The sequence below is a fragment of the Hemibagrus wyckioides genome, linkage group LG17 (assembly GCF_019097595.1).
Source record: "Hemibagrus wyckioides isolate EC202008001 linkage group LG17, SWU_Hwy_1.0, whole genome shotgun sequence".
Lineage (NCBI taxonomy): Eukaryota > Metazoa > Chordata > Actinopteri > Siluriformes > Bagridae > Hemibagrus > Hemibagrus wyckioides.
This window is the reverse complement of record NC_080726.1, coordinates 1651973-1724061: the sequence shown is the minus strand read 5'-3', so window position 1 is coordinate 1724061 and position 72089 is coordinate 1651973. Positions and strand designations below refer to the sequence as shown.

Genomic DNA, 72089 nt, shown 5'->3' with positions numbered 1-72089 from the left:
AGAGTGGGTGTGGCTTTACAGAGAAAAGGAGTTCAGACTTTAAAGATAAAGTGTAGCTAGGAAAGAGAAGTTTTGAATGTAAAAAACTTTCTCTTTGATTGAAAGAGTTTTTATTAAATGGAATGTGATTTTTTTCATGTATTTGAATAAGGTAAATCATTACTGACATTAAATGTATAATATTCAGACCCTTTACTCAGTACATTTCATCTTTATAGATGTTTATTCTACAAGTTTGGCACACATCTGAGAATCTTCCCCTCTGCAGAAGCTCTCAAACTCTATCAGGTTGTATGGAGAGTGACACTTTACCACTGTTTTCAGGTCTCACCTGCAATGTTTAAATGGATTCATGTCCAGGATCTGGCTGGACTTCTTAAGAACATTCACACATTCCTTTTCTTATATGTTACAATCATATTATTAATCATGTTATTAGTTACCTGGTTTCTCTACAGTTCTCAAAGTTGTACATCATTTCACTTTATTTCATTTCATTTACACTGCATTGCACATGTTCTTTTTCTTTTTTTTCGGTGTTAAGTGTCCTGTGTTTTTGTGTTGTCTTTTCTTTAGTACTTATTGTTTCTGCACTGTCTTGTTGTTGCTCTGTTTGCACCTAGTTGCACACTTTGCAATTTATGTGGCTTGGACAAGCTTCTGTCCTAACACTGTGTTGTTTTTTGTGTTTAAAATATATGTTGTATGTTTCTGTAGCACCAGGTCCTGGAGAAACATTTCATTTCACTATGTACTGCATCAGATATATGTGGTTGAAATGACAATAAAGCTTCTTAAATCCTCTTCTTCTTCTTCTTCTTCTTCTTCTTCTTCTTCTTCTTCTTCTTCTTCTTCTCCTTCTTCAAAACATGCTCAAACTTGGTAAGAAATAACATACATGGTCAATTACAAATTACATAGTTTTTTTCACTTTTGCTTTTTAAAACTTAATAATCATGATGTCAATATTGAAAAAATTATAATAAAATAAATAAAAAATAAATAAATCTATAATTATTTATGATATAGGACTGAGTTACATCAAGGAACATCTTACAGACCATGATGAGTCTTGGCTGTGGCCTTCTGATGAAGACGATTTCTTTTCTAATATGAAGCATGTACACACACAGGAGGCAAACAAACAGCTGGATTCGTACCTCACAGGTACAGCTAAAAGCATGGACATGTTGAAACCTTACCCAACTGCATCTCACCTGTCACTCAATCCAGACACATCCCTGTCTGCTTCAGCTGCCTGTGAAAGGCTTTTAAGTGCAGCTGGTTGGACCTTTACCCCAAGAAGAGGAAGAATTAATTCACACATCTTTTGAAAACCAGCTTAAGTTGAATCAGGACTTCTTTAAATTTGACTAGTTTAGACCAACTGAAAATGTATATACTGGTCATCACTGTAAGTGTAAATGTAAACAATGTAAATTATTCATTCATTCATTCATTCATTCATTCATTGTCTCCCGGTTATCCGTAGCCGGGTCGTGGGGGCAGCAGTCTAAGCAGGGATGCTCAGACTTCCCTCTCCCTAGCCACTTCCTCCAGGTCTTCTGGGGGAATTCCAAGGTGTTCCCAGGTCAGCCGAGAGACATAGTCCCTCCAGCGTGTCCTGGGTCTTCCCCAGGGTCTCTTCTTGGTGGGGCATGCCTGGAACACCTCCCCTGGGAGATGTCTAGGAGGCATCCGAAACAGATGCTCAAGCCACCTCAACTGGCCCCTTTCGATGTGGAGGAGCAGCATTCTCTACTCCGAGCTCCTCCCGCATGACAGAGCCACTTACCCTATCTCTAAGGGAACGCCCAGCCACCTTGCGAAGAAAACTCATTTCAGCCGCCTGTATCTGGGATCACCACCAAAACCTTGTTGTAGTAACTGGATAGTTCACTGAATGCCTGGGTGCCCGGTGCTCGGGCTTTCATGAGCCCATTGCATTACTCAGGAGCGTAGCGAGGTGGGGACAAATACCTTGGCAGGAGGACGGTTAGGCGGCGGAGTCTCAGAGGTTTGGGCTGTTCTATCTCCCTGAGTATATTCCATTGAACCGGGGTGATGAGAATCGAAGAAGGGAGAATAGGCTCTGGGGAAGTGGGCTGGTCCGTGGTGTCATGGAGTCTAGAGAGAGTGTTGGCTTTACCATTCTTCGAGCTGGGCCAGTACATGACTGAAAACTTGAATCTCAAGAAGAACAATGCCCATCTGGCTAGGCGTGGGTTTAGGCACTTGGCCTCTCTGAGGTAGGCTAGATATTGATGGTCAGTGATAATCAGGAAAGGGTGGTTGGCTCCCTCCAGCCAGTGCCTCCACTCCTCCAGGGCTGCTTTCATAGACAGTAATTCCCGATTACCAACATCATAGTTCGCCTCAGCTGGAGTAAGCTTCCTAGAGAAGAACGCACAGGGATGCACTTTCCCTGTCTTGGGTTGTCGCTGAGACAGGACCGCACCTATCCCACTACTTGATGCATCCACTTCCACAATGAAAGGCAAGTCTGGCCTAGGATGACACAGGATAGGAGCTGAGGTGAAACTTTGTTTCAGGAGACAAAATGCTTTCTTTGCTTGATCTGTCCATCTGAGGTGTCATGGTTTCCCTTTCAGTAGGGAAGTGAATGGGCTTGCTATAGTGCTGTAGTTGCATATGAATCTACGGTATAAGTTAGCAAAGCCCAGGAATCATTGCAGCTCCTTAATGGTGGACGGAACTGGCCATGCAGTGATAGCGGATACTTTGCTTAAGTCCATCTCCATGCCACTCTGTGATATAACATAGCCTAGAAAAGACATGGACGGTGAAACTCGCATTTCTCTAGTTTGACGTATACATGGTGTTCTGCCAGACGACGAAGGACGGCCCGAACGTGCACGATGTGCTGCTTCAGATTGGCAGAATAAATCAAGATATTGTCAATGTAGGCGATGACATAGCGGTTCAACATATCCCTGAAGACCTCATTAATGAGGGATTGGAACACGGCTAGAGTGTTAGTGAGACCGTAAGGCATGATCTGGTACTCATAGTGTCCATGCGTGGTGTGGAAGGCCATCTTCCATTCATCCCCCTTTTTAATCCTTATCAAATTATAAGCACTGCGAAGGTCTAGTTTAGTGAAAATCTTGGCTCCTTGGAGTTGCTCTAGGGCTTCAGGTACCAGTGGCAGAGGATAGGGATATGGATTTTGCCATGGATTTTGGATGGATTTTTTGGACTAATTTTGCATTATAATGACTTTAATCTCAAGAGGTTTTCCATTTTAATTTTTATCTTTGCACAGGCATCTTTAAAGTTGAACAAAAAAAAGTTATGTGCAAATGGCAGGAAAACACCAGCGCAATTAAGTATTTACAAAGCACATAAAAATACTTTGCAGCTTTACACTCACACCATCACGGGTAAATTTATACATATTCATTTAAAACAGGGGTATTCAACTAAAATTTAAAGAGGTCCAGTTAGAGAAAATTTCTTGAAGCAAAGCTCCAGAAGATCATAATGTCTAACTAGTTAGTGAGATATATATTTATGTAGCCTAGTAGTTTTATCAACATCTGCATGTAATCAATACCTGACTGTCAAATCAAATGAATTCAGTACAATTCAAAAACTTTCTGACAATATTTTTTGTCATGTAACATACAACTGAACATATATGTATGACTGTAGATATGTATAATGTTCTCTCATTAACTAAATAAAAGTAGGGCTGCATTTCATAATAAGAGAAAATAAATAAAATGTGAAAATTGTGTGTTCAAATAAAGTGCTTAACTTCAGAAAAATAAAATAAAGGGAGGAAAAGCTCGAGTTTCCCCTTTTCTGTTTTACATCTTGACTCAAAAGTCTCAACCAATTTTACAAATAATAAATCTTAGCACATCTTAACAAATGAACAGTTTTAGAGTATCACTTTCTTCCCCTCTTATATCCCACTCGCCCACCTTTTTGCTCAGTGAGAGAATTGAGCTCTAGCTTGTCTTGCCAGGATTTTAAACCTGGGCTTGAATGGAGTCAGGGCAATTCTCATACATGTGGAGGTGCTCACTGGTGAGCCTGGAACGATATATAGTTTTGATTATGTTCATTGTGGAGAAATCTGCCTCGCAGTTGTATGTGGAGCCAAACATGGTCAAGATGTACAGGGCTACTTTCCACAGACCTGGGAAAGCTGTCTGAGGGACCATTTGGAGCCAGAAAGTGGAAGGGTCAGTTCTTACAAACTGCTCTTTCAGGGCCACATCTGCTTGGAGATCAACCAATTGCATCTGGAGAGGCCCAGCATTTACCCATTTAAAGTGCTGTGTGACTTCCTTTGAGAACCCCCTGACATCTGTGATGAGAAATGGGTTCTGAATGAACATGGTGAGCTGCTGTCCAAAGCTGAAGCTGTCAAAACGGTTGCTGAAGTTTACAATTAGTTTATCAATAAAGTCAACAAAAGAAGACACATCTCTCTGTCCCTGAACCTGTTCCTGCACTGCCGGGAAGTGTGCACAGTCTCCCTGCAGGTCTTCCTTGAACACCTCAAGTTTCCTCTGAAAGGAGCGGACAGCTGTCATCAGTTCACAAATTGAATTGTCTTTGCCCTGTAGCCTCAAATTCAGTTCATTCAGATGTAAAGTGATATCAACCAAAAAGGCCACATTATCCATCTGTTTCTCATTTTCTAAAAAGAAAGAAAACTGTGTTGCTTTCTGAGTTATTAGCCCTGTCTAAAAAAAAGATGCTACTTCCCTCCTGATGGACCAAAAGCGTGCTAACACCCTGCCTTTGCTGAGCCATTGTGGGAGATAATTTTGTAAATGAGAATATATGTATAAGGTATGTGTGAAATAATCAGGGGGACAGCAGGAGTGAGTTCTCAGGTAAAGTTTATTCGTTAGGTCGTTTGAGCTTAAGAACAATATAAGGTTTAACACGGCATGTTGGCCTGTCACGGGCCTTGCACACAGGCTGCAAGGGCTTTGAAGAACAAGTAGTTGTATCAATGATGTCAGTCTGGCAGGCTTTCTCTGCGGTACCAGGCTTTCCAAACTTGGACCAATCAATGGCAGAGACGCACCCTAGATTGTTATGGTCAATCTTCGCTCCATTGGTACCTTGAGCGGTAGTGAGCTCATCATGAAGTAAACGCAGGGCGTGCTGGATGGCAATGGTGGTACCAGGCGAAATATCTAGAGAATATACGTGGAAGACAGCGGATAAATCAGAAAATCCGTGAGGTGTAAAAGTTAATAAAAGAAAGGGGTGTTGGTCCCTGAAGAACTGAGAACTTACCCATGCTGTCTCCTGAAGAAGAATGAGGTATTGACGAGAGTGAGGCCAAAGACAATCCCACTGGTGGGGGCGGAAACGCCCAATTTTTAATATAATGATTCAGGAAAGTTTAATTATAATGGTATTCGAAAAGTTGTAAATCCAAAGATAATGGTGTAAAAAAGAATCTAAAAGGTCAAAAAAGGAAGATTGGTGGGATTGTCTAGGCAAAGAACCAGTGACGTGTTGCATTGGGAAGATAAGGGAAATGTATATAAAGGCTGTAGTTGGAGTTCCCCGGGTAGAGGTTGTTGGGACGTTCATGCGTGAGCATCTCAATTCTTGTATCAGCGCTGATTACAAAATAAAATCTCTTATCTGTATTCATCTAGTCTGCTTGATTGGCTTATTTAGTTTTGAGGCCTTATTAACCATGAGTCTCACTCAGACTGAGCTGTCGGGTCAGTGTGGAGCTGGAGTCAGATTTTAGTAGTGAGTACAGTAGATTTTTATTCCACATTGTTTTGGTGACCCCGACGTGATTTCAAAGAAAACGAGATTGGCACAGAGAGAACAGCAGAGCCCCAGACCCGGGACCTGAGGCTGCGGCCGCCGCCCACGGACCAGACACGGGATCCAACTAGGACAGAGGTAAGGCAGAAGCCTGTTTAACCGAATTTCTGCATTAGTTGTGTGTGGTCTGGGGAGGCGGAGGCGCTCGGCCCAGGGTCGGATCAGCTCTGCTCCAACCTATTGAGCCAGAGAGGCAGAGTGAGTGTAAGTTAAAACCACATAGAGTGACATGATAAATTGCATGTTTTATATTGAAAAGACTAGATGATGTCAGATGTATGAATGTGTAAAGGCCTGTATGATCGAAAGTCCTGGTGGGTTCCAGGTGGTATGAGAGAAATTCCTGTGAAAAAGACCTTATTTGGACGCAAACGGAGCGTTTAGTAGCAGAATAGTAAGTTCTGTGAACGTGAACACCGTCACTGGAAAAAGAAAAATAAGTGTCAAGTAGCAGGTGATAAAAGAGAAGAGTAAAATTCCTGGATCCGGGTGGTAGTGAAAGGAAAAATAAGAAAAGAAAAGAGAAATATAGTGAAAAATCCCGGATCTAGGTGTAAGAGAAATAAGAGATAAAGAGAATATAAAGAGGAAAAAGCGCTGAATAGAAAAGTCCTGGATCCAGGTGGTAGAGAATAAAGAAAAGATTAAGAAAAATAAGGAGAGGCCCGCTGTCGGCCTTTGTCTGTTGTCTGTCCTGATTGTATTGCATGCAGTGTGTGGGTGTGTTGAGTGCGAGGGGCTGTGTGAGTGTGAGTGCATGAAGAAAATAAATGGTGACTGGATGTGCGCACTGTAGATAGCACTGTATTAACCTTTTGTCTACTAACACTATTACTGTGAGATTATAGGAAAACCAGTGTGTACATGCATGCACACTGATATGGGGTGTGATATATGAAACAGGTGGGGATGATAGGGCTGAAGTTGAAAAGGAATTGCAACAGAGTGAGAAAATAAGGCAGAAATCTTTGTTAGAGTAAAGGAATCACCGTGCATGGATGTAATCATACTAAGGTTTGATATATATGTTTTGGAGGTACACTACGTGAGAAATGAAGGAAAAGTAAGGGTAGTGATGGTGTGGACTAGAATAGTCTTTAGAATAAATCTTATAGTGAAGCGGGCATCCACATACCGTAAGTAAGGACCAAGTGCCAAGTGTGAGATAATGGTTCATCTCAATTTGTTATGCACTCAGTGAATTGGATGAATACGGGCATCGGTCACAAGTATAATTGTTCCACCCTCTACTGACGTGAAAGTGTGGTGTGACATCCACGGGGTCTAGGAGAAGATGTAGCAGACTGTAGGAAACAACTGCTCCCGAATGGTGGAAGTGTTTGTATCCGCCTACACGGGACGACACCGTGTGAGTGCTTACTTTACCGTTCCGGAGGAACTAAGTGAGGAAGTTCCCAACATTATCACAGAAAGAGCAAAAACTCGCGGATTAGAGCTAAGTCTTGACAGTCCACTACCATTCAAGCGAGTTGGTTATAGGTTTCCAAATAGGTTTGAAAGGGAGTTCGCGGAGGCAGCACTAGAGTTGTTGAGAAAGGAAGCTGGGAAACTCCTGGTTAGGGTCAATTTAATGTGGCCGATGACCCCAAGAGGTCCTCAATACACGGAGGTTTGGGCTAGCATGTGGAAGTTGGGGCAGGATCGTAGGTTGTGGAAGTGTTTCATTGCAGGAAGTTTAACAGTAGATCCTCAGGTGATGATGAAGAATTAAGAAGAACAAGTGTGTGTGTGTGTGGAAAAAAGATTGAGTGCTTTTTGAAGTAGTGGAGAGGTGTGTGTGTGTGTGTGTGTGTGCGGGGGCATTGTGCCAAGAAAGAGTGAGTAAGAGCGGAGACATCCCCTAGAAGGAGGAATTTCATACAGAATAAGTGAGGGAAAAGAGTTGTACATATGAATAGGCTGAGGAGTTCAACGGCTAGAGACACGGTTTGTGGACTTGGAACGAAATCAAAAGCGGCTGAAAGCAGGTTTAGAGAGGGAGGGATATTGTGCGATCAGCAAAAGAGAATATTCAGGAAAAATCCACCTAAAACTTGGGTCTGCATATTATTGGGCCACTCAGTGAATTGTAAAAAATGTGACCCAGATAATACAACATTACCCTTACTGAAGTATTGAGCTATTATATTGATACCATATACTGCATGCGCACTACTGTTTTCTTCAGCTGTATGGCCTTTCGCCAAGACTTGGAGATAGAAACAAGGGGAATACGCACACACTTTTGGGATGAGCGGACATACAAAGATAGGGAAGGAGTAGAGCACTGGCAGCCAGAAGATTTGATTAGAGATAAATTGTGGGCCCTGACAAAGTTTGACGGACTGTACACCTTACAAAGAACGTTCCCTGACGTAGACTGGTACGAAGCATTAAGGAAGATTTGGCGTCCCAAGTTGTTGAGTCCTATATTGAGAGCACTAGTTGATGCTCCCGAGCCTAGCAGTGTAGCCATCCCAATATTTGATTTCATCAGTGACCCATATAAGGAAGACGACGAACCCCTGGCAGAGTTATTCCAGCCCAGACCAGGCCAGTACAATTATTGCTCGGGATTGACAGCAACTGTGACAGTAGAACCGCGACTCGTACACTGGGAAAGAGGTTTTGCAACATCAGTGCTGATTGATAAGATCAATGCGCTCGGTGAGAAGTTGAGAAAGAATCCAGTAAGGCCGAGCTTGACGGTGAAACGAATTAGCGTTGCACTGACGTGGTCAGAAGGCAATAGGAATCCAGGAGAGAGAAGTAGCGCATACAGGGCACAACAGGGGTGCATCATGAGTGAAGGAAGAAGACAGCCTACACCAGTTGACATTATAATAGCGCAGCACAAACCTGATGAGAAGTATGTCAGGAAGTGTATGAGGAAATGGCATGACAGGACTCAGGGGACATGGCAGTGGCCGGTGGAAGGAACATTTGATGAAAAGGCCTGCTCAGAGGTGAGAGAAATGCTGAGACACTGGAAGCCAAGCAAAGATGATGATAAATCCAGAGGAAAGAAGTATAGGCGGTTGGAGATTCTGGAATGGTTCATGAGAGAAGGAAAGAAGGTCAGAGAAGCAGAAGAAGAGGTGAAGCGAGCGATAAAGAAGGAAGAAGAGCGGAGTAGAGAGGAGAGAGAAATAGAAAGACCACCGCCAATCTACTGTCCACCACCCAACTACAACGAGCCAGTGGTGGGCAGGGAACAAGTGGGAGTGTATCCAACCCTAACGGACTGCTATGCCGACTGGACAGGATGGGAAGACGTGGAGATATCAGTTGAAAACCCAATTAAAGGAAAAATTAGGAGGAGCAAAGAGACAGGGGGAAACCACAGTGAAAATGAGGAAGAGGAGGAGGCAGAGGAGATATTGCAAAGAGCAAAGAAAGAGAGTGAAGAGTATTTGCAAAAAGGAAAGGAGTTCACACACTCAACACCAGTGGGGGACAGTGCCGAGAGATATATCTCAACGCGTGCGAGTGGGCCTACAGCGCCCCCTACGCTCCCGGAAGAATGGGAAAGAGATGAACCAATGAGTGAGGAACAGGGTGCGTATAATCAATCCCGAACAGAAAAGACAACAGGGCCACCGGAAAAACAACCATGTGCCGAATACTGGCGAGAAGATCCAGAGAGACAGGTTAGAGGAGTGCTGTACATAGAGCCAAGGGAAGATGCAATAAAGAGACAGAGGGACACCAATGGGCAGAAGGTGATGGATAGCGTTCGTGATTTCGCACAGCAGCTGGAAGAGTTAGAAGAGCGCTTACAAAGTTCAGTTACAGCGTTGGAGGAGCAGCTGGAACGGGAGCGTACGCGACCAAGAACCTTAAGGGACAAAAAGTCACTAAAAGCACCGCAGAGATATGGGTTTGATGGTGAAGAAGAGGTTCGAATGAATCCCCTGGTGACAAAAGGAAGAGATGTGCAATATGTTCCATGGACATTTATGGATATGGTAGGATTAAGCTCACAGCTACCGGAGATGTGTAATGGAGGGCAGAGGTGGATTACAAAGTTCGAAGAAAAGACAGCAGGACATACCTTGTCGATAGGAGATGTGAAAGCCATATTAGCTCAAACGATAGGGAAAGCAAAAACAGCTGAAATACTGAATGAAGCTGGACTAAAAGGAGCAATGGATCTACCAGGCTGGGATGCTATAGCACTGGGGACATGGAGAAACAGGTTGTGGAATGAAATAAGGAAAACCTACCCCACGAAAATGGACCCAGGACAACTGGAACACATGATTCTGAAGGAAGAAGAAAATGTAGTAAAATTCATCCATGATTATCAGAATAAATGGAAGGAAGAGACAGGTGGAACATGGGACGAGACGGACACAAGTAAAGGACTGTTTAAATTAATGCTGAAGAAATGTCTACCAGAACCAGTCCAAACCTCGTTGGATGAGGTGGTCGGTCTAAACTCCATGCCATGGGACACCTACAAAGCACATGTGATACATTATGTGGAACAATACAGAAAGAAACAAAAGGACGAGAAAACAGCCTCAGAGGCCCTACTGACACAGTTATATAAAACACAGCTTGGCGAGTTGACCAGAGCTAGACAGAAAGAAAAGGAGAGAGAAAAAGCAGGAAAAATACAAGCCGCAGTGGTTATCCCAGCAGGCCAAGAACCAGTACAGAATAACCAAATGCTGCCGCAACAAGGACAAACACCACAGCAACCACAAATGATGCCACAACCGCAGGTGACAGTACCAAACTCACAGCATCCACAAAATAGCCAGGCGTACCCAATGGCCCAACCCATTAATGTCCACATTAGCGGTGCACAAGGAAGATTTAGAGGACGCCCAATGAGAGGTCGGTGGCAAGGAAGAAGGCAGCCATGGGAAAGATTTGGCTCACCACCGCAGGGATATGCGCCGCAGAGCCCTGGAGGGCCCCAAGGACTGAGTTATGCGCAGGCACCCCCCAATCCTCAGTACCAACAGCCTCAACAGCCACTAGAGTGCTGGGGCTGCGGAGGGACTGGACACATGAGAAGAGACTGCCCACATATGTATCAGCCCCAGATAGGCCCGGGACTGGGGCCCGCACCAAATTGGAGTTGAAGCGGCCCTGAGAAGCCAGAGGGGGAGAATATGCAGTATGCTACTACACTGCATCCGCAACAGGAACCAACTGTCATGGTAACACTCAATAATGAGCGTCCTTTTCCATTCATGATCGACACAGGTGCCACATATTCATGTATAGGGCGCGAAGGCTCGAATCTCCCTCTCGCTCGGAAGACCATCAAAACAACAGGCTTCTCAGGGATCTCACAGATCTTGCACTTCACAGAGCCTCAGATATTAACATTAGAAGACACCACCATTGTGGCACCACTTTTGTATTCACCCTCTACACCAGTCAATTTATTGGGACGAGATCTTTTGTGTAAATTTAAGGCTAGAATTCAGTGCAGCCCTACAGGCCTTTGGGTAACATTCCCAGACAGAACCACAGCAGGACAATATCTCATGGCTGGGACGCAGGCAGACACAGAGTGTAGCACAGTGTATTGGCTACAGAACGATGATCCCTCATTATCAGAGTTGCAGGCCAGCTATTTACAGTGGAAGCCATGGATACAGGCTATGCGGCCGGATTACACTGAACCTAAGAGCCCGCTGCACTGTACCATGTGTTTTGACCCTGACAGCACCAATGAAGAATACGCAACACTATGGTCAGATATGTTGGAAGGAAAACTGTTTGACGTGGTGACAACAGACATTTTCGTGGGCCCTCAAGGAGTGGCAACGGCAGTTCAGTTACCCAATAACTTGGAGAGCTGGTACCAGATTACAAATTCAATACCACACATCACACTGATGGTAGCAGGAGGCTATGAATCGAAAGACCTGGGACCAATGCTCAAAGAAACTAGCCAGGTGCTAGAATGGAAGCCAACCATCAACCAGTACATGCACACCTCACCGGATGGAAAATTTATGCGCATTTCTCAAAAAGGCACAGACACTTTAAGAGCCACACAAACCTTGATAGAAAAGAAAATGTCACCTATTTATCAGTTGCCACTTTCAGATGACAAAGACATCGCACCAGATAAACAATTAGATACAGAAACTGAAGAACTGTTAGCCACCATCCCGAGTGTGCTCTGGACTCAGCACTCTACAGACGTAGGACTCATAAAGTCAGCAGGACAGGTTTTGATAAAACTTAAACCTAATGTCAGGTACCCATATCAGAAACAATATCCACTAACCCCACAGGCTCAGGCAGGGATAGGACCCACACTCGAGGGATTATTGGAGGCAGGGGTTCTAATACCAACACAAAGCCGGTGCAATACTCCAATATTCCCAGTTAGAAAACCAAACTCAGATAAGTGGCGACTTGTGCACGATTTACGTGCTATTAACTATATAGTTGAGGCAGAAGCACCCATAGTCCCAGATCCACATACGTTACTCTCCAACATCCCAGGCAATACTAAGTGGTACACGGTCATTGATTTGTGTTCTGCATTTTTTAGTATTCCACTGCATCCTGATTCACAACATTTGTTTGCGTTCACGTATAACGGCCAACAGTACACATACACGAGATTGCCCCAGGGCTATTGTGAAAGCCCATCAATTTTCAATCGAATTGTGGCTAGGGATCTAGCGTCATTGGATATTGATAGTCTTCTCCTGACATATGTTGATGACATCTTGATTTGTAGCCCGACTAAAGAACAGTGCCAGGCAGACTCCCTGAAAGTATTGAGACTCTTAGCAGAAAACGGACACAAGGTGAGCAAGGAAAAGTTACAGTTCTGCAAACAGGAAGTAGAGTATCTAGGAAGAGTTTTGCATGGCACTAGTCGTAAGCTGTCGCCTACGCATTTAGAGGCGGTCCGTAAAGCCCCGAAACCGCAAACGGTTGGACAGATGTTGTCTTTCCTGGGTATGGTGGGTTATAGCAGACAGTGGATAGTAGATTTTGCATTAAAGGTAGCTCCACTACGTGCGTTGATAAAAGCAGCTGATCAGAAGAAAGCTGCATTGGTTTGGACGACAGAAGCCGTTGCAGCTTTCGAAATGCTAAAGGAGGATCTTTGTACAGCACCAGCGCTAGCGAGTCCTGATTACGGTAAGCCATTCTTCCTGTATGTATCAGAAAAACGAGGCTTTGCTAATGCCGTGTTAACTCAGCAACAGGGACCGAGCAAACAGCCAGTCGCTTACTTTAGCTGCAGATTAGACAACATTGAGAGTGGTATGCCGCCGTGTTACCGGGGATTAGCAGCAGCAGCCTTTGCGTATCAAAAGGCGTCAACCATTACAATGGGCCATCCTACTATATTGTACACTACACATGCGTTACATGCCCTGCTTACCAGTCCGACATTTGTGATAACTCATGCACGGAAGACAGGGTACGACGTAATTCTCTCTTCACCAGAATTGACTATTCAAAGATGCCAGACAGTCAATCCAGCTGATAGAATGATGACCCCATTGGATGGTGAACTGCACGATTGTCAGCAAGTTTCAACCACATACTCTAAAGCGCGTCAGGACCTTGAAAATCAACCTTTGCCACATTCGGATGTAACCTTTTTTGTTGACGGTTCGTGCTTTAGAGGCCCAGACGGGAACTTGGCGGGTTACGCCATAGTAGCGCCCAGTAATGATTTGACTAGCTTTGTTACTGTTCAGTCTACGGCTGTTTCTCAACCATGTTCAGCACAATTGGCTGAGTTAAAAGCGCTCGCTGCAGCTTGTAAGCTAGCTGCAGGGAAATCTTGTACTATTTTCACGGATTCGCAGTATGCTTATGGTGTGTGTCATTACTTCGGCCCTACATGGGCCCAGAGAGGGTTATTGAGAGCAGATGGCTCTCCTGTGACGCATGGAATGGCCATAACTGATTTGTTACATGCTATTACTCTGCCAGCTAAACTAGCTATCGTCAAATGTTTAGCGCACAAAACAGATGGCTCGTTTGTTACCAGTGGAAACACTGCAGCAGATGAGGCAGCGAAATCAGCAGCTTTAGGACATACCAACATTATGCTTGTGACCGACTCTGAAGGTGATGACTACCCAGAAACGGACTTAACCTCATTAGCCGCAGCGCAAAATTCGGCCTCAGTATATGAGATATCTAAGTGGATAAAAAGGGGGGCGGTTAAGAATGCACGAACAGGCGTATGGCGTGGTCCTCAGGGGCATTTTGTGGCTCCTCTCTCAGTTCTCACATCGTTGATTAATGATGCGCATGGCTTGAGCCATTGCGCAAGGGGGGAAGTGATCAAACGAATTCAAAGAGCATGGTGGTCTCCGTATTTAGCTCAGATGGTTGATCACAGGTTAGCACGTTGTGAAATATGTGCAGAATACAACAACAGGAAAAGTTTTACTGCCCCAATAGGTCACATACCAGAGCCAGACGGACCATTCAGGCATCTGATCATTGACTTCATGGATATGGCAGAGGTGAAGGAGAAGAAAAGGTATGTTTTGGTGGTGGAGGATAGATTTAGTAGATGGGTGGAGGCGCACCCAACAGCTAAAGCAGATGCAGATTCAGTGGCTAAATTTTTGTGTCGTGAGGTGATTCCAAGGTTTGGTATTCCTGATAAGATCAGCTCAGACAGTGGTACTCACTTTGTGAACAATGTGATTCGAAGGGTGTTCCAGTATTTAAGAATACGACACAGATTGGGTTGTGTCTATCACCCACAGTCGCAGGGAATGGTGGAAAGGGCAAATGGAACATTAAAAGCGAAGCTGGCAAAAATTTGCGAAGCGGGAAAAATGAATTGGGTGCAGGCTTTGCCGCTAGCATTAATGAGCATGAGAATGCAAACTAACCGAATGACGCATCTAACCCCGCACGAAATGCTTACAGGACGACCTATGCCTGTGCCTTATCTACGAGGGCCCTATAAGGGCCCTTCGCTGGAGCAGCTTGAAAGTGAGCTTGGCAATTATGTGAAACACTTGACTGAAATACATCGAGCTATATTCCAACAGGTGAAAGGTGCTACGGAGGGAAGGACGAGCGAAATTGACGAGGAGCTGAGGACTGTGAAACCAGGAGACTGGGTGTATGTCAAGGTCTTCAAGAGAAGATGGAATGAGCCTAGACGAGTTGGACCACTAAAAGTTGTCTTAGCTACTCCAACAGCCGTAAAGGTCGAAGGTAAGACTGCTTGGTTTCATCTAAATCACTGTTGCAGAGCACCAGATCCAGGGGCTGGAGCGAGACGTGAAAGAGAGCAGGAGCAGGATCCACTGATAAGGGAATTCGAGGAGCGAAGGCGTGACCCAGCTGTTCCCGCCTCACAACCCCCTTCGGTACAAGCGCCCCACCCGCAGAGCCAGGAGTTTCAACCGTGGGAGAGTCCAGCAGAACAAGAAGAAGACGACCCAAGGGAAGGGCCTTCACAACACGATGTGGGAGATACAGGACCTGCCTATAGAACTAGAGCCCGTGCACGGCGAGAACACTGAAAGAGAAGGGAGAGAAAGGAACGATGAGCAAGAAATAAATGAAGAAGAGGGAAATGGTGAACGAATCAACAGAACGGACTGGGGCTTATTGGTACTTGTAATAGTAGCACTGCTGTGTATAGGACTATGGATATACACACTTATACGAGTCTTCGGTGATAATGAACACATGAATGATGAAACTAGGGGAATACATTATATTGAGCAATCACCAGCAACGCTGCCCAGAATACGCAGAGACACTGCACAGACAATGAGCCTCATGAGTAGATTAGACCAGGAGTTGTGGACAAACAACTTGTTTTACCAATGGCTAAGTTACACAGCACATGAAGCAGGAAACACCTCGTGCATAGTGTGCCATGACAGGACATCGCGAGCTCCCAGAGTTTTTCCAACGAGAGGACCAGAAGGTTGTAACAGCACCAAGCACAACTTACGCCACCTATGCCCATTCGTTTGTCTTATGCATTCTATCTCATGTGCCTATGGCCCAACCAGGTTAAAGAAGTTAAATAGTACCTGTGAGTATGAGGAGATCGGGACTGAGGGACATCCGCCCATCAGAGTGAGTGAGCGTCAGGGACAGAGATACCCATTCTGTGTATGTTCAAACGGATCACAGGTATTTGTCGGCAACATTTCTAAAGACTGTGACATGACGGCAGATACAAAAGGATTAAAGATTACCGTGTGGAGACAGTGGAAAAAGGACTATATTGATCTGAACCAGCCTGACCTATCTAATGGGACTAGGCCACTGGCTGATGTATTCTGGTATTGTGGATATAATGTTGCTAGGCAGACCCTGCCACCCGGGTGGGGAGGATGCTGCACAACAGTGGTGCTGACAGGAAAACTAACTGTGCTGCAAGAAAAGGAGATTACTACATCAGGTCGACGAATTAAGCGCGACTTGGGACGATTCGACAGGAGCAGTGGGGTTTACGTGGATTGGAGAGGGATTCCGGTGGGAGTCCCTGATGAACATACTGCCATTGGTCGACCAGGAGCAGGAGCACTGACCTTTTTCTTGCCATGGGCACAGATTGGTAAAAACGTGAGATGGATTAACTATATTTGGTACAATCAACAAAGGTTTATGAACTACACAATACAAGCACTAGATTTGATTCAAGAACAACTACATGCAACATCTACCATGGCCTTACAGAACAGGCTTATCCTGGACACCATGAGGGCCCCGGAAGAAGGAGTGTGTACTATGTTTGGAGACCAATGTTGTACTTACATTCCAATGCACACTGGTCCGGAGGGTAACCTGAGTAAAATACTGCGGCAGATGAAAGACCTTAGAGACGAGCACGTAGAGAACACATATAAACCAACAAATGATTGGCTGGCATGGTTGTTCTCCTCAAATTGGAGAGCCGTCATACTTAGGATAGGAACAGTCGTAGGTGTGGTTTTGGTGATACTTGCAGTTCTGTTGTGTTGTGTAATTCCACTACTGCGTTCCATGATTACACAGATGACGCACACATTGTTTGGCCAATATGTTCAGATGACACATGAGATTGAGTCTCCGTTTAAATCCAGCAATGGCAGTGATGAATTGGACTTAATAAAGATGATTGCATAATGGAGGGAGATTGGAGGCATATATGGAGGTATTTATGGGGTAGGTTGTTGAAAAACGATTTGGGGGAGTGGGAGCCAAATTTAGGATTGCTAGAGTACCCTTTTATAGATAGGCGTACATCAGTAAGGGAGATTTACGCAGACAGGATGTATATTACAGAGATACAAACATTTGCATATACTCCGAGACAGACAGCACAGTTACCCATTGTGGTAGAACATGCACATTATAATGTAGAACGGTTACTTAATCTTGCGTACAGAAGGAAGAGAAGGTTTGGAATATGGATAGGTGTACCACTTAAGAAGAGGGTAGAGGTCATTACAGTCAAGTTAGGAGAAGATGTACTGTGGACCAATGTTCCTAGACAAATGATGGAGCTGCTGAGATCCTTGCCGTTCCAATCATCGGGAGGGGGCTAAGTGATGTGCTAGTAACCTCTCCTTAGCCCCCCTACGGCCCCTCTACGTGGCGCAAAGTCACATGGGCAGAAGAACAACAGGGGACATCATAAAAGGATGTGGGATATGTTATGTCGGTGTGTCGTATTATATTGTGTTTTAAATCACTAATGTTTATGCATGCAACACTATTATCATTTATGTGTGTTTTGAAATACTACTGAATGAAAAAAGCGTAATCACTGGAGAAGTCTTATAATGACTACTGAATGATTGAATGTTACTCATTTATGCATCTTAATGACAACTACTGATTTGTGGTTAAAGGGAGTATAATAAGAATGATTCAGGCTTATTGGTTGTGTGAGACGAGTGGTAAACATTACTGAATGTGTTATAAACATAGAGTTAGTTGATACTTAATGTTTGCACACTTGAAGCTCTCTGCAGGTACAGTGGCTGGGTAGGTAAGGAGATGAGATCTCGAGAGTGACTGAGGACAGAGTGACTGAGGTTCCAATCTGGCTCATGGTATAGATCCCAATAATGCCCTACTGAAGAATCAAGAGAAGACAGACCAGCAACACAAAAAGCCACACCAGAGTCAGAGGTGTTGGGCGAAGGGAAAGCTGCTACCTGGAAAAAACAGGGGGGCAGCCGGTGACCAGAGAAGAAGGCCGGTTAGCCAAAGACGGGTAAGATCTCACTGGGTGGGACAACCTAAGGCAGGCACGGTCGTGCTGCTGGTCACCGGGTATGAAATGGAAACAACGTGGATTGCGTGTAACCAGGGGAATACCTGATGAGTAGGGTTGGGATCCAGGTAGGTATGAAATTGATTGGCAAATGTGAAGAGAGCGAGTGAGGTGGGCGATAGCAAGACTGAGAAGAACCACATGCAGTGGTACCTGCATGGAGCTTGGAGTACTTATTACATTCCTTGACGAGTATATAATTGTTTACTAGCACCATGATAGTAGTGAAACACTGAAAACGAATCATACGAGTATGTATAATCCTTGTGCTGACTTATGTACGTATATAAGGCATGTATCCACATATCTGAACACGTTGAGTGTGTTGTGACTTGAGTCACAAAAGGGGGGAATGTGGGAGATAATTTTGTAAATGAGAATATATGTATAAGGTATGTGTGAAATAATCAGGGGGACAGCAGGAGTGAGTTCTCAGGTAAAGTTTATTCGTTAGGTCGTTTGAGCTTAAGAACAATATAAGGTTTAACACGGCATGTTGGCCTGTCACGGGCCTTGCACACAGGCTGCAAGGGCTTTGAAGAACAAGTAGTTGTATCAATGATGTCAGTCTGGCAGGCTTTCTCTGCGGTACCAGGCTTTCCAAACTTGGACCAATCAATGGCAGAGACGCACCCTAGATTGTTATGGTCAATCTTCGCTCCATTGGTACCTTGAGCGGTAGTGAGCTCATCATGAAGTAAACGCAGGGCGTGCTGGATGGCAATGGTGGTACCAGGCGAAATATCTAGAGAATATACGTGGAAGACAGCGGATAAATCAGAAAATCCGTGAGGTGTAAAAGTTAATAAAAGAAAGGGGTGTTGGTCCCTGAAGAACTGAGAACTTACCCATGCTGTCTCCTGAAGAAGAATGAGGTATTGACGAGAGTGAGGCCAAAGACAATCCCACTGGTGGGGGCGGAAACGCCCAATTTTTAATATAATGATTCAGGAAAGTTTAATTATAATGGTATTCGAAAAGTTGTAAATCCAAAGATAATGGTGTAAAAAAGAATCTAAAAGGTCAAAAAAGGAAGATTGGTGGGATTGTCTAGGCAAAGAACCAGTGACGTGTTGCATTGGGAAGATAAGGGAAATGTATATAAAGGCTGTAGTTGGAGTTCCCCGGGTAGAGGTTGTTGGGACGTTCATGCGTGAGCATCTCAATTCTTGTATCAGCGCTGATTACAAAATAAAATCTCTTATCTGTATTCATCTAGTCTGCTTGATTGGCTTATTTAGTTTTGAGGCCTTATTAACCATGAGTCTCACTCAGACTGAGCTGTCGGGTCAGTGTGGAGCTGGAGTCAGATTTTAGTAGTGAGTACAGTAGATTTTTATTCCACACCATCTCACACTGTTGTGCAGCAAAAGATCACCAGCATTGGCATTAACTTCTCTGAGGAATTCCCTAAGCATGCGATGCTGGTAGGAAAAGGATGCCCTGAGAAAATTGATTTATTTTCATCATTGTATTCATCACCTCAGCATGCTCATCTGACAGGGAGGCACAGAGGACAGATTGATGAATGATGCAGTGGTAAGCTATGAGCTCAGGATTGTCCTCTTTCAGTCTTTCTACAGCTCCTTTCTCTCTTCCTATCATAGCAGGGGCTCCATCTGTGGCTATTGAAACTACTTGTTTTGGCTTTATTCCTCTCTTTGTTAACATCTCCTTAATGGCCAGGTAGATGTCTTCTCCTCTTGTACTGGTCTGAAGGGGAGTGACACCTAACAGGTCTTCACAGAATGCTTTCTGGTCTGTGTTGAAAAACCTGACATACTCTAACAGCTGAGCATTGTCACACGTCAGTGGACTCATCCACAGCTAAGCCTACACATGATGCCTTATGCACGGCTTCATCTAGCTGGGTTAGCACATCTTGAGCTAATATTTCACTTTTCTTTGTGGCAGATGATGCTGACATGGGAATTTGCTTTATTTTATTGCAAAGCTCTTGTTTTTGTTTTCCCTCAAGTAGTGTTTCAGCTACTGCACTCATGCATTCTTTGACAACCCCTCCATCAGTAAATGGCTTTTTGTGTTGACCCAAAATCCAAGAAACTCTGAGGGAACTCTCAAGTTGTTGGGCAGTGAATGTGTGGCTCAAGATCCTGGTGGACTGGTCATATTGAGCTCTGAGACTACTTATTTTCTGTGATCTCACTTCAGATCTGAGTGGGTATGTTTGTTCATAATCTTTATGTTTTGTCTCATAATGGCGTTTCACATTGGCATTTTTAATAAGTGCCACGGTTTCTGAACATATGAGACACACTGGTTTAGTGCTCCCAGTGGGAAGTATGAACAGAAATGAGTCCATTCCGGATTAAATGCTCTATTTTCGCTGTCCACTTTTCTTTTTTTGGAGGGCGCCATTTGTTCCTTATTTTTCTCTCTCTTTCTCCGTCTCACTTGGCTGTTTCTCTTTCTCCGTCTCACTCGCCTGTTTCTCTCCCTTTCTCCGTCTCACTCGCTTGTTTCTCTCTCTTTGTTTTCTACATGTATCGCAATCTTTCTTTTTCTTTCTACCGTCTTTTCATGTGTAACTTGCCTCTAGCTCTGTTTGCACTGTAAAGTCGTAATGTTTACCACCTGGAATGCACAGACTTGATTGGCTGAGTGGTATCACGTGGGATGGCTCAACTCGCATGCAATTGGTCTGTGCGTTTCCACTACCACTACCGTAAAGTCTACAAAAGCTGTGCCGGTGGAAATAGAAGCGCCCCGTTAGGTTTTAAATCATAACCTTCTCTTTTGGCTGTAGGTCCGGGTCCATATGGGGCGGCTTCTGGGTCCACACCCGGAACGCGGTCCGCCTGTTAGTGACCTATGATTTAAAATGTAAATATTACTATATATGTATTAAAGTATTAAAATATATATATAAGAACTGCGTTATACTGTATAATGTGCTCTGGCCAGAGTTGTACCATGTGCCACCTGGTGGGAATTCGGTGAAGTACAACACATGCAATTAAATACCAAAGCGCCGACTCGCAGAATCTCGCAGCACACTGCGGGCGGAATCGCTGCATGCCGTGGGAAAAAGCGCGCATTTTTAAATGCCACATCTGTACTTCTGGCTGCTGACTGAAGAAGTTGTCACATTGGCGCAGAAAGCCTCTGCATTGGTCGGCAGAGCCATCGAACATCTCAGGAAGAGCGAAGAGTGGTAACTCACAGTGATTACTGGATCTTGGCGTGGTAGGCTGTTGCTGAAGCTGTTCGTTTGCGGTTCTCAGCGAGTCCACTTTCGTCTGATAAGCTTGGAGTAGGACCTGCTGACACCACAAAGCTGCTCTCATATCCGCTGGATTCATATCTGGCGAAGTATTCTGTAACGACGCACTGGAGGCGTGAGAGGTAGAATCCATATGCAGATTTATTAATAAACAGCAGGCAAAATCAGAAACTGGAAGGCAGACAAAAGGTCAAAACCAGAAAAGCAAATACTAAGCGAACAAAACCAAAACAGAAAATGAGAATCGTAGAACCAGGAAACAGGCAGGGATCATACACATAAATCAGAATATATATATCAAGGCTTGGTATGTAACTCAAGGAAACAATACTTCGCGATCAGCCAAAGGGAGCACGCTGCTTAAAAGTCCTGAAACTGGAAACAACATGCAAACAGTCAATACTCAGGCAAGGGCTCCCTCTGGTGGCCAGGATCAGTGTACACCGTGACACTCGTAAACAAGACCCCGAGATACTTAAACCCCAAGATGCAAACCACTCCAGTGCATGCTGTAGGTCCTGGCTCGAAGGAACCAACAGGACAACATCATTTGCAAAAAGCAGATTTGAAATCCTGTGGTCCGCAAACCGGACTCCCTCCAGCCCCTGGCTGCCCCTAGAAATTCTGTCCATAAAAATAATGAACAGAACTGGTGACAAAGGACAGCCCTGCTGGTGTCCAACATGCACTGGAAACAGGTCTGACTTACAGCAATGCGAACCAAGCTCCTGCTCCGGTCATACAAAGACCAAACAGCCCTTAACAGAGGGCCACGGACCCCATACTCCCAGAGCACCTCCCACAGAATGCCACAAGGGACACGGTCGAATGCTTTCCCCAAGTCCACAAAACTCATGTGGACTGGTTGGGCAAACTCCCATGAACCCTCAAGCACCCTGTGGAGGGTATAGAGCTGGTCCAGTGCTCCACGACTAGGACGAAAACCGCATTGTTCCTCCGGAATCCGAGATTCGACTAACGGTCAGACTCTCCTCTCCAGTACCCTGGAATAGACTTTCCCTGGGGGGTCTGTTTGTCTATCAGTAAAACAGGACAGTGGTCTGCATGTTCATTGTCTCACAGCATGTTTTAACCTCTAATTTTTTTGCTGCTTGAGGAAGGAGTCTGAATAATTTTATAGTGCACTGTATGATAACTGGACTCTTAACAATGATGCAGCAGTTTGAGTAAGTGTTATTATTTCTGAGGAAAGAGTCTTTATCAAACCAAAAACAGAATTTTTTAAAGGCATAAAGTGTAATATCAGGATAATAAATCCTTCTAATAGTGCATACAGTTAAATAGTCTACTTGAGAACATTTCTTCTTTCTAAACACAAACCTACATTCTGCATTCATTACTGTTCCAGTTTCTGCACACAAAATGACCAGTGTAGCTCAGGGAGCTCACACAGTTATAATTTTACTAAACACTTTTACCAACACTTCATTTTGGATAACATAATCTCACAGGGGAGTTATTACTTCACATCCAGAACCCAGCGTATAGAGGCTGAGTGAATGTGGTGTGGACTCTGTGGAGGAGCCTCATCATGTTAGAGATGCTGTAGAAGGACAGAGTTCCTGCACTGTGATCCACATACACTCCTATTCTGGAGGATGCTGGACCTCGGAGCTCAGTCTTAATGTTCTTGTGAAAGAAAGAGACAGAGGAAGAAATAGAAGAAATACACTCCAGACTCCAGGACTGACTGTTGTGTCCAATACATATATGAGACTGATATTTCCACATCAGCACCGCTCCACTCCACCTCCCAGTAACAGCATCCACACACACTCTCCTTACACAACACCTGAGGCCAGTAGTCAAATCTCTCTGGATGATCAGAGTATCTCTGTTCTGTCTTGCTGCGTGTCACCACTCTGTTCTTCTCAGACAGAATGAGTTGAGGATGTTCTGTGTTTGGATCCAGAGTCAGATAACAGAAATCTAAAGTAATAAAATGTCCACAGGTTAGATGTTAATCACAGGATTTATAATAAGTGTGTGTGAGACACCTGTCTGTGTTTCTATCCTCCTAATTCTGATCTATAAAAATGGATCAGATTTAGATAAACAATACAGACAATTTAACACTCTGTATGTATGTGTGTGTGTGTGTGTGTGTGTGTGTGTTGTACACCTACACTGCAGAAAATCTTCCCTACTTTTTGGCTCTAAGGGTGAAATCATCTGAACTGCTGCAGCTGTGGAGACACAGAGACAAAATGGAGACAGAAAAATGATTTGGAAACAGTTTAAAGTGTGAATGTGAAAAAATTTATTACTCGCTTACACTATATTGCCAAAAGTATTCACTCACCTGCCTTGACTCGCATATGAACTTAAGTGACATCCCATTCCTAATCCATAGGGTTCAATATGACGTCGGTCCACCCTTTGCAGCTATAACCGCTTCAACTCTTCTGGGAAGGCTGTCCACAAGGTTTAGGAGTGTGTTTATGGGAATTTTTGACCATTCTTCCAGAAGCGCATTTGTGAGGTCACACACTGATGTTGGACGAGAAGGTCTGGCTCTCAGTCTCCGCTCTAATTCATCCCAAAGGTGTTCTATGGGGTTGAGGTCAGGACTCTGTGCAGGCCAGTCAAGTTCATCCACACCAGACTCTGTCATCCATGTCTTTATGGACCTTGCTTTGTGCACTGGTGCACAGTCATGTTGGAAGAGGAAGGGGCCAGCTCCAAACTGTTCCCACAAAGTTGGGAGCATGGAATTGTCCAAAATGTCTTGGTATGCTGAAGCATTCAGAGTTCCTTTCACTGGAACTAAGGGGCCAAGCCCAGCTCCTGAAAAACAACCCCACACCATAATCCCCCCTCCACCAAACTTTACACTTGGCACAATGCAGTCAGACAAGTACCGTTCTCCTGGCAACCGCCAAACCCAGACTCGTCCATCAGATTGCCAGATGGAGAAGCGCGATTCGTCACTCCAGAGAACGCGTCTCCACTGCTCTAGAGTCCAGTGGCGGCGTGCTTTACACCACTGCATCCGACGCTTTGCATTGCACTTGGTGATGTATGGCTTGGATGCAGCTGCTCGGCCATGGAAACCCATTCCATGAAGCTCTCTGCGCACTGTTCTTGAGCTAATCTGAAGGCCACATGAAGTTTGGAGGTCTGTAGTGATTGACTCTGCAGAAAGTTGGCGACCTCTTCGCACTATGCGCCTCAGCATCCGCTGACCCCGCTCCGTCAGTTTACGTGGCCTACCACTTCGTGGCTGAGTTGCTGTCGTTCCCAAACACTTCCACGTTCTTATAATACAGCTGACAGTTGACTGTGGAATATTTAGGAGCGAGGAAATTTCACGACTGGATTTGTTGCACAGGTGGCATCCTATCACAGTTCCACGCTGGAATTCACTGAGCTCCTGAGAGCGACCCATTCTTTCACAAATGTTTGTAAAAACAGTCTGCATGCCTAGGTGCTTGATTTTATACACCTGTGGCCATGGAAGTGATTGGAACACCTGATTCTGATTATTTGGATGGGTGAGCAAATACTTTTGGCAATATAGTGTATTTCAGACACATCAATAACGTCACCATCTCAAGTTACGTTTCAGCTTTTCTCCAAAAATGTAACGTTTTTCTTTGATTGACTGCTAAATTTATCTTGATGTCATTTACAAGGGGGCAGCATGGTGGCTTAGTGGTTAGCACTGTTGCCTCAAAGCAAGAAGCTGGGAGAAACAACAATGTTATTTGTGTTTGTCACGTCAATCTCCACACTCAAATTCCCAGTGTAAACCACTGCCTACAAACATGGACTACATTCCGGACAACATTCCCCACAACACACACACACACTTCTCTCTGCACACCTGTGACTAATTGTAATTGTAATTAGTGTATGTGCATAAATAGTCAGTGAGTTTCTCAGCTCATGAGGTGATGCATTGACTTGGCTGGATACTGCACCAGGAGGAAGATAAAAGAACTGCCTATGGATCTGTGTAATAAGGTAGTTGAACTTTATAAAGCTGGAAAAGTATATAAAAAGATATCTGAACACTTGAAAATGCCAGTCAGTGCTGTTCAAGCTCTGATAAAGAGGTGGAAAATAAGAGGTTCTGTTGATACTAAGCCATGGTCAGATAGACCAAGAAAGATTTCACCCACTACTGCTAGAAGAATTGTTTGGGACGCAAAGAAAAACCAACAAAAAACTTTGAGAGGAACACAGCCTCACAATAAGGAGGTACTTGAACACAAATGACCTGTATGGTTAAGTTGCCAGGAGAAAGCTGGATACTTCGACCATGCCACAAAAAGTCTTGCTTTTAGTACACGAGACAGCACCTAGACACACCTCAAAGCTTCTGTAGCAGTCATTTAGAGTGATGAGACCAAAATTTGACTTTTTAGTCACAACCATAAAGGCTGCACTCTTGGATGTTCCAACATGACAATGATCCAAAACACAAGGCCAAGTTGACCCTCCAATGGCTACAGCAAAAAAAGGAGAAGGTTCTGGAGTGGCCATCACAGTCTCCTGACCACAATATTATTGATCCACTTTGGGGAGATCTCAAACGTGCAGTTTGTAATATATAAAGAATATATAAAGAATACATAAAGAATATATATATATATATATATATATATATATATATACATATATATATATATATATATATATATATATATATATATATACATAAAGAAGCTTCCACACTTTCAGAACTAAAACAAAACAGACTTTCAAATCAGAAGTGTTACACTTGACCTTCTTAGATATCTCCATCATCAACATTATTACACCGTTGGCTGTTTAAAGTACACTGACTGCTCTGACCTGTTTCACATGTCTTTACAAAAAACACTTTACATTTTAATAAAAATACACTTCACACTGAATGACATTTATAGAACTAATCAAATCACCTCAATAGAAATTAGATTAGAAACAGAATTTGTATAAACTGACTTGAAAAATTATAATATCGAGTTCTTACCTATTTTTCAGTTCTTTCTGTTTTAGTTGGAACAGTCTCATGACCTTTGTGTTCTTCCATCTTACACAAGTAGCAGATGAAGCTTTGGTCAGTACGACAGTAGATCTCCATCAGTTTGTCATGTTCAGAGCAGATCTTCTCTTGGAGCTCTGCACAGGCTTCAACTAACTTGTGCTTCTTAAAGGCAGGAGACTGATAGTGAGGTTTAAGATGATCTTCACAATAGGAGGCCTGACAAACCAGACAGGACTTGACGGCTTTGTGTTTTCTCCCAGTGCAGAAATCACACTCCACATCTCCAGGTCCAGTGTAACAGTGAGCAGGAGAAGCAGCTTGGAGTTCAGTCTTCTTCAGTTTCTCCACCACTTCAGTCAGCATGTTGTTCCTGCATAGAACAGGCCTTGGAGTGAAAGTCTCTCTACACTGGGGGCAGCTGAAGACGCCCTTCACATCCTCGTGATCCCAGTGACCATTAATACACACCTTACAGAAACTGTGGCCACAGGGAGTAGTCACTGGATCCTTCAGAAGATCCAGACACCGTTTCCAGACAGTTGAACCGATCCTGATTTACTGAAATGCTGGCCTCTGCCATTTTCCTGCACTCACACACTGAGAGAGAGAAAAAGAGAGAGAGAAGAAGAGAATTTACAAGCTTTGTTTTCTCTGAAATGAACTTCCTGGTTCAGTGTGTTATAGTGTGACAGAGAGAGTAGTTGTGGCTTTACATAGAAAAGGAGTTCAGACTTTAAAATAATGATATAAAGATAAAGTGACTATGATCATCTGGGCAACCGCCAAGCCTTCTCCTGTAGGTCATGTGATGAACTGAAGCATGCCAGCAAGAACATAAAAGGGCATCTATGTCACATTACTCCAGCTTCTTCTCATCTGAAGGAAGTGTGAGTTGACCCCCGGAGTGTGGCCAGCAATGGAGTGTCTTCTTCCCTTTTCATGGAACTGGGAACTTACACTATAGGAACGCCAATTCCAAAGCAGCCACAAGCTGGGAGTCTGTCCCGGATGTCGGGAAAGGCCTATAAGTCTGAGGACCCAGGAGTAGAGTCCCAATCCAGGTTATAGAATCTGATATTGGTGTGTGGAGAGGACCACACCACTGGAGCACAAGTATCCTGGAGGGTAACCCCCATAGCCAGAGTGCTGGACCAAGTAATACACCTAATGGAGTGAGCTGTGATCCCTAGAGGCCAAGCCTCATAGTGCACCTCATAGGCCTAAAAGATGGCTACCACTACCCAGCAAAAGTCAATGCTTGGAGAGCAGATTGCTTCAATTGCAGGCGCCAAAGCAGATGAAAAGGTAGAAGACTTACACCATGCACTTAAGCAATGGGTGTGAATGCTAAGAACTGAACTGGGCACAGCAGTCACGTCTGCTCTGCTGACTCGTGGGGCAGAGGTCAGAAGGCCTGCAGAAAGGCCGGACAACTGGCTAATAGCAGAGCTGTTTCCAGGGTCTGAAACTTCTCAGAGGCTGACTCCATTGGCTCAAAGGGGGCTTTGAGGACTCGGGTGTCCTGAAAACAACCAGTGGCAGTTAATGCTGTTGAAAGTAGTTTCGCGCATTGTTGCTAAGCTCCATCCAAGCTTACTTGGCTGTATTTCCATTGGCCTGTGCCACATGGCTCGAGTCCCACATCTGTTGAGGCTGTTGAACCCACATCAGGTTCAGTCATTGATTCATGGATTTGTGAATTCCTTTTTGCCGTTCTCTCAGCTGACTCTATTACCTCTGCTTTGGCTCCAGGAGCTCGCTTTGCAAATTCACCCGACTTAGATGAGGATATAATTTTGCATTGGACTCTGAGGGGCTTAATGAGGGCAACAAGCATGGCCAATACGTAACTTCGCATTGCCTTCCACCTCCATGCTAGCATCTCCCATTGTTTTCCCAAACCTCCACATTGAGGTGTCGAGGATGTTGAATAATCCTTATTGGCCATTGCTCTTCAGCCATTGTTGTTGGCCTGGGTGAACATGGGTATGTAGTGATGCCTAGGGTTGAAAAGATGAAAAGAAGTTGAAAAAAGATGCTTGCAAGCAACAAGGAGCTATGAACCACTTGGCACCATCCCCAGTTCGGCCTGCTAAGGAAGAGCTTAGGAGCAGGGCCGCCTGGAGGTAATCTCCTTTAGGTGGGTCAGATACGAATCCTAAAATCGGAGGGCTAGAGTTTTTAGAGATGTACCTTTATGGCTATCTCCACTGCTGCCTACCCCATCACCTGTGGTGCTTCAGGGCTCAGTCATGCCCACCTGTGTTCCTGCTCCTTATGTTTCACTGCCTTCTGGGTTAGTTCCTGCCAGCTCACTGTTTCAGGACACCAGGCAAGGTGAGAACAGCAATAAGTTAACACCTCGCTCAGACCACCTGGCAGTGTGAAAGCTTCTGCCAGGTGTGTTGCAGTACAGTATGTTCCGGAATCTGTGGGCACATCTGAGATAGGGGCCATAGTGTATATTTCCCTCCCAGACTGAGCCTCCAGTTTTACAGCTGGCATTTCCAAGAAGGAATGGGATATGCCCAATTTTGGACATGCATGCTCTGAATTGTACGCTGAAATGTACTAGTTCAAGATGTTAATGCTCAAGGACTGGTTTGTGATGTTAATCATGAAGTAAACTTAACACATAGACATCTTACTAGAGCAAAGGAGACTCCTTAGGTTTGCTTTCAGGGGCAAAGCATACCGGTGCCAGGTTCTCACTTTTGGCCTAGTCTTATTGCTTACTCTCACAAAGTGCATGGAGGCTTCTCTGGCATCATTGCAGCCAGGGCATCCATGTACTCAAGTATACAGACAACTGGCTCATCTGGCTCAGTCAAGGGACATGGCAGTGGGGCGTTGAGATGTTGTGCTTGCCCACATGTGGTCCCTAGGCCTTAGGCTCAACCCAGGGAAATGTGTGCTTTCTTCAAGGGTTGTACATCACAAGCTTTGTACACTTCTTATGTAGACAGAACCTGGTTTCTCATGTTGGGTCCAACTCTTTGGGCATGTCATCATTTTAAGACTCTTTTGATGGACGCCTCCCTCTTGGGTTAAGGAGCAGTCCTAGATGGCCACACTGCCAATGGCATTTGAGAGGGCTTTTGTCTCTGATGGCACACAGGTTGCCTTAAGATGGGGGCTGTGTTTGTAGTGCTAAAACACATCCTCCCAAAATTCAGTTGCTACTTTTGGTGGTCCCCTTCATCAATCATTAGGGCATTTTGTGTTTGTGTTGTTTGTCTCTGTTCAGGTTGGTGCACCAGATCTGGCTGTAAGTATAGACCAGATTTCACTTTCTCAGAATGATTTACACTCTAGAGTGCATAATCTGGAAGCAGGCATCCTGCTGAGGCAGGGGCTGAGGCCCAGGGAATGGCATCTCCTCTGGTAGGCGGTGGAATGCATATGGCCATTTTTGGCCAAGAGAAATGACTTTGTTCACCTATGAGGAGAACTGTCCCCTGTGGCTTTCTCTTTTCACCAGCCTCTTTGGGGGCTGGATGCCATGGAACAAACATAGCCAAGGCTCTGTCTGTACACTTTTCCCCAAAAGCTCTGCTCACAGGGGTCCTAGCCAGGGTACCCCATGATAGAGTATGCCTGTTACTAGTGGCTCCACATTGGCCGACCTGAGCCTGGCTTGTGGACCTAATTTCCTTCCTGGACAGTGCTCCTTGGAATATTCCTGTCAGGATTAACCTCCTCCCTCAGATGCAAGGGGTGATTGTCCACCTCTTCCACAAGATTTGGAACCTCTTGGTCTGGCCCCTCAGGGGGACCAGCTCCCAACAAAGGTTGTGGAGACTATGTTGAACTTTTGCCTCTGGTGTAATCAGCTTTGTCAGGATAAAGCTCACTGCCCTGTTCAAAGTCAAAGTCACTGTTAGTACAGTGTTAGAGTTCCTGAAGACACAAATCTTTGAGGCTCTATCACCCTCTACATAAGATATGCATGGCAGCCATTGCTGTGAGTTATGTGCCTGGTCTCTTGCTTTCTGCACGGTGCCAGACGACTGAGGCTTTTCTGCAGACCGTGTCTCCCCTCCTGGGACCTCTCAGTGGTCCTGAAGGGGGAGGACAAGAGAAAGGGTATCATCTGTCTCTTTATCTGCCTCTGCTAACTTAACCTGTGAGACCTATGATCTAAGTCAGCGTGCTGCCTCAGCAGACATGGGCCATGAGGCGCAGGCACTTGAGTGGAGAAAACAGCCAAGCTGGAGCAGAGCTTACTGGGAGAAAATGTTTTGCAATGCACCCAGCTGGCTCCCTTGAGAGCTGTACATGCACGCTCCTCTACCAAATAAACAATGCAGAGGAAGTGTAATTCATCCCCTGTTGCTTGCCATCTTTTCTAATCTTTTACACACACACACACAAATATATATATATAGTAAGCACTAGAACTCTCACACTTACTATGCACAACATACCCAGTTCATGCCCCACTTGAGCCGCTTGTTTTTGGTGGAGCCATTTGGTGACAAAAGTTCCAAATTTGTCTTATTTTTGCATCTGGTTCCAGTTCACAGCATATCTTGATAGTAGAAATAATGAACTTTCAGGTCACAGCTCTGGGGAAGCATGAGCAGGCACTGGCACTGCTGTTTTCTGAGATTCTGGGCTTGTCTGAGTGTGTCACACAGATTCAGCTCCTGTTGCAGACACTACCCAATCCAACCACAGAAGCCACTATAAACATGCTAGCCAACAAGAATAACAGGGGCCCTTCCAGTGTTCACAAATTTGATGATTCTTCAGACGTGCCGTTGCTGTTTTGCATTGTCCCTACCTGTTATGTAAAGGTCAGGACCGGGGCATTGCTGTGTAGCCAATGGAGTAACACGTGTGATTACAGACTCCTGCAAATTTTGTATTTATTGTTTTTTAATAGTGCAATTTAGACTACCTTTTTGCCATATTTACCCCATTGTGTTTTTGTGTGTGCTTTTTTCACACCCTGGATATCATGGCCGGAAAAAATCCCAAAGCTTGCACCACAAAGACCCAAAAACTGAGGGCGAGAGGGAGAGTTGAGGGAAAACAGTGGTCAAAAACAAGGACTCCGCACCAAAACCATGAGTGAGGCATACGATAATCCAGCAGTGAGTCTAGGAATGAAAGGCTATATAAATAGCTGCCAATGAGTGGGGGTAATGGGAACCAGGTGAGTAGCGCTACCCCGAGGACAGACGTGAAGCGAGATCAAAACTCTGGACAGGAATGAGGAAGTGCAGGTGCAGTGTTGGCGTGTGGCGTGACAATGAACCACTCACATGACATGTTTTAGGAGCAAGAGAGAGAACGGCAGGATTACATAGGCCTTTGCTCCCGTTTAGAAGTGACTAAGGTCAGAGTTTATTCTCATTATAATATTTTTGAAGAGCAGAGTAAAAAATCAAGCCTTTAGATTTTTCAACAAGACAATGACCCTAAAAACAGCCACAATAACTCACAAATGCTTAGCCACACTTCTGACCTGAATCCTGTTGAAAATGTAATGAACTTGAGGCTGAATTGTCTCCGTGAAGTGGAACCATAATCCTGCTGAAAGCTTGTTAGTTCTTAGTGTATGTTTCTCAAAGCTGTAATTTCTAACAACAGCTTTGCAACAAAGTTCTAATGTTGGTTATATGTGGTCTCTGAATAATTTTGTCCCCATCGATTTCCTGCACTCAGAATACACTGAAGCATGAGAATTCCTCCTGAAGGACCAAGTAAAAACACTTCAAGGCTCACTGGAGAAGCTGGAATTATGCATAAAGAGAAACTGAAGTTAAGCGAATAGAATCTCAACAATTTTACATTTTTTTGTAGCCATAATAGTAAATGCATAATGTTTAAATGTTAAACAGTCATAATTATGAAATCCAGAACTGGGCCATCACTCACTGTTTATCACCAGATGTAAAAGAGAACTGTCTTTCTGAAGAAGAGCATCTACTCCAGATCAGAGAACTCTGCTTTACAGTCACCTTGTAATATTTGATCCAAATCAGAATGGGGTTCTTTAAACAGTGTTTTGTTATATTTCTTATATCAATGCAAAAATAATTTCTTTTACAGTCTGACAGTGTTTGAGTCAAGCTACTGAAACAAACCACTAATCAAAAAAATTGTGAATGCTTGATCCACATCTGACGTTGTAACAGTTCATTTTTAATAATTCATTAATATTCCATCTGTTGGTGACTGAACTTCCAGGATTCTCTGCCTGAAGCTAAGAGGAGAGAACAGAATGCTCAGAATGAATACTTCACCCCAAAGAAACCACTAAAAAGCTGGAAAAAGATACCAAGAAGAAAAAAGGAATGAAATAAAAGATGATGTTTGAAATATTTTGGAATTGTTTAGTAGATAGATTTTTCTGTAGAAACTGCAGTTTGGCAGAGAACAACTAACTTGGCCCCTGAAAAGTGTTCGCCTTGTCACCGGGGATAGCGAGTGTGAATCCTGGTGATGTTCTCTGAGTGGAAGGGACGGCATTACTGTCTCTCATATGTCAATCACAGAGATGACAGCCAATCACTGGTGTCTGTTACTTTTTAATTCTACAGAAGAGTGCAGATAACGCTTTCCCGAGTGTGTTAAGGCTAGTTTACACTTTGAATGTTAGCCATCGCCTTCTCCAGTTGGAAGTTGTCCTGTGACTAGAGAGAGTTAGCTAGTAGTTGGGAATTAGCTAAGACCAAACAGAGGAGAAAATGGGAGCTCCTAAAATTCAACCCCATGTCAGTAATATGTGGTAACATCACAACACATCCTGGAAAGCATGCTGGCTAACAGGGCTGGTAGAAGCTTCATTTGAATTGCCAGTTTTATAAAGATTGATTTTGTATTTGTTTCATCCAGAGAAGGAAAAAATCCCCAGCATCCTGACATAATGCTGGAATTCTATAAGATTTTATTTATGATTTGTCATCACAGGCTATGTGAGTTCATTCTGTTTTCATCAAAATGGAGTTTTGGCTCTACTTCTAGTCATCCATCCATCCATCTATTGTCTATACCCGGTTTATATAGTTATAGTTATAGTTAACAACATAATGTTATAACAAAATAAAAGTTTATAGTTAACAATATAATTCTAATTAATCAAAAGCAAAAACAGTTAGAAAACTCTTTTAAAAATCCATATAAGTTAAAAATCACAGAGAGCTAAAAGTAGGAAATGACGACTAAGTGGCAGGAGAAAATAAATTTCTCAGTTATTTTGTACCTGTATTATAAATATATTAAATAGCAACATTGAAAAGGCTAAAAATCAACTGACAGTAAGGGTGTATTGGGTGTGACTCTTAACCAGGAAATAGTTCAAGATCTAAAATAATTAATGTCTTTTACACAGTAGGATGTGTTTCCATCAGCAGCAGCACAGAAAGACGTAGCAGTTTGAGTAAGTTTTATTATTTCTGAGGAAACAGTCTTTACCAAAGCAAAATTAAAAAATTTTAAGACACTGTTATGTTTCATATCAGGATAATAAATCCTCCTAATAGTGCATACAGTTAAATAGTCTGTTTGAGAACATTTCTTCTTTCTAGAAACATCCTACATTCTGCATTCATTACTGTTCCAGTTTCTGTACACAAAATGTCCAGTGTAGCTCAGGGAGAAATTAAATCTCACACCTCAGTTATAATTTTAATAAACACTTTTACCAACATTTCATTATGGATCACATAACCTAACAGATGACTTATAACTCCATATCCTGAACCCAGCATATAGAGGCTGAGTGAATGTGGTGTGGACTCTGTGGAGGAGCCTCATCGTGTCAGAGACGCTGTAGAAGGACAGAGTTCCTGCACTGTGATCCACATACACTCCTATTCTGGAGGATGCTGGACCTCGGAACTTAGTCTTAATTTTGTTGTGATAGAAAGAAACAGAGGAAGAAAAACACTGCAGACTCCAGGACTGACTGTTGAGTCCAAACCCACACTCATAACTCCGTCCTTTCCTGCTGATCTGTTTATATGAGACTGATATGAACACATCACCTCTCCTCTCCACCTCCCAGTAACAGCGTCCACACACACTCTCCTTACACAACACCTGAGTACAGTAGTCAAATCTCTCTGGAGGATCAGAGTATCGCCGGTGTGTCATTCTGCGTGTCACCACTCTGTTCTTCTCAGACAGGATGAGTATAGGATGTTCTGTGTTTGGATCCAGAGTCAGATAACAGAAATCTAAAGTAATAAAATGTCCACAGGTTAGATGTTAATCACAGGATTTATAATAAGTGTGTGTGAGACACCTGTCTGTGTTTCTATCCTCCTAATGCTTCTTTAAAATGGATCAGATTTAGATAAACTTTACAGACATTTTAACACTCATTAAGTTCTGGTGTGTGTGTTCTTTACACTTCTCTTTGGTTCTGGAGGTAAAATCATCTGAACTGCTGCAGCTGTGGAGACACAGAGACAAAATGGAGATTGAAAAATAAAATAAATGTGATTTTTTCCCCCTAAATTAAAAGTCACCATCTCAGTGCAGTAATTTTCATTTTCTCCCAAAATTTAAGAGTTTCTTTGTTTGTCTGCTAAATTTATTTTAATGTCATTTACAAGGCTGATGCTGATACTCTGTGATTTTATGCAGTCTTGTTCCTGCTTACTTCTTATTTCTGTTAGATGAATTTTATGCCTCTCTTTACTGTGATACACAAACAATGTTTGCTTGTTTACCTTGTGGACGGATTTTGTTGAATTCCTCCTCACAGATTTGCTCGACTTGTTTTTTCAGATCTGAGAGAGATTTCCTCACTCCATCAAATGAGAGATGTTGATTGACAGTGAAGCTGGGTGAGTCTTCACATCCAGGAGAGACACAGAGAGACGGGAAACTCTACAGAGAGGAAACATCATAGAGAAGGAGAAAAGTGTAGGAGAGGAACGAATGAATCTCAGACTGAATCAGACCAAAGACACACTTGTGATCTCAGACAGGAACATTTCTTCTTGCTGTAATGAGCTTTTAGGAGGAAACTTTGTGAGGAACAGCGCCCTCTGTAGATCAGACAGTGAGTGTTACCTGGAGGAAGTGGATGTGATCGTGTGTGTGTGAAAGCTCCTCCAGCTCAGTGACTCTCCTCTTAAGATCAGCAATCTCCTGCTCCAGTTGATTCAGGAGTCGTTCAGCTCGACTCACTTCAGCTTTCTCCTGAGTTCTGATCAGCTCCATCACCTCTGAGCGCTTTTTCTCCATGGAGCTGATCAGCTCACTGAAGATCCTCTCACTGTCATCTACTGCTGCCTGTGAACGCATCTGTTAGAACACACACACACACACAAAATGGAGATCTATATCATAAAGAAGCTCTTTGTGTGTATGTGTGTGTGTGTGTGTGTGTGTGTGTGTGTGTGTATGTGTGTGTGTGTGTGTGTTTTCACTCCTCACCTTAATAATGTCCACAGTCTGTTTCAGCTCCTGCACCTTCTTCTCCTTCTCCTGGATCCTCTGCTGGAATTTTATCTGCTCCTCCTTTAGCTCATTCTGATCAAATACAATACATTTAAAATACATTTCATTTATAGAAATAAAACTAAAATACAAAGAATTGTAACTGTAATTAAATAAAAACTAGAATCATTGCCTCTAGAACTAAATAAAATAAAGAGACCCACTATAAAGTAACTTCTATGTTCATATTTGTTCAGCACTTATTAAATGATGAGTTCTGGTTTTGTGTGAAATGGCAGCTGGCAGAAATAACAATGTTATTAATGTTTGTCACGTCACCTCCACCTCCACACTCAAATTCCCAGCATACACCACTGCCTACAAACATGGACTACATTCCGGACTACATTCCCCACACATGCACACATGCACATGCATGCACATGCACACACACACATACACACACACATCTCTTTATATCAGACTGCTCTTACAATGGTTCCCTGTGATGATGTGGTGTCCAACCTGGGTGAAATCTGGTTACCACGAGAGGCTCATCAACCTGGATCAGGACAAATATATCCAGACCAAGCTATAAGCTTTCCAGAACTGCAGCTCAGGGTTCTTTTTACATTTACAATTACTTTTACTCAGACTTTTAGTTGAAGGTGTTGTTGGTGCTTGCAAATAAGACCTTAAACATCTTCCCATGGTATCACACCATATGTAGTGTGTGTGTATATAAATATAAACTGAATATAAACCTGTCAAAAATAGAGTCTTCGACACTTTCAGTACTAAAAAAAAAGACTTTCAAATTGTAACACATGACCGTGTTAAATATCATCATAATCGTTACACTGTTTAAAGTACACTGACTGGTCTGACCTGTTTCACATCTTTACAAAACACCCTTTGTCTTTTAATAAAAATCCACTTCACATTGAATGAGTGTCATATAATTAATCAAATCACCTGAATAGAAATTAGATTAGAAACAGAATTTGTGTGAACTGACTTGAAAGATTATAATGATCTCCATTTCTTACCTGTTTTTCAGTTCTTTCCGTTTTAGTTGGAACAGTCTCATGACCTTTGTGTTCTTCCATCGTACACAAGTAACAGATGAAGCTTTGGTCAGTATGACAGTAGATCTCCATCAGTTTGTCATGTTCAGAGCAGATCTTCTCTTGGAGCTCTGCACAGGCTTCAACTAACTTGTGCTTCTTAAAGGCAGGAGACTGATAGTGAGGTTTAAGATGATCTTCACAATAGGAGGCCAAACAAACCAGACAGGACTTGATGGCTTTGTGTTTTCTCCCAGTGCAGAAATTACACTCCACATCTCCAGGTCCAGTGTAACAGTGAGCAGGAGAAGCAGCTTGGAGTTCAGTCTTCTTCAGTTTCTCCACCACTTCAGTCAGAATGTTGTTCCTGCATAGAACAGGCCTTGGAGTGAAAGTCTCTCTACACTGGGGGCAGCTGAAGACGCCCTTCACTGTGCGAAGTACTGTGCAGTGCAAGATTGAACAAGTCACAGCAATGATGAAGGAGCATGTGAAGGAGGCAATGAGAAAAGCTGAATACATAGCCACCACAACTGACTGCTGTACTGCTAGGAGAAGTTTATTGGGATTACATGTATACAGTTAAAAGGCATCCATACGTTTGATGCTTTGGTGGTTGCAGTGAATGAGATACATTCTGAGTATGAGATACAATAAAAATAGTAAGAACAATAACTGATAATGGCTTTAATTTTCTTAAAGCATTTTTCATTTGGAGAGAATGAGCATGACAATATTGCTGCTGTGGAAGTAAATGATGAGGTGCTGAATGATGATGAGTATGATGAGGAGTTTGAGGCCAAATACATTGATGCTGAAACCATTATGGCTGAAGATGATGGCCTACAGTATCAACTGCACCATAAGTATGCTTGTCATTTGTTGAATTTGATCTCTACAGTTGATGCTAATCATGCAAATAGGACAGAGGCTGCTTGCATGCTTTCCTACTTCATCATATTGTCTCTATAGTAATCATTATAGCTATACTGAAAATTTAATATCTATATATCTAATATCTAAATATCTATAATTATTTGTAATTATTGTAATATATATCTTCCAGACCATGATGAGTCTCGGATGTGGCCTGCTGACAATTCCCAAGTGCTTCTGATGAAGACGATTTCTTTTCTAATATGAAGCATGTACACACAGGATTCAAACAAACAGCTGGATGCATACCTCACATGTACAGGTGAATGTATGGACATGTTGAAACCTTACCTAGCTATATCTCACCTGTCACTTAAACCAAACACAGTCCTGCCTGCTTCAGCTGCCTGTGAAAGGCTTTTTAGTGCAGCTGGACTGAAGAGGAAGAATTAATTCACACAACCTTGAAAACCAGCTTAAGTTGAATAAGGACTTCTTCAAGTTTGACTAGTTTAGACCAACTGAAAATTTATATACTGGTCTCCATTTTAGAACGAGTCAGTCTTAACTAGATGTTGTCTCTGACAGCACAAGTGTATTTTTTTTGGACTGAGGAATTGTCTTTATTGTCTGAAATTCTATAAACATTGTAAATTTATAACTTATTATATTAAGTTTTTTTTTGTCATGCCTAAAGCTGTAATGCTGTTGTGCATTTATTAAAATAGAAGTGTATAATTTTTCTGGGATTAAGCTAGTTTTTTATTTATTTATAGTTTTAATTATTATTTAATTTCCGAAAGAAGAAATTCTACTGTTTGGCCGATGCACACATATACATTATTGCACATGCACACCCCACCAGCACCCACAATTGATCAATTTTATTGAGCTGATTTGGTATTCCATATCTTCAGTGTTTCATTATAAAGTTTACATTTATAGCATTTGGCAGACCCTGATCCAGAGAAACGTATATTTATCTCATTTATACAACTGAGTGTTAAGGGCTTTGCTCAAGGGCCAAACTCTTTGGCAGCTTGATGGTCCTCACAACCTTCCAATCAGTAGTCCAACACCTTAACCACTAAGCTACCACTTAGAGTGCTATTCTAAAACCAGCAGGCACTGAGAAAAACTTAATACCAAGATAACTGCCCTCTTTCAGCTGTATTGTTGATCATGCCATGTGGTTATACATTTGCATAGTGCAATTAACTCACTTCTCCCAGCTCATCCGGGAAGTTTTAAATACCCCACTGTATCTGTGCAGCTGCTCCACCTACACCAGAGATCGGACTCACCGGCCAACTATGCACTTAAGTTCCAGATGCTAGCTGAGTGGTTGGAATGATGCAGCTCTTCACACAGTCTTCAGAGAGGGACTGAGCCCTGCTCCACAAGTGGAGATGGCAGGCAAGTAGGACTTCTACTGTGGCCAATCCAGACTGCCCCTCCTACCATGAGAAACCTGGACAATGCATCTGCTAGGGTGGGCCGGAAATCCTGCCCATATAGCTTGTTGTTACCCAAGCAATTGCGATATTCTAATGAGGTGCTTCATATTTCATATTTCATGTCTTAGTCGACGCTGGGTTGGCCATCAACCTGATCCACCGCCAGCTGGTTGATAACCCGCTGTCCCATGTGCCACTCCTCTGAAAATCATAGCCGTGGATAACCAACCCATTCGAGACAGTGATATTACCCATCAGACCATCCCCATCATGCTCCAAATTTCATGTGGATGAGCTGTTACTCTTCATGATATCTTCACGGTCCAACCCCATCATTTTGGGGTTCCCATGGCTCAGTATTCATGACCCTTGGGTCACCTGGAGACACAAAGAACTCACCTGATGGTCCCTCCATTGTCTCAACCTATGGCGACCCATGCCGCACCACCTCTATTGAGAACCTGGAACCCATATCTACCACTCATATCCCTAGGGAATACTGGAACCTGCAGCAGGTGTTCAGCAAAGAATGTGCACAACCCCTGCACTGATCATGTGATGTTGAAAGACAATGTAGATTATGTGTAAAGTGCAGGCAGGGACTCCGGCAAGACTAGCTATGACATCATAACTAAAAGGGAGAGCCAGAAGGTGACAAACATGAAGGCTTCCTGGGACATAAAGCATCCGACCACTTCACAGTCAGCAAACCTGAGCGACTTGCGAGGGTGGTAAGATGACAGCATCCAAACATTCCAGTACACCAAACACTCTATGCCCATGAACCTTCTAGATCTGCTCCTTTACCTAAGAAAACTATACATTAAAAGCTTGACTAAACAAATGTGTCTTCAGCCTAGACTTAAACACTGAGACTGTGTCTGAATCCCCAACACTAATTGGAAGGCTGTTCCAAAACTTTGAGAGATGGTTGTTGACTTCACACACGCACTCTCTCTCACCTGTGAACAAACTCAAATTGTTCATTACTTATTGCACTACCCCAACCCTTGTTAATATTTCATCTGGTGCTATATTTATGTTTATTTCTATTTGCACTACATCAACCACTGGTAATGCATTTTTGCAGAATACGAGTTGTCAGGCCACTATATTTATATGTTACAATCATATATGTTATTAGTTACTTGGTTTTTCTACTGTTTCTTAAAGTTGTACATCATTTCATTTTATTTCATTTTACATTTCATTGCACGTTCTTTTCCTTTTTCGGCATTAACAGTCCTGTGGCTAGGACAAACTTCTGTCCTAACTCTGTGTGTTTTGTGTTTGAACTTTATGTTGTTGTATGTTTATGTAGCACCAGGTCCTGGAGAAATGTTTCATTTTCAGTTACATGTACTGTGTACACAGCTATATGTGGTTGAAATGACAGTAAAAGCTTCTTGAATCTTGAATTGAATCTTGAATCTTCAGAGGAACAGGTGCCTGATGGCTGGCAGGAACACGACTGAAAAGATTTCAGAATCATTTGCATGCAGATCTGTCACAACATCCGTTGGAGGGTGGGGCACACATATTTGCAGATGGATCATGCTCTAAACCCAATGATAATACCACCTTATGTGGGTATTCAGTCTGTTCTTTGCCTAACGTTGTACATGAAGCTTGCTCTATTCCTTTTCTTTCAGCTCAGACTGCTGAACTTGTTGCTTTAACAAGGGCATGTTATTTGTTTAAAGATCAAGTTGTGACTATTTATACTGATATGCTTTTGGTGTAGCTCATGATTTTGGTAAGATTTGGCATGCACATGGTTTAAAGCTGCAAATGTTAAACCCATTTCACATGCTACTGGTTTCTAATCTCTGAGGCCTCAGTGTTACCTAAATGTTTAGCCGTCGTCAAGGTCAAGGGTCATGACCCAGGAGATTCTGAAATGGCTCATGGTAACTCTCTAGCTGATGAAGTAGCAAAATGGGCTGCCAAAGTAGGTACATCCTCACCTTTTGTGCACAAAACAGCCACAGTATTTTCTCTGTTTACACACATTTTGATTACAATAGAGATTGACATATCTTTTCTACAAACACAGGCTATAAAACAAGATCCTTTGTTTTGGTCGTCTGAGAACTGTTTGCTGTTTTCATAAGGATGAACTGATTCGCTGTCCTCCCCTGTTCTGTCTTACCATTTCTCTTGCGCCATGTTCATGGTATCTCACATGCCACACAAAGAGGGGTGATTAGAAACATCAACAAACAATTTTGTATTCTTAATTAAGAATCGTTCTACTTGATGCATGTTTGATTTGTGCCAGAGCCAATGTTCAGGGTAAAACTGCCAAACACGATGTGTTACCCCCTCCAGAATCGCCGTTTCAAGCTTTACAAATCGACTTTACACACATGCCACCTGTGAGAAACCTAAAATACATTTTGGCGATTGTTGATAAGTTCTCAAAATGGGTTGAAGCTTTTCCCTGTGCAAAGGAAAATGCAAATACTGTTTTAAAAAAACAGTAAAATAAAAAAGTTTGACAAAAGAAATCACACCTAGGTATGGTATCCTACAATCAATTGACAGTGATAACGGTACACCGTTCAGGTCTAAAGTGACCCAAAAACTTTGTCAGTATCTCAACATTGACTGGAAAGTTCACATTCCATACCATCCCCAAAGTTCAGGGACAGTAGAAAGAAAGAATAGAACCATTAAAGACACGCTTACTAAGGCGTTATTACAAACCAATAGCTGAAACTGGGTGGATCCCCTGCCCTCAGTTCTTTGTGAAATTTGCATGATGCCACATCCAAATCTCAACTATCTCCTTTTGAGATAATTATGGGCAGGCCATTTACAACCCCTTGGACTAAAGGTGTTTCCTTTGTCGGCGATTGCACTCAAGCACTAGTGTGCATGGTAATGTCTCTGCCTCTCTCCCTCTACCTACAGATCAGCTGACTCACCCTTTCTCCCAGGTGATGCTGTTTTAGTAAAAAGCCCCAGTCCCAGGAAAGTGGGGGAAGCAGCCTTTGGCCATCCAACTAGAGTGGTAGCAGTCACACGCACTGCTGCCCTCACTGATTATCAACCTCAGTGGATCCACGCCAGCAGGGTGAAGCGGTGCCCTGTTCCAGTGACCTCTACCTTTGGTCAGAGCCTCGTCACTTGGTGGTGCTCACTGATGCTGTGGAGGAATCTGTGTGGACAGCCTGTGACCAGGAAACAGCCATGGACAGAGCCACTTGGGGACTTTCACACCGTCACACATCTGCCATTACATCTGTCAGCTTGTGACAGCAAGGAATTAGTACCTATAATGAACTAAGAAACTACACTGACCTAATAATTTCTCATGGGCTGTTGATTGCTGCTGTAGAAAGGACATTATTCAGTTAAGGTTACATTATATTGTCCAGTCTAGTTGTGTCCAAATGATGATGGGTTCCCTTCTGAGCCTGGTTCCTCTCAAGGTTTCTTCTTCATATAACGTCTTTTAAACAGTAGGATGTTTTTCCACCAGCAGCAGCACAGAAAGATACAGCAGTTTGAGTAAGTTTTATTATTTCTGAGGAAACAGTCATTGACAAAGCAAAAATATAATTTTGTAACACATTGTAATGTTCATCAGGATAATAAATCCTCCTAATAGTACAGTTAAATAGTCTGTTTGAGAACATTTCTTCTTTCTAGAAACATCCTACATTCTGCATTCATTACTGTTCCAGTTTCTGTACACAAAATGTCCAGTGTAGCTCAGGGAGAAATTAAATCTCACACCTCAGTTATAATTTTAATAAACACTTTTACCAACATTTCATTATGGATCACATAACCTAACAGGTGACTTATAACTCCATATCCTGAACCCAGCATATAGAGGCTGAGTGAATGTGGTGTGGACTCTGTGGAGGAGCCTCATCGTGTCAGAGACGCTGTAGAAGGACAGAGTTCCTGCACTGTGATCCACATACACTCCTATTCTGGAGGATGCTGGACCTTGGAGCTCAGTCTGAATGTTGTTACACCGGAAGGAGACAGATGAAGAAGAACACTGCAGACTCCAGGACTGACTGTTGAGTCCAAACCCACACTCATAACCCCATCCTTTCCTGCTGATCTCTTTATATGAGACTGATATGGACACATTACCGCTCCACTCCACCTCCCAGTAACAGCGTCCACACACACTCTCCTTACACAACACCTGAGTACAGGAGTCAAATCTCTCTGGATGATCAGAGTATCGCTGTTCTGTCGTACTGCGTGTCACCACTCTGTTCTTCTCAGACAGAATGAGTTCAGGATGTATTGTGTTTGGATCCAGAGTCAGATAACAGAAATCTAAAGTAATAAAATGTCCACAGGTTAGATGTTAATCACAGGATTTATAATAAGTGTGTGTGAGACACCTGTCTGTGTTTCTATCCTCCTAATGCTTCTTTATAAAAAATAATCAGATTTATATAAACAATACAGACATATATACAAACAATACAGTGTGTGTGTGTTGTGTACACCTACACTGCAGAAAATCTTCTCTTCTCTTTGGTTCTGAGGGTAAAATTATCTGAACTGCTGCAGCTGTGGAGAAACAGAGACAAAATGGAGAGAGAAAAATGACAATTTTTTAAAATTTATTTTTACCTAAATTAAAAGTCACCATCTCAAATTAAGCATCAGTCATGATTTTATCCAAAAATGTAAGATTTTTCTTTGTTTGTCTGCTAAATTTATTTTAATGTCATTTACAAGGCTGATGCTGATACTCTGTGATTTTATGCAGTCTTGTTCCTGCTTACTTCTTATTTCTGTTAGATGAATTTTATGCCTCTCTTTACTGTGATACACAAACAATGTTTGCTTGTTTACCTTGTGGACGGATTTTGTTGAATTCCTCCTCATAGATTTGCTCGACTCATTCTTTCAGATCTGAGAGAGATTTCCTCACTCCATCAAATGAGAGATGTTGATTGACAGTGAAGCTGGGTGAGTCTTCACATCCAGGAGAGACACAGAGAGACGGGAAACTCTACAGAGAGGAAACACATCATAAAGAAGGAGAAAAGTGTAGGAGAGGAACGAATGAATCTCAGACTGAATCAGACCAAAGACACACTTGTGATCTCAGACAGGAACATTTCTTCTTGCTGTAATGAGCTTTTAGGAGGAAACTTTGTGAGGAACAGCGCCCTCTGTAGATCAGACAGTGAGTGTTACCTGGAGGAAGTGGATGTGATCGTGTGTGTGTGAAAGCTCCTCCAGCTCAGTGACTCTCCTCTTAAGATCAGCAATCTCCTGCTCCAGTTGATTCAGGAGTCGTTCAGCTCGACTCACTTCAGCTTTCTCCTGAGTTCTGATCAGCTCCGTCACCTCAGAGCGCTTTTTCTCCATGGAGCTGATCAGCTCACTGAAGATCCTCTCACTGTCATCTACTGCTGCCTGTGAACGTATCTGTTAGAACACACACACACACACAAAATGGAGATCTAGATCATAAAGAAGCTCTTTGTGTGTATGTGTGTGTGTGTGTGTGTGTGTATGTGTGTGTGTGTGTGTGTGTGTGTGTTTTCACTCCTCACCTTAATAATGTCCACAGTCTGTTTCAGCTCCTGCACCTTCTTCTCCTTCTCCTGGATCCTCTGCTGGAATTTTATCTGCTCCTCCTTTAGCTCATTCTGATCAAATACAATACATTTAAAATACATTTCATTTATAGAAATAAAACTAAAATACAAAGAATTGTAACTGTAATTAAATAAAAACTAGAATCATTGCCTCTAGAACTAAATAAAATAAAGAGACCCACTATAAAGTAACTTCTATGTTCATATTTGTTCAGCACTTATTAAATGATGAGTTCTGGTTTTGTGTGAAATGGCAGCTGGCAGAAATAACAATGTTATTAATGTTTGTCACGTCACCTCCACCTCCACACTCAAATTCCCAGCATACACCACTGCCTACAAACATGGACTACATTCCCCACAACACACACACACCCACACACACACACACACACACACACACTTCTCTCTCTCACTCTCAGTCACCCAGCTGAATGTTGTTGTGTCAAAAAGAGACAGATGAAGAGGAAGACTCCAGACTCCAAGACTGACTGTTGAATCTAAAGCCACACCATGAGAGGATCCTCAACTGGGATCAGGACAAATATATCTAGTCCAAGCTATTCTTTTTACATTTCCACAATCACTTTCACTCAGTCGTTTAGTTTAAGGTGTTGTTGGTATTTGCAAATGAGACCTTAAACATCTTCCAGTGGTATTCCACCGTATGTAGTGTGTGTGTGCATAAATAAATATAAACTAAATATAAACCTGTCTAAAATAAAGAAGCTTCAATAGTTTCAGAACTGAAACAAAACAGACTTTCAAATCAGAATGTAACACATTCTGAAGTGTAACACATGACCTTGTTACATATCTTCATCATCTTCGTCATCATCATCATCATCATACTGTTGGCTGTTTAAAGTACACTGACTGGTCTGACCTGTTTCATACATCTTTACAAAACACCCTTTGGCTTTTAATAAAAATCCACTTCATCTCAATAGAAATTAGATTAGAAACAGAATTTGTAGAAACTGACTTGAAAAATTATAATGATCTCCAGTTCTCACCTGTTTTTCAGTTCTTTCTGCTTTAGTTGAAACAGTCTCATGACCTTTGTGTTTTTCAATCGTACACAAGTAACAAATGAAGCTTTGGTCAGTACGACAGTAGATCTCCATCAGTTTGTCATGTTCAGAGCAGATCTTCTCTTGGAGCTCTGCACAGGCTTCAACTAACTTGTGCTTCTTAAAGGCAGGAGACTGATAGTGAGGTTTAAGATGATCTTCACAATAGGAGGCCTGACAAACCAGACAGGACTTGACGGCTTTGTGTTTTCTCCCAGTGCAGGAATCACACTCCACATCTCCAGGTCCAGTGTAACAGTGAGCAGGAGAATCAGCTTGGAGTTCAGTCTTCTTCAGTTTCTCCACCACTTCAGTCAGAATGTTGTTCCTGCGTAGAACAGGCCTTGGAGTGAAAGTCTCTCTACACTGGGGGCAGCTGAAGACACCCTTCACATCCTCCTGATCCCACTGACCATTAATACACACCTTACAGAAACTGTGGCCACAGGGAGTAGTCACTGGATCTGTCAGGGGATCCAGACACACTGGACAGAGGAACTGATCCACAGAAAATTTTACTGAAATACTGGCTTGTGCCATTTTCCTGAGAGAGAGAGAGAGAGAGAGAGACAGAGAGAGAGAGAGAGAGAGAGAGAGAGAAATGTATAAGTTTCGTTTTCTCTGAAATGAACTTCCTGGTTCAGTGTGTTATAGTGTGACAGAGAGAGTAGGCGTGGTTTTACAGAGAAAAGGAGTTCAAGTTCAAGGAGTTTTAATGCTAGTTATTCTGTGATTTAAATAGTCAGATTAACTGAATTGTGATTTTTTTTCCTGTTAATTTTTTGTGAATTTGAATAAGGTAAATAATCCTTGACATATAAAATTTAGAATATTCACACCTTTTTCTAAGTACATCTTAATAGCTGTTTATTCTACAAGCTTGGCACTCCTCCAGCTGAAGATCTTCTCCATTTTCTCTCTGTAGAAGCTCTCAAACTCAGCTTGTATGGAGAGTGACACTATACCTTTGGCATTGCTAGGGTTAGTTAGAAGGAATGAGGGGCTCAGCCCCCTAGGACTATGACTTACCAAGACAACAGAGAATGATTTTCAAAACATCATAAACCTTTAATAAGTAACTAGAGATAACAAATCAACAATATGGTACACTACTATATGTTTAAACATTTTAAACATAAAAAAGAAATGCAAACACAGTGTAAAAAAAATACTACTTTTTTTCAATGTCCTTTGTCTATAAAGAGTTATGTCTGTCTTTTTGTCTTAGTCTCATTAAATTTTTCAGCCAATTTCATTTTAGGTGGCAGATTCTGTGTGTGTCTACTTGACTTGAGTGTAACAAATCTGTCCATTACTCTTCCTGTCTCAATTGTATTTACAGATTCTTTTTCAAATGACAAGATGGCAAGGTTGTTGAGGCTTTCCTGACCCATGGTTTGCCTCAACCATGTGTGCAGGTGTCTCAGGGCACTAAGTGATAGCTCACATGTACAGCTACTGACAGAAAGTGTTTTTACCTGCAGAGGTTTTTTGAGAGATGGAAACATGTCACAGTCAGCATATCTGGAATGCTACCTTCCTCCTTCTTTTTCCCTAGATAGTGTTTTGCCACAAATATTTCTTCTGCACTAGGCTCTCTATTGTAGTGCAGTGTAAGATCACTGAGAAGATCTTGTGACAAGAAGGATTGGGACAATGGGTGACAGCCCTGCACACCCTTCAGAATACTATCCCCTACACTTGAAAACCTTTGATTGAGCTCACTTATCATCTGATCCACACATGACTCTTCAGATTATTAAAGTTCCCTATCTATCTATCTATCTATCTATCTATCTATCTATCTATCTATCTATCTATCTATCTATCTATCTATCTATCTATCTATCTATCTATCTATCTGTGTATGTGTGTGTATGTATGTACTCATAAACCTACATTATATTGATTAAAGTTATTTAATTTAATCAGAACTACAAACTTACAAACTGATATTCAAACTGTTAAGTTTGGTGGAACAGTTGCTTTATTGTTATCTCACCAACTCTTCCAGTGAATAAATGAATGTAAGATGATTGTCCAATGGCCGTATATCAACAACAGTGTCACCTGCTGACCAGAATAGGTACTGCTCTGATAAACAGCTTGACACATACAGTAAGTTTTAAGAACGTGTGTGGCGGAATGAAGGTGTAAAATAAGTGCTAACAGACAGACATATCTTGATACCGGTATGTCTTGTACTTTGAGGGTACTTCGAGGGTGGAACCCCCAAAGCCCCACCCTCACAATGCCACTGTCTTAGATTATTTTCTGTTTGAACTTAAAACTACATTTAAAAAAAATAAGAAATAAAGCAAGAACAAATTCTGATATGTCAGTATTCGGATGAGGGCGAGGAAGGGAATGTGCACCAGATGTCATTACAGAGCCCCTCCCACGAATGACTTTGGTGGAACTCTTCGACCAGTGAGGGGTCGAGGATGTCCTGGGAATCTACCCATGACCTTTCCTCAGGGCTGTAACCCTCCCAATCGATCAGGTACTGAAGGCGGAGTTACTGAAGAATTTCTCTTACCAGGTATGCTGGGGAACCCTCAATGTCCAGGGGAGGTGGAGATGTAGTGTCAGGGGGTTCTTCGTTGCATGGCACATGGGCTGGTTTGAGCAATTATACATGGAATGAAGATGATATACGATACATTGGGGAAGCTGTAACTGGTAAGTTAAAGGGTTGATTTGCCTGATCACCTTGAAAGGTCCAATGTAGCAGTGACTGAGCTTTCTACATGGGAGTCAGAGGTTGAGGTTACAGGTCGAGAGCCATACCAGTTGACCAGGTGGGTAACCCAGATGAGGACGGTGTCTTCAATTGGCCTGTATATGCTGGTGATGCACTGCTCTCTGTAGCTGCACATGAGCACCTTCCTATACGGCCCTGCTGTGTTGATACCACTCATCTACTGCAGGGACATTAGACGGTTATCTGGGTTGTGTCTCCTGGACAGGGCATCAGCTTTGGAGTTCTTGGAACCTGGTCAATATGTGACGGTGAAATTAAACCTGGTGAAGGAGAGCGCCCATCTAGCCTGGCAGGGGTTCAACCTTTTAGCATCTTTGATGTACTTGAGGTTCTTATTGTCTGTTATTACTTGGAATGGGCACCCTCAAGCCAGTGTCTACATTCTTCCAGAGCTGCCTTGATTGATAACAGTTCTTTGTTCCCCACGTCATAGTTCACTTCTGCTGGGGTTAGTCTCCGGGAAAAATAGGTGCATGGGAATAGCTTTGCCGAGGTGCCTTGACGTTGTAACAAGACTGCCCTAATACCACAGTTTGATGTCTCCACCTCCACGATTAATGAGAGCTGTTGTAAATCTTGTCTTTAGATTAGTTTTTGTGCAGCATCAATTCAGATGAGCTTCTTTGGCTTACCGCTTAAGAGTGAGAGAGGCAGTCACCGTGCTATAGTCTCTGATGAATTGTCCCAGAAACCTCTGCAGGTCCTTAATGGTCATGGGTTTGGGCCATTCCATCAATGCTGTGACTTTTTCCTGGTCTATAGCAACTCCTCGAGTGCTAATGATATATCCCTAGAATAAGATGGTCGTGCAGTGAAATTTACACATTTGGATATGAAATTTATCCAAAATTTGTGAACAAGTTGTGATGTAGTAATCAGAGTAGGACAGTTTGCACATCATGCATGTGCTGTTCCCGGGTTTGAGAGTAAATGAGGATGTCGAGGTCCCGAAAAATCTCGTTGATGAACTATTGGAAAACTGCTGGTGCATTACATAGGCTATAAGGTATAACAAAATACTCATAGTGACCCCTGGTGGTAATAAACACAGTCTTCCACTAGTCCCCTTCTTTGATTCTAATGAGGTTGTAAGCCCTCCTGAGGTCAACCTTAGTAAAAATCCTGGTTTCTCAAAGTTGATGCAATGCAGAGGGAACCAGTGGCATGGGATATGGGTGCTTCACCGTGATAGCATTTAAGACATGAAAATTGATGCAGGGTCATAATCCCCCTTCTTTCTTCTCTGCAAAAAATAAACCAGAGATAGCAGGGGAGGTCAAAGCGCATATGTATCCATTCACCAAGGCTTCTTCAATAAATTCCTCCATGGCCTAAGTCTCTGGAAGGGAAAGCCAATACACCTGCCTCTTAGGAGGTGAAGAGTTATGTAGCATATCTATGGTACAGTCCCAGGGCCTGTGTGGAGGTAACTTGGTAGCCTGCTCTTTACTAACCACCTTTAACAGATCATGTTATTCAATGGGGATACTCACAGTTTCTAGGACTTCAGGACTTTCAATTGATGTACTATAACATGACAGTGATAAGTTTCTCACTAAACACTGTTCTTGACACTGGGGGGACCAGTGGAGGAGCTCCTTCATTTGCCATGAGATGTGAGGGTCATGGAGATGAAGTCAGGGGTATCACTGAGTTTTGTGGAGAGGAAATGACAAATAGACTAATAGTCTCTGTATAAAATAATCCCTATCAGGGACATTTACACTACACGCTGCATCCGCAAAGCCAACAGCATTGTGGATGATCTCACACACACTCTTCACCCTCCTGCCATCTGGAAAGAGGTACTGGAGCATTCGGGCCCTCACAACCAGACTGTGTAACAGTTTCTTTCCTCAAGCCATCAGGCTCCTCAACACCCAGGACTGAACTGTACAAAACTCTTGTCTTTTTGTAATTATTGTTTTTGCACTGTCTTGTCTTTGCTCTTTTTGCACCTAATTGCACACTTTGCACTTTATGTGGCTAAGACAAACGTCTGTCCTAGCTCTGTGTTGTTTTTGTGTTTGAACTATATGTTGTATGTTTATGTAGCATCAGGTCCTGGAAAATGTTGTTTCATTTCACTATGTACTGCGTCAGCTATATGTGGTTGAAATGACAATAAAGCTTCTTGAATCCTTTAATCCTTGAATCGCACCTGAAGTCCTAAGGGGCTTAGTCTTTCGTGTGACATAGCCATCCCCAATTGGCTGGTTGTCTATGGGTGTGATTCTTAGGGCACAAGTTATAGTAATAATGTTTAGTTCTTGGACCAGTTGGTGGTGAATTAGATTTATTGCTAAACCAGAATTCACAAGGGCCGAGACATGGCGACTCTGACCACGGTGGGTCAGACATACTAGATAGAAACTGCGAGGGTTATTGGACAGTCTAACCAGTGTCTTGTTAGGGCAGGTAGCATAGCGGTGTTCTGATTGGCCACAATATAGACAAAATTGTAGGTCCAGTCATCGGTGACGTTATTCCATAGTTATCCAAATACCACCCAGCTGTACAGGATTCATGGTAGCTTGGGACATGGTTAAGAGCTTAGTGGTGGATGGTTGGTTTTGTATGATATTGTCCAAACGTATAGCCAGGTTAATAAAGTGTGATAAAGAAATAGATTCATGCTTACACGCTAGCTCCTGTTGTAGACATGGGTTAAGTCCTTTCCTGAAAACAGCTCATAGTGCAGTATTTTCCCAACCTCAGAATCCAACAGCATAATCAGCCGCTGTGTTCATTCCTTGGCTAATTCATAGAAGTTGCACCCCAATGTCAATTCTATTGCATCTCATTTGCTGATGTTTTCTGTAACAATGATGCAGATGGAGTAGATGTAGAATCCATGTGCAGAGTTTTATTTAAGAAATAGAAGCATACAAATCCAAATCAAGCAACGGCAAGAACAAGCAGGAAACAGGCAGAGTCCAAAAACCAGAAAATAGCAATCAGCGTAGCAACAAATCCAAATAAGCACTAAGACAAAAGAAAAAACCAAACAACAGGAAAGCTTGGTCATACATAGCAGCAGACAGCTTGGTATTACAGGTAAACTGAAAAAACTTTGCAAAGAATGAGCTGTAGTGTGTGGCAGATAAGTCCCATAGACAGGAAGTGAACATGGCATGACCCGGAAGTGTCAGTATGCACAAGGTTTCCCTCTTGTGGCAAGGAAGGGAATGTGCACCAGATATTGTTACTCTTACACTTGGTGTTTTTTTTTCCTTTTTCAATATCGAGCCAGAAATCATATTAATTAAGAGGGTTCAGGGTTTGGCTGTGGGGATTAGTGTTCATTCAGCTATAAGGGCATTAATGAAGAAGTCTGGGGAAGAAGAAGTTCAGTTGGTGTTCCAGTTCATCCCAAAGGTGTTCAATGGAGTTGAGTCAGAGTCAGGGCTCAGTTCAGGATTCTCAAGTTCTTTCACTTTAACCTGAAGGTCCTCCACACCATGTGTTCATGGAGCTGGTTTGTGCACAGGGACATTGTCATGCTGGAACAGGGTTTGGACTCTTAGTTCCAGTGAAGTGAAACTGTAACATCACACACACAAAAATTCTGAACAACTTTGTGATTAAAACTTTGTGGTAACAGTTCATTGGATGTGATTGTCAGAAGGCACACACTTTTGGATATGTAGTTTGTATCTCTGTTTGGAAATTGGCAGTAGCAAGAACTCCAATCGGTGAAATAACTTGCACATGCACTGAAATGGCACAATGGTGTCAGTTGAATTCATGCTGCCTTGTGGAGTTAGCATTGTTAGCCAGTTGGTCTACAGAGGTAGTGTATAAATGAACAAAACCTGATAGTCATGTTTAGATGATCAGTGTTTATTCTGAATATGTGTAACCAGTGGTTGCCTATCAGTAGGGGGCACTGGGGCGCTGCCCCCTTAAAGTTGGCCAGAAAAGAATGCTACTTTAACATGTTAACAATAATTATATATTTTAATAATGACATAAAATAATTCGATTCTACTGTTAGGCATATTAATATTTGTTTCAAATTAAAAAAATGAAAACAATATTTCGTTCACTTATATGTGTGTGTGTGTGTGTGTGCGCGTGTGTTTGTGTGCCAGGTGCCAGACAAACGAGTGTGTATGTAGGTTCATAGACTTTTGAAAAGCATGTTTCAAAATCTTCTTGGGTCGCAGCACTCTGTGCCCTGAACCTGCCCACTTTTGTTGTTAGAGAATCAATATTGTTTTTATATATTTGGCCTCATGTGATTGGACCTTTCTCAATGAGTCTCAATACAGTTCAGCAGACTGTCAGTTAACGGGCAGGTACTGATTAATGTGGAAGCTAGCGAAAGGCATTTGGATGAAGAAAAGTATCAAGGAACTTGGACCAGATCAACCCAATCTGCAAATTCAGCAGCATTCACGTTGGATGGTGGTGGAGATTCCACTCGGTGCAATGGAAAAGAGACAGGTGACTAAGATGACTGACTTTAACCAGAAGTTCATTGAGAAATTGGCTAGCCAGAAAGATGCCTGTTTTTAATATACAGTATATCAGTGGTGGGCCTGATACAACATTTCATTTTGGATCACATAACCTCACAGGTGAGTTATAACTTCACATCCCAGCATATAAAGGCTAAGTGAATGTTGTGTGGACTGTGTGGAGGAGATTCATCATGTCAGAGATGCTGTAGAAGGACAGAGTTCCTGCACTGTGAGCCACAAACACTCCTATTCTGGAGGATGCTGGACGTTGGAGCTTAGTCTTAATGTTGTTGTGCCAGAAAGAGACAGAGGAAGAAGAACACTGCAGACTCCAGGACTGACTGTTGAGTCCAAACCCACACTCATAACCCCATCCTTTCCTGCTGATCTGTTTATATGAACACTGATATGAACACATCACCGCTCCTCTCCACCTCCCAGTAACAGCGTCCACACACACTCTCCTTACACAACACCTGGTTCCAGAAATCAAATCTCTTTGGATGATCAGAGTATCGCTGTTTTGTTTTACTCCATGACAGCACTCTGTTCTTCTCAGACAGAATGAGTAGAGGATGTACTGTGTTTGAAACAAAGAAGTTATGTCTGTGTGTGTGTGTGTGTGTCTCACCTTAATAATGTCCACAGTCTGTTTCAGCTGCTGCACCTTCTTCTGCTTCTACTGGATCCTCTGCTGGAATTTTATCTGCTCCTCCTTTAGCTCATTCTGAGACAAAATACAATACATTTAAAATACATTTAAATTATAGAAATAAAACTAAAATTCAAAGAATTGTAAATGTAATTGAATAAAAGTTAGAATCATTGCCTCTAGAACTAAATAACATAAAAAGAGACCCACTATAAAGTAACTTCTATGTTCATATTTGTTCAGCACTTATTAAATGATGAGTTCTGGTTTTGTGTGAAATGGCAGCTGGCAGAAATAACAATGTTATTAATGTTTGTCACGTCACCTCCATCTCCACACTCAAATTCCCAGCATACACCACTGCCTACAAACATGGACTACATTCTGGACTACATTCCTCATGTGGTGAATCACACAGTTGGGTTGTGCTTTAAAACTGAGTGAGTTGTGGTTTAATTACAGCATGACATATGTCTCATATACTATATATATTTATACATACATACAGTAATGCCCCGTTTATTACAGGGGTTACGTTCCAAAACCACCCATGATAAGCAAAAATCTGCTATGCATGGATGCCTCCCCCAAATGCTTTTTTTTTTTTTGATTTTTAAACACACAGAGAAAGCATTAGCAAGCATATAGCAAGATAAATTTTGGGAAAATTCATAGGAATATCACATTTATAGTGTGTACTGTATGTATGTATGTATGTTCCTTGCCAGAAGCCTTAGAAGGTGCAGAACGTTTGGGTGACATAATAGGACTTGCAGAAAAACTGTAAAAATACAGTGTACACAGAACAGAACCAAACACTCAGGACAGTGACACGCCAAGAACTGGGATGCTGGAGAATTGTGCTTCCCTTTCCCCAACTGCACGCATAGCCAGCAGCCAATTACAACCCTGATTAAATGAATGAGCTATTCCAATTGGCCAGACTCGTTCCTCCAGCCGTACTATATTTTGATTTTCAGCATCCCCGCACCGCACTTTTATAAACAACGCTACACTGTACAGTATTTGATATATTATTAACATTTTACTTTATTTTATAATTAATGTTTATATTTCGTAATTAATAATTGTTATATTTTATAATTATATTTTTATTAATAAATTACCGTATTTCAACATAAAAACAATTCACTATTCATATATATATATATATTCTTTTTTTATGGTTGTTTCTGTAATGGGTACTGGGTTGCAGCGTCCATAGACAGCTGAAGAAAATTGAAAAACTGGAGAACAAGAGGATGACACAGGAGTTGTGGCTTGCCTTCATAAAATTTTCCTCAGTTATCTTTTATTTACATGTTAATTACTGCACACTGTCCATTTATCCAGAGTTCATATCACTGCACATTTTCAATGTCTCTCTAGACATGTTGGAGTGTCTTCAAGCACAAAACACATCACTTCCAAAAATAAACACATTCTGCTTCAATACCATTTTCACATCTCTACGACATTTTCCAGAATAACATACTGGTTGCTTGCACCTTAAATGCACTAACAATCACACACTGTTCAGTACTTCTTGGACCACATGTTTCACAACAACTTGTAAATAACATGGCGGTTTTCTTTGTCATTTCTTTAAATGTAAGGCTTCGCCTTATAACTCTGTGTATTTTTAACTAACACATTTTGAGTTATGATTTTTATATTTAGACAGTTCTTAACATCATTTTAAAACTGATACAACATCCATATACATATTAAACACAATGAAATAAATGGAGCCAGATATCATGCTTGAACTTGAACGGTGCTGCACCACATTTGCTAACCAACATTAGCGTGGTGCCACATTACACTCTTTCAGTATTTATCAGGTCTTGTGAACAAACTATTCTGTCACTCCTCTCCACAGTAACACCAAAAATGTCTCTAAATGTTAATAACAGCAACTTCTGTTAAGTTTTAAACATGTTATCCACCTGAAAATGTGGAGAACAAAAGGATGACTCAGGACCTGTGGCTTGTCTTAATTAACCTTTCCTCAGTTATGCAATGCATAGGCAAACTGGTCTCATTGTGCCCCCTCTGCAGTCAAAAATGTATAACTGCAGGTACTTTACATCTTACTGTTTTACATGACATTTTACAGAAAAATAAATCTTGAGAACAAGGTACTTAGTGAGAACACCTCATTCGGTACACCATGTCTGGAGAATATGGTTTTCATAGATGCTATCACAGATATCATAGATGTCTGCTGTTGTAGTCTGCAGTTTACAGACCTCTGGGTACAGTGAGTAATAGTCCGTTAACTACCATGTGTACATGACATCCAATGTGTAGTGCTGTAGATGAATTATTATTCTCTGAACTCTCAGTGGACAGTCATTGAGTGGTTTTTGGAACAGTGCAATAAATGTCTTAGGGTTATTTTCTACACTGATCGTCTGTCCTGATACAAACTGGTGAAATCTCTCACATGCATATGTGATGCTCAGGAGCTCTTTCTCCATCTGAGCGTGTCTTTCCTTGGTGTCATTCAATGAGTGAGATGCATATGCAATTGGTCACCAGTCCTCAAACGTCTGTAAAAGAACAGGTCCTAGCCCCTTTTCTGATGGATCTGATGAGATTTTGAGGGGTTTTGCTGGGTTGTAGAACAGGTTCTTTTGTGAGTGCTGATTTCAGGTCACTCCATGACTTTTCATGCTCATGATTCCATTCCCACTCTGTCTTTTTCTCTGTTAACTGTCTCAAAGGTGCAATTCTTTCTGAGAGGTTTGGTATGAACTTTCCCATATAGTTTGTCATTCCATTAAACCTCTGTACATCCCTTTTTGCACTGTGGTCTTGGCGTATTTTCAATTGCAGACACCTTTCTTGGGTCAGGTCTGATGCCCTCACTGCTCAGGATGTCTCCAACAAATGTCAGTTCTTCCACACCAAGTTGACATTTTTCTTTGTTTAATTTCAAGTTTGCTTTTCTTGTCGCTTCCAGTACATTTTTAGTCTCTCATCATGTTCGGTTTTTGTACTTCCCCATATGATGATATCATATGAAGTGTTCATAGATCATGTAAACTGTCTTGTGATACACCTCAGGGGCGGAAGCAATGCCAAATGGTAAGCGTAAAAATCTGTAGCTGCCGTATGGGGTGTTGAACATGCACAGCTTGGAACTTGCTTCATTCAGCCTCAGTTGCCAGAATCCTGACGATGCATCAAGCTTGCTGAAATACTGTGCATTTGCAAACTCCGACATTATTTCCTCTCTTGTAGGTAACTTAAAGTGTTCTCTTCTGATTACTCTATTAAGATCACGTGGATGCATGCAGACTCTGGGTTTTCCGTTGTTTTCCTCCACAATGACCAGAGATCTGACCCATTTGGTCGGCTCATCAATTCTTTTGATCACTTCCAGATCTTCCATCTGAATGGGAAGGGGACTTTTATACAAGGATGAATAACAGGTGGTACATTTTTATCAACTCTGATAGTGTGCTGTTCAGGAAGACAGCCTAATCCTTGAAAGAGGTCACTTGTGGGTCACATTCACAATGCATTTAGTCATAGTCAAATGTCAAAGAAGCTTAATTGGCGTCAGCTGTGTGGGATTCAGATCCCCAAGTGAAGTAATCAGCGAACTATTTTGCTAATCTGATTAAGGAAGTGTTTGAATACCCAGCAGGGGGCAGAGACATTTCCGTACAGTTGCTCGAGCTGCGGCAGGGCTCTGACACAGCAGCGGACTATGTCATAAAGTTTTGCATGTTGGCGGCACAATCGGGGCGGAACATTACTGCGCTCATAGTGGTGTTTCGTGAAGGGCTCAACATGGACCTGAAAGCTGATATGGCGTGCAGATAAACCAACGTCACTCTTTTGCAGTATATCTCCACTGCTATCCGCCTTGATAACCTGCGTTGTCAACATCAACCTCCAGCCACCACTCCACGGTTCATGCCACGCTACATGCTGGAGGTCCACAATCCAAAGTCAGACACTGCTGAACCCATACAGCTCAGATGGGCTTGCGTCATAGAGGAGGAGCGTGAACGCCAAACCCAGCTACAACTGTGCTCCTACTGTGGGACAGCTGGCCACAGAGTTTACTAATGCCCCGAGAAACCCACCACATCCAAGGTAGAGACTCTTAAACTATCCTCTAAGGTTTCACTTCCCATCTGTCTATCCCTCGCTGACTCCTGTTTTACTACCACAGCACTAATTGACTCAGGCTCAGCAGTCAACCTCACAGACAATAACCTGGTTCAACAACTCCACATTCCCACTATTTTGTGCACCACCATTGAAAGTGAGTGCCATAAATGACCAGCCCATAGGGGAGGGCCTACTTCACCTCCAAACATCACCCATAGAGCTACAGATTGGATTATTCCACCCTGAAAGAATCACTTTCTTTGTCATTTCTTCCCCTTCCAATCCAGTGGTCCTAGGCCTCCTATGGCTACAACTCCATGAACCAATTATCTCCTGGAGGGAGGGAGAAGTGATTAACATCTGCAGGCTTGATATGCATCCGATATCATTGTTGTCTCGTGCAAAGGCACCAGCTTCTTTACAAAGCATTTCACTGACCACTGCCCTTTTTCCTCATCAAGATGACTGAGATCAACATTAGGTTGCTATGAAGGGCTGGGGCTGGCAGAGGTTAAGACAGCACTGTTGATGGTCACTGTGGGTGTAGGTTTGTTGGGTTGGTCTGCTAAAATCACTTTTTTGACACTATGAGCCAAGAGCTGTCTTTCATGTTAAAGGGATGGAGTGTTTTGTGTTGTTCCCAACAGGTACAGTTGCATACAGCTTCCTTGGGTTTTGCACCTCTAAGAGACTGCCACCAACATCCAGGTCTGCCAGCGATGTGGAGCTCTTTTGAAGCAGTGCCCCAGTGTGATCCCCCACTGACAATGCTCTAGACATGCCCCTGCTAAGGAAACCATTAGTCTAAAAACTCTGTTGGGAGGAAATATAGCATTTTTTTTAATTAAAAAAAAAAAAAAAACGGGAAAAATATTACTGAATCCATTTTATTTTTCTTTACCAATTGTACCACATTTACAGGATGGTTTGTGTTGTGAAACCTTGCTCTCCACATGGCAGAATATGACTCCAGTCACTACAGAGCATTAGAACAAACTATATAAAAACACTACAAAATCTAGATAAAAATTTATGCTTCAATATTGTAGATAACTGATTTTGTCGCCTTTAATTTCTTTATGGAATTTATAGTTTAAAAATGACCAATTAAAATACAGAATTTCATTCCTATTAGCTACAGCTGTGTGTAAATATGCCTCTGTGTGTTTTTGTTGATTTTACATATGGACAATAAGGATATAATGCAGTCTAATACAGCAGTGAGATTTTCTTTGTCTCTTCTCTCTTTTTTCAGGGGGAAAGATATTAGTGACACGATGATCTGGAATCATGTCCAGACAAATTCACAACCTGCAAACAGCTTAACTACAGGTGTGTCTCCTCAGGTGCCTACTGTACAATCTGTCATAATCCCAAGCAGGATAAATAAAACTTTTGCTGCACTCAATGTGTTTTCCTTTCAGTGGGGACAGATTTCTGGAGCCTGGTATGATGAAATATATAAAATTGGCATGTGTAATTTAGCGGTTAGTTTTTTTTCAAGGAGAAAGAACAAAAAGGAGTGTAAATATTATAAAAATATCACAGACACCATTCTATCCCCCCCCATCACTACAGGCTTCATGTTAGCATGTGGAGTTTAGAGCCAGCAAGCTGTTAGAGCCATGAACAAAGTTTGAGATCGCAAAGCTCAACAAATAACAGGATTTATTACAAACTGGACTGAAGTCGAGTGAATATTTTCTGGCTGCCGGAGTAAAGCAGATGAACATATGAGAGTTTACTGAACCTGGATTCAGGACAAAACAAAGAAAACATCTCCAAAATGCACCAGTGGCATTCTCCAAAACACATAGAGTTTGTACCATGAGCATGGCTGGTGTATTCCATCTTGAAAGGTAATTTCAGATGTAAATTATGAGTAGCGACTGGGATGAAAATCAATATAAAATCCTGCACAGATTGGACTTTACAATCCTCAAGGAATTTGCTGTCAGGAAAAAGAGAAAATATTCTAAAGGTAAGAACATGTTCTCGTCTTATTTATTGTTTAATTTGTTGCTAATCCACTGTGATTTATTATTGTGTTTAATGTGTACCTTGTCCAATTTATCAACACCAGTAAAGTTTATCTGTCTATCAGTAAAACTGAACAGTGGTCTGATGTCCTTTTCAATGTCTTACAGTGTTTTTTAACCTCTATGTTTTGCAGAATGAGTAAGGAGTCTAAATAATTTCAGAGTACACTATGTGATAACTGGACTCTAAAATAATACTGTTACACAGTAGGATGTGTTTCCACCAGCAGCACAGAAAGATGCAGCAGTTTGAGTAGGGTTTTTTTTTTTTATTTCTAATGAAACAGTAAAAATAAAAAAATGTAAGACATTGTAATGTTTCATATCAGGATAATAAATCCTCCTAATAGTGCATACAGTTAAATAGTCTGTTTGAGAACATTTCTTCTTTCTAGAAACATCCTACATTCTGCATTCATTACTGTTCCAGTTTCTGTACACAAAATGTCCAGTGTAGCTCAGGGAGAAATTAAATCTCACACCTCAGTTATAATTTTAATAAACACTTTTACCAACATTTCATTATGGATCACATAACCTAACAGATGACTTATAACTCCATATCCTGAACCCAGCGTACTGAGGCTGAGTGAATGTGGTGTGGACTCTGTGGAGGAGCCTCATCGTGTCAGAGACGCTGTAGAAGGACAGAGTTCCTGCACTGTGATCCACATACACTCCTATTCTGGAGGATGCTGGACCTCGGAGCTCAGTCTTAATGTTGTTGTGCCGGAAAGAGACAGAGGAAGAAAAACACTCCAGACTCCAGGACTGACTGTTGAGTCCAAACCCACACTCATAACCCCATCCTTTCCTGCTGATCTGTTTATATGAGACTGATATGAACACATCACCTCTCCTCTCCACCTCCCAGTAACAGCGTCCACACACACTCTCCTTACACAACACCTGAGTCCTGCAGTCAAATCTCTCTGGATGATCAGAGTATCGCTGTTTTGTCTTGCTGCATGTCACCACTCTGTTCTTCTCAGACAGAATGAGATGAGGATGTTCTGTGTTTGGATCCAGAGTCAGATAACAGAAATCTAAAGTAATAAAATGTCCACAGGTTAGATGTTAATCACAGGATTTATAATAAGTGTGTGAGAGACACCTGTCTGTGTTTCTATCCTCCTAATGCTGATCTATATACATGGATCTTAGATTTAGATAAACAACATTTTAACATTCTGTGTATGTGTGTGTGTGTGTGTGTGTGTGTGTGTGTGTTGTACACCTACACGGCAGAAAATCTTCTCTGCTCTTTGGTTCTAAGGATAAAATCATCTGAACTGCTGCAGCTGTGGAGACACAGAGACAAAATGGAGATGGAAAATGATATTTGTGATATTTTTTATTTCATCATTCATTTTACCTAAATTAAAAGTCACCATCTCAATTTAAGCATCAGTTATGATTTTCTCCAAAAATGTAAGATTTTTCTTTGTTTGTCTGCTAAATTTATTTTAATGTCATTTACAAGGCTGATGCTGATACTCTGTGATTTTATGCAGTCTTGTTCCTCCTTACTTCTTATTTCTGTTAGATGAATTTTATGCCTCTCTTTACTGTGATACACAAACAATGTTTACTTGTTTACCTTGTGGACGGATTTTGTTGAATTCCTCCTCACAGATTTGCTCGACTCGTTTTTTCAGATCTGAGAGAGATTTCCTCACTCCATCAAATGAGAGATGTTGATTGACAGTGAAGCTGGGTGAGTCTTCACATCCAGGAGAGACACAGAGAGACGGGAAACTCTACAGAGAGGAAACATCATAGAGAAGGAGAAAAGTGTAGGAGAGGAACGAATGAATCTCAGACTGAATCAGACCAAAGACACACTTGTGATCTCAGACAGGAACATTTCTTCTTGCTGTAATGAGCTTTTAGGAGGAAACTTTGTGAGGAACAGCGCCCTCTGTAGATCAGACAGTGAGTGTTACCTGGAGGAAGTGGATGTGATCGTGTGTGTGTGAAAGCTCCTCCAGCTCAGTGACTCTCCTCTTAAGATCAGCAATCTCCTGCTCCAGTTGATTCAGGAGTCGTTCAGCTCGACTCACTTCAGCTTTCTCCTGAGTTCTGATCAGCTTCATCACCTCAGAGCGCTTTTTCTCCATGGAGCTGATCAGCTCACTGAAGATCCTCTCACTGTCATCTACTGCTGCCTGTGAACGCATCTGTTAGAACACACACACAGAATGCAGGTCTAGATCAGAAGGAAGCTCTGTGTGTGTGTGTGTGTGTGTATGTGTGTATGTGTGTGTGTGTATGTGTGTGTGTGTGTGTGTGTGTTTTCACTCCTCACCTTAATAATGTCCACAGTCTGTTTCAGCTCCTGCACCTTCTTCTCCTTCTCCTGGATCCTCTGCTGGAATTTCATCTGCTCCTCCTTTAGCTCATTCTGATCAAATACAATACATTTAAAATACATTTCATTAATTTATTGAAATGAAATTTAAATACAAATAATTGTAACTGTAAAAAAGTGAAGACTAGAATCATTGCCTCTAGAACTAAATCAAATAAAAAGAGACCCACTATAAAGTAACTTCTATGTTCTTATTTTTTTAGCACTTAAATTGTTTAGACAAATAGACCAAGCTATGAGCAGAAGCTTCCCAGAACTCCAGCTCAGGGTTTTTTTTTTTGGTTTTTTTTTTACATTTCCACAGTCTCTTTCACTCAGTCGTTTAGTTGAAGGTGTTCTTGGTATTTGCAAATGAGACCTTAAACATCTTTCAGTGGTATTACACCATATGCAGTGTGTTTGCATATATAAATATAAACTTAACATAAAGTTGTCTAAAATAAAGAAGCTTTACACTTTCAGAACTAAAACAAAACAAATGCCTTCATTGTCATCACCATAACGCTGTTGGCTGTTTACAGTACACTGACGGGTCTGACCTGTTTCATACGCCTTTACATAACACCATTTGCCTTTTAATAAACAAATATAAGCTAAATATGAACCTGTCTAAAATAAAGAAGTTTCAACACTTTCAGAACTAAAAAAAGATCAGTACTCAATTCAGAATAAAGTGCAACGCATGACTGTTAAATAACTTCATAATCATCATTATGGGTGGCACGGTGGCTTTGTGGTTAGCACAATTGCCTTACACCTCCAGTGTCCTGGGTTTGAGTCTTGCTCCCGCTTACTGTGTGTGTGGAGTTTGCATGTTCTCCACATGTTTGGTGGGTTTCCTCTGGGTGCTCCAGTTTTCCTCCCACAGTCCAAAGACATGCTTTTAGGCTGATTGGAGTCTCTACATTGCCTGTAGTGTGTGACTGCGTGAGTGAATGAGTTTGTGTGTGTGCCCTGCAATTGGTTGGCACTCCATGCAGGGTGTATCCTGCCTTGATGCCCAATGATGCCTGAGATAGGCACAGGCTCCCCGTGACCCGAAGATAGATTGGATAAGCGGTACAGAAAATGAAATGAAAGTCATCGTTATGCTGTTGGCTGTTAGACTGACTGGCCTGACCTGTTTTTACATACTTTGACTGTTAATAAAAATCCACTTCACACTGAATGATACTCATATAAACAATCAAATGACCTCAATTGAAATTAGATTAGAAACAGAATTTGTATAAACTGACCTGAAAAATTATGATCTCCAGTTCTCACCTGTTTTTCAGTTCTTTCTGTTTTAGTTGAAACAGTATCATGGCTTTTGTGTTGATCCATCATACACAAGTAACAGATGAAGCTTTGGTCAGTACGACAGTAGATCTCCATCAGTTTGTCATGTTCAGAGCAGATCTTCTCTTGGAGCTCTGCACAGGCTTCAACTAACTTGTGCTTCTTAAAGGCAGGAGACTGATAGTGAGGTTGAAGATGATCTTCACAATAGGAGGCCTGACAAACCAGACAGGACTTGACGGCTTTGTGTTTTCTCCCAGTGCAGGAATCACACTCCACATCTCCAGGTCCAGTGTAACAGTGAGCAGGAGAAGCAGCTTGGAGTTCAGTCTTCTTCAGTTTCTCCACCACTTCAGTCAGCATGTTGTTCCTGCGTAGAACAGGTCTTGGAGTGAAAGTCTCTCTACACTGGGGGCAGCTGAAGACACCCTTCACATCCTCCTGATCCCAGTGACCATTAATACACACCTTACAGAAACTGTGGCCACAGGGAGTAGTCACTGGATCCTTCAGAAGATCCACACACACTGAACAGCTGAACTGATCCACAGAAAATTCTACTGAAATACTGGCCTGTGCCATTTTACTGAGAGAGAGAGAGAGAGAGAGAGACAGAGAGAATGAGAGATGGAGAAATGTATAAGTTTCGTTTTCTTTGAAATGAACTTCCTGGTTCAGTGTGTTTTAGTGTGACAGAGAGAGTAGGTTGTGGCTTTACAGAGAAAAGGAGAAAAGGAGTTCAGATTTTAAAGTGTAGCTGCACAAGCTTTTTTGGGTATTTAAATAAGGTAAATAATCCCTGCCATATTGAATTTATAATATTCAGACCTTTTACTCAGTACACTTTAAAAGGTGTAAAAACAGCACAACTTCATCTGAGGATCTTCTCCATTTTCTCTCTGTAGAAGCTCTCAAACTCGGGTTGTATGGAGAGTGACACTATACCATTGGCACTGCTAGGGTTAGAAGGGATGAGGGGCTCAGCCCCCTAGGACTATGACTTACCAAGACAACAGAGAATGATTTTCATCAAAAACATCAAAATATTAAATATCAAAAATCTTTAATAAGTAATTAGAGATATCAAATCAACAATATGGTACACTACTATATGTGTAAAAATTTTAAACATAAAAAAAGAAATTCAAACACAGTGTAAAAAATACACTGTCTTGTCTAATATGTCTTTTCAAGATTCAAGATTCAAGAAGCTTTATTGTCATTTCAAACACATATATCTGACGCAGTACATAGTGTGAAATGAAACAACGTTTCTCCAGGACCTGGTGCTACATAAACATACAACATAAAGTTCAAGCAGAAAAAACAACAACACAGAGCTAGGACAGAAGTTTGTCCAAGCCACATAAAGTGCACAGTGTGCAGCTATGTGCAAACAGAGCAAAGACAAGACAGTGCAAAAACAAAAACAATAAATACAAGAAAGACAACACAAAAAACACAGGACACTTAGTGCCGACAATGTGTAATGGAATGTAAGTGAAATGAAATAAAATAAAATGAAATGTAAAAATATTGTGCAAAAATACAATAGCAGCGGTTGAGGTAGTGCAAATAGAAATAAACATAAATATAACTATAGCAGCAGATGACAGGTTGAGGTAGTGCAAGTAATGAACAATATAAATTATGTGTGTGTGTGTGTGTGAGAGAGACAGAGAGTTTTGTACAGTTCGGTCCCGGGTGTTAAGGAGCCTGATGGCTTGAGGAAAGAAACTGTTACACAGTCTGGTTGTGAGGGCCCAAATGCTCCGGTACCTCTTTCCAGATGGCAGAAGGGTGAAGAGTGTATGTGAGGGGTGTGTGGGGTGTGTAAGAGTGTATGTGAGGGGTGTGTGGGGTGTGTAAGAGTGTATGTGAGGGGTGTGTGGGGTGTGTAAGAGTGTGTGTGAGGGGTGTGTGTGGTGTGTAAGAGTGTGTGTGAGGGGTGTGTGGGGTGTGTAAGAGTGTGTGTGAGGGGTGTGTGGGGTGTGTAAGAGTGTATGTGAGGGGTGTGTGGGGTGTGTAAGAGTGTGTGTGAGGGGTGTGTGGGGTGTGTAAGAGTGTGTGTGAGGGGTGTGTGTGGTGTGTAAGAGTGTGTGTGAGGGGTGTGTGGGGTGTGTAAGAGTGTGTGTGAGGGGTGTGTGGGGTGTGTAAGAGTGTGTGTGGGGGGTGTGTGGGGTGTGTAAGAGTGTGTGTGAGGGGTGTGTGTGGTGTGTAAGAGTGTGTGTGAGGGGTGTGTGGGGTGTGTAAGAGTGTGTGTGAGGGGTGTGTGGGGTGTGTAAGAGTGTGTGTGAGGGGTGTGTGGGGTGTGTAAGAGTGTGTGTGAGGGGTGTGTGGGGTGTGTAAGAGTGTGTGTGAGGGGTGTGTGGGGTGTGTAAGAGTGTGTGTGAGGGGTGTGTGGGGTGTGTAAGAGTGTGTGTGAGGGGTGTGTGGGGTGTGTAAGAGTGTGTGTGAGGGGTGTGTGGGGTGTGTAAGAGTGTGTGTGAGGGGTGTGTGGGGTGTGTAAGAGTGTGTGTGAGGGGTGTGTGGGGTGTGTAAGAGTGTGTGTGAGGGGTGTGTGGGGTGTGTAAGAGTGTGTGTGAGGGGTGTGTGGGGTGTGTAAGAGTGTGTGTGAGGGGTGTGTGGGGTGTGTAAGAGTGTGTGTGAGGGGTGTGTAAGAGTGTGTGTGAGGGGTGTGGGGGGTGTGTAAGAGTGTGTGTGAGGGGTGTGTGGGGTGTGTAAGAGTGTGTGTGAGGGGTGTGTGGGGTGTGTAAGAGTGTGTGTGAGGGGTGTGTGGGGTGTGTAAGAGTGTGTGTGAGGGGTGTGTGGGGTGTGTAAGAGTGTGTGTGAGGGGTGTGTGGGGTGTGTAAGAGTGTGTGTGAGGGGTGTGTGGGGTGTGTAAGAGTGTGTGTGAGGGGTGTGTGGGGTGTGTAAGAGTGTGTGTGAGGGGTGTGTGGGGTGTGTAAGAGTGTGTGTGAGGGGTGTGTGGAGTGTGTAAGAGTGTGTGTGAGGGGTGTGTGGGGTGTGTAAGAGTGTGTGTGAGGGGTGTGTGGGGTGTGTAAGAGTGTGTGTGAGGGGTGTGTGGGGTGTGTAAGAGTGTGTGTGAGGGGTGTGTGTGGTGTGTAAGAGTGTGTGTGAGGTCAGCCACAATGCTGATGGCTTTGCGGATGCAGTGTGTGGAGTAAATGTCTGTGATAGAGGGGAGAGAGACTCTGATGATCTTCTCAGCTGTCCTCACTGTCCCCTGAAGGGTCTTGCGATCCGAGACGGTGCAGTTCCCAAACCAGGCAGTGATGCAGCTGCTCAGGATGCTCTCCATGGTCCCTCTGTAGAACACAGTCAGGATGGGGGAAGGGAGATGGGCTTTCCTCAGTTTTCCCCTTATGTTATTTACAGACCCCCATGTTATTTCCCCTTATGTTATTTACAGACCCCCAGGGCCATATTCTACCACCCTCACTGGACCCCTTGCAGTTTGCGTATCGTCCTAACCGTTCCACAGACGACACCATCACCACAACCCTCCATCTGGCCCTCACACACCTGGACTGTAAAGACTCCTACGTTCCCATGCTGTTCATAGATTTCAGTTCACCATTCAACACAATCATCCCTCAGCAGCTGATTGAGAAGCTGAGTCTCCTGGGCCTGAACACCTCTCTCTGCAACTGGATCCTGGATTTCCTGACTGGGAGACCTCAGTCAGTCCGGATCGGGAGCAGCATCTCCAGCACCATCACACTGAGCACTGGAGCTCCTCAGGGCTGTGTGCTCAGTCCACTGCTGTTCATTCTGCTGACTCACGACTGTGCAGCAATGCACAGTCTAGCTCTGTGGGGTTGTTTTTTTGTGTTGAACTCTTTGTTGTCTTTCTTGTATTTATTGTTTTTGTTTTTGCACTGTCTTGACTATGCTCTGTTTGCACATAGCTGCACACTTTGCACTTTATGTGGCTTGAACAAACTTCTGTCCTAGCTCTGTGTTGTTGTTTTTTCTGCTTGAACTTTATGTTGTATTTTTATGTAGCACCAGGTCCTGGAGAACCGTTGTTTCATTTCACTATGTACTGCATCAGCTATATGTGGTTGAAATGACAATAAAGCTTCCTGAATCTTGAATCTTGAATTCCTGCAGATTTCACTTCAAACCTTACTGTTTCTTTAGATAAGCGTATCTCTTGTATCTCTTCGTATCTCGAAGATAACAAAACAATCCTAAATTTTTACTGTAGTAAGTATTTTAGAAAATACTGTAGCAAAACTAACTAGGAGTAATAACATTGTAGAAAAGCACACATCATATATATATGCTGCAGCAATCACTTCATGAATTTTTTGAATTGGAAAAAATTATAATTGGAAAGATGTATAATATCAGGCAAAAAATTCAGACTATAAATTTAAAACCAAATTATTGATAGATTATCTAAGAGATAACTATAATATATAAAGTTATATAATATAATATAACTATTTCTGATCAGAGCTTAGAATGCTTTACTCCACTTCAGGAGCCTGATCTAATTTCACTAATTTCATCTTCAAAACTTTCAACCTGCATTCTAGATCCTTTACCCACGTCTTTCCTTAAACAGATATTACCAGTAGCTACCAAACCCCTTTTAAAAATGATAAATTCTTCCCTTAGCAAGGGCTATGTTCCTTAATCTTTTAAGCTAGCAGTTATCAAACCCCTGATTAAAAAACCGGACCTCGACCCTGGTCAGCTGTCCAACTATAGGCCAATATCAAACCTGCCCTTTATCTCCAAGATCCTAGAAAAGGCTGTAGCACAGCAGTTATGTTCAGACCTGCATAGAAATAACATTTATGAAATGTATCAGTCAGGATTTAGACCTCATCATAGCACAGAGACAGCACTGGTTAAAGTGGTAAATGACCTGTTACTGGCTTCTGATCAGGGTTGTGTCTCCTTACTGGTGTTAATCTTAGTGCAGCTTTTGACACCATTGACCACACTGTTCTACTTGATACACTAGAACATGTTGTTGGTGTTAAAGGATCAGCTCTTTCCTGGCTCAGGTCTTATTTGACTGATTGTTATTAGTTTGTAGATCTAGATGGTGACTTCTCTATCCATACCAAGGTTGTTCGGTGTTCCACAAGGTTCTGTCTTAGGCCCACTGCTTTTCTCCCTATATATGTTACCCCTTGGTGCAATTATTCATAAGCATGGTATTAGCTTCCACTGTTATGCCGACGACACACAGCTATATGTTTCAGCTAAGTCAGATGAGAGACACCAGCTTATTAAGATTGAAGAATGTGTAAAGGACATTAGACAGTGGATGGTCACTAATTTCCTCCTGCTTAACTCTGACAAGACAGAGGTGATTGTACTAGGACCACAGGCAGCTAGAAGTAAGCTTTCTGATTACACAGTAACTGTAGATGGTCTTTCGGCTTCATCTTGTCCAGCAGTAAAAGATCTTGGTGTGATTATTGACTCTGGTCTTTCATTTCAAGCTCACATAGATAATATCACTAGTGTAAATTCAAATTCAAATTTTATTTATCACATGCAAAATCATACACAGTACGACATATCGTGAAATGCTTTTTATGACTGTCCTACATTTGAAGAAAGAAAAGAATAAAAATTAAAGTTAAAGTGTAGCCTTCTTTCATCCCAGAAATATTGCTAAGATAAGAAATATGATGTCACTCCATGATGCAGAAAAACTAGTTCATGCTTTTGTTACCTCTAGGTTGGATTATTGTAATGTCTTACTGTCTGGATGTTCCAGTAGGAGCATAAACAAGCTCCAGTTAGTCCAGAATGCAGCAGCTAGAGTCCTCACCAGAACCAGAAGATATGAATACATCACTCCTATCTTAGCCACACTACACTGGCTCCTAGTCCTATTTCGCATTGATTATAAAATACTACCACTAACCTATAAAGCACTAAATGGTCTCGCACCACAGTACCTGAGCGATCTTTTGGTTAGTTATGATCTGCCACACCTACTCCAACCAAAGGGTGCAGGTTATTTGGTAGTACCTCAAGTGGCAAAAGCTACAGCAGGGGGCAGTGCTTTTTCTTTCAAAGCCCCACTGTTATGGAACAGCCTTCCAATTAGTGTTCAGGATTCAGACACAGTCTCAATGTTTAAGTCTAGGCTGAAAACACATTTGTTTATTCAAGCTTTCATTGGACAGTTTTTCTTAGGAAAAGGAGCAGATCTGGAAGGTTCATAGGCATAGATTGTTTTTTGTACTCGGACGTTTGGATGCTGTCGCCTTATCATCAGTCAGGTTTGCTGACTGTGAAGTGGTTGGACGCTTTATGTGCCTGGAAGCCTTCATGTCACCTTCTGGCTCTCCCTTTTAATTATGCTGTCATAGCTAGTTTTGCCGGAGTCCCTGCTGGCATTTTACACATAATCTACATTGTCTTTAAACATCACATGATCACAAGCATACTTAATATCTTTCTCTCTATCTTCTTTCTTTTTCGAGCTATACATCCCACTCCAGAGCTCCCAGTGTTCTGAGTTTTCCAGTGCTTTGAATCTGATGTGTGCAGCTACCGGAAGCCAGTGGAGGGAACGCAGCAGTGGGGTGGTGTGGGAGAACTTAGGCAGGTTAAAAACAAGTTGTGCAGCTGCATTTTGGATCATTTGCAGTGGACAAATCGCATTCAGAGGAAGACCTGCCATTAAAGAGTTGCAGTAGTCCAGTCTTGAAATGACCAGAGACTGAACAAGCACTTGAGAAGCCTGTGTGGATAGGAATGGTCGAATCCTTCTAATGTCGTACAGAAGAAATCGACATGAATGTGTCACATTGGCAACATGGGAGGAAAAGGACAGTTGATTGTCCATGGTTACCCCAAGGTTGCGAGCAGTGGCTGAAGGGGAGATCACCGAGATGTTCAGAGATAATGCAAGATCCTGGGTTGGGGATGAATCACCTGGTATGACCAGCAGTTCAGTTTTGCTGGGATTGAGTTTCAGCTGATGAGCTGTCATCCAAGATGAAATGTCTGCCAGACATACTGAGATCCGGGCAGAAACTGTGGTATCTGAGGGAGGGAAGGAGAAGATAAGTTGGGTATCATCAGCATAGCAGTGGTATGAAAAGCCATGTGAGGATATAACTTTGCCAAGACTGTGGGTGTAGAGAGAGAAAAGGAGAGGACCAAATACTGAGCCTTCAAGCAGAAGCCATGGTATCTGAGGGAGGGAATGAAAAGATAAGCTGGGTATCATCAGCATAACAGTGGTATGAAAAGCTACAGTATGTAAGGATATGACTTTTCCAAGAGAGTGGGTGTAGAGGGAGAAAAGGAGAGGACCATGTACTGAGCCTTGTGGGACACCAGTGGAGAGTTTGAGTGGAGCAGATGTCAATCCCTTCCATGTTACCTGATACGAGCAACCATCCAGGTAGGAAGCAAATCATTCCCATGCTGTTCCACAAATTCCAAGACTCCTGAGGGTGGACAAGAGAGTCTTGTGGATAACTGTGTCAAGTGCTGCAGAAAGGTCAAGGAGGATGAGGACTAATGACAGCTTGGCTGATCTAGCAGCATGTAGTTTCTCAGTGACTGCCAAAAGGAATGTGCTGCTTTGAAGCCAGACTGTTTGGGATGATGGATGTTATTCTGCAAGAGACAGTCAGACAGCTGATTATGAACAATTTGTTTGAGAATTTTTGAAAGAAAGGAGATGTGATACTGGTCTGTAATTACTGATGTCAGAGGGATCCAAAGCAGGTTTCTTCAGCATAGAAATAACACTTGCTTTCTTAAAGGCAGTTGGTACCTGACCAGATGTTATGGATCCATTGATGACTGTGGAGATGAAGGGTAGATGGTCAGGTGAGATGGTCTGGAGCATAGTGGAAGGGATTTGATCCAGTGGGCAGGTGGAAGGATTGCAGGAGCGGATGATTTGCAAAACCTCTTCTGCTGCAATGGTTGAGAGATGCTTCAGTGAAGGAGTAGCTGAATCCTGACTGTGTAATGTGGATGAAGTTGGGGCATGCGTGAAGGTCTGGCAGATCTTCTCAATCTTCTCTGTGTAAAAAATGGCAAAATCTTCAGTGGTCAGGGAGGATGGAGAAGGTGGAGTCGGAGGGTTGAGTAGTGCAGAGAAGATGTTGTGGAGCCTTCGGGGATCTTGTGCAGAAGCTTCAAGCTTTTGCTTGTAGAAGGAAGTCTTGGCAGAAGTCACGTCCGAAGAGAATCTGGACAGAAGCATACGATAAGAGGTGAGATCAGTGTCCAGTCGAGATTTCTTCCACTTCCTCTCTGCTGTTCGTAGTTCTCTCTGATTGTTGCAAAGCACATCTGACAGCCAAGAAGCAGGACAAGACGTCTTCCTGTATTTAGTGGATAAAGGGCAGAGAAGGTCCATGGTTGATGAAAGAGAGAAGAGAATAGTGTCTGTAACTGAGTCTAGGGGTAGGGAGGAAAATGAGTCATAGTCAGGAAGAGATGAACAGTGCAGGAAGCTACAGAGGAAGGAGAGATAGATTAAAGGTTTCAGTGGATGAGAGAGGGATGCTGGTAGTTATGTTTGGGTAGGACAGAGAGAAAGATAGTTAAGGATACCAAGTGATGATCTGAGATGT

General features: G+C 42.5%; 3 protein-coding genes and 1 pseudogene across 4 annotated transcripts; all 4 read right to left on the bottom strand.

Annotated features, from left to right (window-relative positions):
• Positions 1-26322: 26322 nt before the first annotated feature.
• Positions 26323-28174, bottom strand: LOC131368233 (E3 ubiquitin/ISG15 ligase TRIM25-like). Its single transcript, XM_058414232.1, has 2 exons — positions 27935-28174; positions 26323-26844 (listed from the first exon to the last, which is right to left on the bottom strand). Exons 1-2 carry the CDS (start codon positions 28172-28174, stop codon positions 26323-26325), a joined length of 762 nt encoding a protein of 253 aa, XP_058270215.1.
• A 6202-nt stretch (positions 28175-34376) lies between these two features.
• LOC131368003 (tripartite motif-containing protein 29-like) lies at positions 34377-37035 on the bottom strand. The gene is made up of 6 exons (XM_058413760.1): positions 36789-37035; positions 35737-35832; positions 35371-35604; positions 35025-35184; positions 34701-34744; positions 34377-34526 (listed from the first exon to the last, which is right to left on the bottom strand). Exons 1-6 carry the CDS (start codon positions 36897-36899, stop codon positions 34512-34514), a joined length of 660 nt encoding a protein of 219 aa, XP_058269743.1. The 5' UTR covers positions 36900-37035; the 3' UTR covers positions 34377-34511.
• A 5617-nt stretch (positions 37036-42652) lies between these two features.
• LOC131368001 (tripartite motif-containing protein 16-like) lies at positions 42653-46413 on the bottom strand (annotated as a pseudogene).
• A 13215-nt stretch (positions 46414-59628) lies between these two features.
• Positions 59629-64146, bottom strand: LOC131368002 (E3 ubiquitin/ISG15 ligase TRIM25-like). Of its 2 annotated transcripts, XM_058413758.1 has the most exons (6): positions 63493-64146; positions 62164-62259; positions 61802-62035; positions 61456-61615; positions 61097-61156; positions 59629-60901 (listed from the first exon to the last, which is right to left on the bottom strand). In XM_058413758.1, exons 1-6 carry the CDS (start codon positions 64087-64089, stop codon positions 60378-60380), a joined length of 1671 nt encoding a protein of 556 aa, XP_058269741.1. In that variant the 5' UTR covers positions 64090-64146; the 3' UTR covers positions 59629-60377. The 2 variants fall into 2 exon arrangements, with proteins under 2 accessions (XP_058269741.1, XP_058269742.1); XM_058413759.1 differs by lacking the exon at positions 61097-61156.
• Positions 64147-72089: the final 7943 nt, after the last annotated feature.

Coding starts and splice junctions, on each gene's coding strand:
- LOC131368233 (XM_058414232.1), bottom strand. CDS start 28,174: ATGCTTGTTGCCCTCATTAAGCCCCTCAGAGTCCAATGCAAAATTATA. Junction 26,845..27,934: donor GCCAATGGAAATACAGCCAA/GTAAGCTTGGAT, acceptor GATCTTCTGAAG/GATCCAGTGACTACTCCCTG.
- LOC131368003 (XM_058413760.1), bottom strand. CDS start 36,899: ATGGAGATCTACTGTCATACTGACCAAAGCTTCATCTGTTACTTGTGT. Junction 35,833..36,788: donor CGGAAAGAACTGAAAAACAG/GTAAGAAATGGA, acceptor GTATTTGATCAG/AATGAGCTAAAGGAGGAGCA. Junction 35,605..35,736: donor AGACTGTGGACATTATTAAG/GTGAGGAGTGAA, acceptor GTGTTCTAACAG/ATGCGTTCACAGGCAGCAGT.
- LOC131368002 (XM_058413758.1), bottom strand. CDS start 64,089: ATGGCACAGGCCAGTATTTCAGTAGAATTTTCTGTGGATCAGTTCAGC. Junction 62,036..62,163: donor AGACTGTGGACATTATTAAG/GTGAGGAGTGAA, acceptor GTGTTCTAACAG/ATGCGTTCACAGGCAGCAGT. Junction 60,902..61,096: donor CAGAGAAGATTTTCTGCCGT/GTAGGTGTACAA, acceptor TTATTACTTTAG/ATTTCTGTTATCTGACTCTG.